General features: G+C 36.3%; 2 protein-coding genes and 3 long non-coding RNA genes across 5 annotated transcripts; all 5 read right to left on the bottom strand.

Moving 5' to 3' along the window:
• Nucleotides 1–33,644: 33,644 nt before the first annotated feature.
• On the bottom strand, nt 33,645–34,211 carry LOC110932173 (ATP-dependent DNA helicase PIF1-like). The gene has a single exon (XM_035987997.1). It carries the CDS (start codon nt 34,209–34,211, stop codon nt 33,645–33,647), a length of 567 nt encoding a protein of 188 aa, XP_035843890.1.
• A 157-nt stretch (nt 34,212–34,368) lies between these two features.
• LOC110932174 lies at nt 34,369–39,213 on the bottom strand. The gene is made up of 10 exons (XM_022175529.1): nt 39,027–39,213; nt 38,834–38,935; nt 38,539–38,715; nt 38,164–38,247; nt 37,642–38,080; nt 36,586–37,526; nt 35,716–36,532; nt 35,284–35,657; nt 35,104–35,182; nt 34,369–35,011 (listed from the first exon to the last, which is right to left on the bottom strand). Exons 1-10 carry the CDS (start codon nt 39,211–39,213, stop codon nt 34,369–34,371), a joined length of 3,843 nt encoding a protein of 1,280 aa, XP_022031221.1.
• Nucleotides 39,214–41,318: 2,105 nt separating this feature from the next.
• On the bottom strand, nt 41,319–42,900 carry LOC110929889. Its single transcript, XR_002587488.2, has 2 exons — nt 41,608–42,900; nt 41,319–41,514 (listed from the first exon to the last, which is right to left on the bottom strand). It is a non-coding gene; the product is annotated as an uncharacterized LOC110929889 (long non-coding RNA).
• A 4,366-nt stretch (nt 42,901–47,266) lies between these two features.
• LOC110929890 lies at nt 47,267–51,308 on the bottom strand. Its single transcript, XR_002587489.2, has 3 exons — nt 50,181–51,308; nt 48,651–48,735; nt 47,267–47,450 (listed from the first exon to the last, which is right to left on the bottom strand). It is a non-coding gene; the product is annotated as an uncharacterized LOC110929890 (long non-coding RNA).
• Nucleotides 51,309–53,012: 1,704 nt separating this feature from the next.
• LOC110929891 lies at nt 53,013–56,027 on the bottom strand. Its single transcript, XR_002587490.2, has 3 exons — nt 55,899–56,027; nt 54,369–54,453; nt 53,013–53,190 (listed from the first exon to the last, which is right to left on the bottom strand). It is a non-coding gene; the product is annotated as an uncharacterized LOC110929891 (long non-coding RNA).
• Between the last annotated feature and the right edge of the window lie 16,062 nt (nt 56,028–72,089).

The following is a 72,089-nucleotide window of genomic DNA, read 5'->3' as shown; positions in this document are numbered from 1 at the left end:
TGCAACACACGGGAACTAACTTAGTTTTGCATATAAAAAAAGACAACGATGTCTCGGGACCTCAGTGTTGATAATGTAGATCCGTCCATGATTGTGAAGGGATGAAAAAAAACAATGTTTGATAGGTCAATGGAACGTATTACATATGACACAAAAATTCCCTTTAAACATCTCAAATCCATTCCATCTACACCTTTTTTTTTCATTTTGTTCTCTCTTTCAACTTTCATCATCATCACCATTATGGGTCTAAACAAGCCCAGATGCTCAAGAGCTACTTGTGATCAGCCGGCTAAAAGCTCGAACGAGCCCGAGCTCGAGCCTGAAATACAAAGCTCGTTTAGTTCACGAGCCTAAACGAGCCCAAAAAAATTTTAGTTTTTTATATATAATATAATAATAATAATGATAATAACATAGGCGTGCTGAGCTTTGGCTCATTTAAACGATACTGAAGCAAGCTCGAGACGAGCTTTTAGCTCGTTTGAGGTTGTTCTCAAAATGGCTCGAGTCGAGCCGAGCCCGAGCTTTGGGTTTTGTTCGTGAGCTCGAGCTCAAATAAGTAGGCTTAAACCGAGCCGAGTTCGAGCTTCATAAAAACATTATAAGCTGAGCTTAAGCCTAGTCAGGCTCGGGCTGGCTCGTTTACACCCCTAATCACCATCACTGACCACCACCACCACCCTCACCCTCACCCACTTCCACTACCAACACTCCCCACCGGCATTCCTACCACCGCCGCCTCTCCACCACCAACAACATCGATCACCGATTTTATTCCTTCTTCTTGTCCTACCTACCAGGAAATACAAAGTAATGATTCATTCCATTCTCATATAGTAACCAAACTAGACCATGGAATGGTTATGATCCATTTTATTCTTTTGTTCATTTCATTGTCTCGTCCATGCCTTTCCTCGTCTAATTCACTACTACATACCAATTGAACCCTCACCTAATTATTTAAATGATGTGCCTCACAACTAAAAAGAATGAGATTCAAATGTTGTAAAGTGTAGGGCTGTAAATGAACAGAACGAACACGAACATAGGCATGTTCATGTTCGTTCATTTAACTTTAATCGAACACGAACATATAATCAAATACATTTTTTGTTTGTGTACATTTATTAAAAAATGGGCATGTTCGTTTAAAACCTAAACGAATAGTTCACAAACGTAAACGAACCTAGAAAAAAAACTTAATTGACCACAATTTAACAAACAATAAACAACACAAATGAACATAATTGAAGAAACATAAACGAATATAAATAAACATATACCATAAATTCAGTTGAAAAACTCATTTTTGTTATTGAAAACCCAATTACCAATTAGTTATATTTGTATAAATATAACTACTTATGTATTTAAATTGAAACAAACATAAGCAAACAAATATAACAGGGAATCACTGATTTTACATGTAAAAAATATTTTTACATAGAAATGTTTTTACATATTGATGTGCACAAAATGCAACATATAAATTACATCAATTGTGGCATAAAACTAACTCTTTTTTAGTACTAATGTTGGAAAAGTGTGCTTTTGTCTTCCTTTTGTATTTTCAAGATTAAATGAGCTCAAATGAACAAAAGAAGCAAAAGGACAGCAAAATCTAACATAAATACAAGAAAAGGAACAAAAGTGGCATGCCCGACCTCCCGACAGCATCTTCCCAAGCAAAACAAAGAAGACAGAAGCCTGAACACGCCCCGTGCTCTCAGCAGAAAAGACAAACTCATAGAAGCTTTTGTTGCCCACCACGGGGCCGTGCCCAGCGGACACGTGGGCGTGGTCAGCTTCCTGCAGACGCATTTATTGGAATTGCGAATTGCAATTAATGAAGAGAGAGATTCAGATGGACACGGGGCCGTGCCCAGCGGACACGGGGCCGTGCCCGAGCTTCTGTTCAGCCTATAAATAGGAGTGTCTGGAGCTCTTGTAACTCATCCCTTGGCACACCACCTCTCTCACACTTCACCCACCACCCACTACCACCATAACACCATCATCCATTGTCCATCGTAGAGTGTGTGAGTCGTCTCGGGATCCAAGATTGATCGTAAGAGTTCTTGACAATCAAAGGCCATGTTTGCCTAAGTCTCTTACATCACTTGGTGAACACAAGTGTTTAGTGTAATACTTTTTATTTTAATCTTTTGCACTTTTTAATTGGTTTTGTATTAATGACTTTAATTACTAGTTTCTTATGTTGAAGGTGATTCTTCCTTATCGTTTGTCCGTGGTGTTTTGGCATTATTTTACTGTCTATATAAAATAAAAGATTTTCACCATTCATATCTCCACGGTGTATATTGTCACACCCCCAAAATACCACTTGCGGAAACACCGCGGGACATGTGACGTATCAGGTTCTTAGCCACCAATCACATTGAACTCATAAATATGTTTGCCCAAACCCCAATGCCTCGATTACCGTATGTGGCTACTAGATGTGTTTGCCCAAACCCCAATGCCTCTATCAAAGCATTGGTCAAGTGGTCAAGGTAATTAGTTCATGCCCGTCCATTCCGGCCCGGTGTGAGGGTGCCAAACCTAATAGCGCTATCAACTAAATACCTCGTTGCCTTCTCAGCAACACGGTAGATGTAAGGGGTCTTATAGGATAGATACTGAGTTTAATAACCAACATCCCAGTTTACTAGTTTACCCAGCATTCCTTCCAGGAACGTTTACCAAATGTCCCAAACCACCAGGACACATGCTTAGAAAAGAGCAGCGAACTCACCTTAGGTTGCTCGGTATGTTACATTATATTACCCGTTCCAAGTTGGTCAACCAAACCCTACCGAGGTTACCAAAGACAGTCAGTTCGTATACACATGAATCACGTATTCCACATTCACATTGCACAAGTAGTATACACACATCATCATATGAGTTATAACAGTCGTTCATGAAATCCAACAGTGACCTATGTCTTACTTTCACATGATTATCACATTGCACCCCCATACGACTCATCCAGTAATACATATTAAATGTTCAGTACGTTCACGGGTTCATATCACAAGTTCACATTCCATGATAGACTACTAACATGCAAGTTCATATACACATATCACATAACAGTCTAAACATTAAACAAAACCATGCGCGGCCCAGGCATTCGAGCCCACACGTCATGTGCGACCCGAATGGCCTTGTGCGACCAGGTCTCTTGTGCGACTGTTTTGGGTTGTGCGATTCACACCACAACCGGCCCAATGTCTTGTGCGACTCACTAGACTTGTGCGACTAGACTTCATTTGTGCGTTTCAAGACTGGGTTGTGTGATCAGCCGGGTTACCCAGCCCAATTGGCTGCGGCCCAACATGACTAGCCCGAAGATGTGTTGTGCGATTCAGTGCTCTTGTACGATCCAAGAGTTCTTGTGCGATTGGAAGTGTGCAACTCCACATGTTTTCGGTTACACTTTTATTTCATCCACAACTATTTACTAAAATTACGAGCAATCAATCAACGGTTATTCCATATTTATCGCCAATTAACAACAACCACCCACACAATTCCAATCAAAATAGTTACAACTTCGAAGATCATGAACCTTCATCATTCAACATATTTCTAATGAATCATCATTCAATTATTAGCAACGAATAGCACATGACAAACCTTCAAATTGAACCTATGCATATCATTGACCATTGATCTATTTATGTTAGTGGCTAACAGTTTCCAAGGCTTTTATGTTGATCACATAACATAATTAATTCAATCAGTCTAGTAGTTACCAGTTAATGCACATGAACTCTAATTCATAAACTCCTCCTTATTATTAATCCTAATCTGACCATACACATTTGGATTCATCTCATTATTAAAATTAACCATGTCATATATCACCAATGATTATCGTCTAATAACATGCAACCCTAATCCGCCGACCATCAACATGCTCGGTTTATATAACAGTTTTTGATCAAGATCGGTTCATTAAAATCCTACGTCATGCATTGATCTCCTATGCACCAATACAATACCTCAAGTAACACACATAATCAAGAATAACTAAAGATATGAATCGATAAAGTGATTGATATACTGACCGAGTGCTAGGAATGATTATTACTCCGAGAAGGAGAGAGTTCCGCTAGAGTGGGGTGGTCGCTGATTCAAGAAATCGAAGGAGGAGTAGTCGCCGTCCCAAGGTAGAAGAGATTAGGGTTTGTTGCCTTATGTGTTGCCAAAATAGTGAAACCGTGCACACAAGTATATACGTACAAGTCCTCAATTAAAAGGGTTGGGCTTAGTTTGTGCTTAGGGAAACTGGGCCGAGAATGATTCAACCTACAAGAAAGGAGTCTTTGGCCCAAGCTTGAGGGGTGCGACTTGGATCAGATTGCATGACTAGGTTTCATATGGTTAGCCCACATAATACCCGAATAGTTCACATGCATTTTATAGAGTAAGTATGACCAGATAAGTTTACTAAAGTATGCACATAGTCACAACGTATGATGACAGATAGAACGCAACTATACAAGTTAGTGATCAGGAAATCAGGTAACGATAACGTTGAGAGTTCGTGTTGTCACATCATCCCCAACTTGAAAGAAATTTCGTCCCGAAATTTGATAAGCACTCCAAAACAACAAGATGTTAACTCAGGATGACTTTGGATTTTTCCGCGGGTACCACATCATCCCCAACTTGAAAGGAATTTCGTCCCGAAATTCACCAACGATAGCAAAAGTTGGTTCAACCACCTGAACAATTGAGGATACTAGAGCTTCATCTGATCTTTGCGTTCCCTCGTAAACTCTGGTCCGCGTCTTGAGTTCCAACGAACTCCCACGGTTGGAATTCGACTAAGCTAACGATCCTTGACGTCCTGGTCCATGATTTTAGTAGATTCTTTAACAACTGCAACTTGTCATATAAAGGTATCACAAATGTTTCATCAAACACTGCCTGAGATTCGAGGCATAAATATCATCGCAAACGTTATCTAATTCGTCAGTTAACTCAAGTTTGTGAGCCATACCACCGATTCGTTCCAGAAATTCGAATGTCCCAACGCATTGAAAACTAAGCTTGCCACGTTTTCTATAACGTACCGCACCCTCCCAGGGTGAGACTTTCGATTATGACACGTTCGCCTCCAGCGAACTACCAGTGTTTCCTAAGCTTATCTGGTCTTCTGACAGTCACGCATTGCCGTCAAACAATTTCCTGTCCGAACAATCTTCCCAAGGGGTTCGAGTAAAAGTCCTGAATCTGTGATTAGGTTGTCACCTACCTTAGTCCAACAAGGAAATCAGCATTATTGTCCACACAATGCCTCAAACAGAACTGTCTAAATACTAAAATGGTGACTGTTGCAGTAGAATCCAACCAAAGGTAGATGTCCTTCAAGTTCTTACTAGAGTCAATCATACACATGCTCGCAGCATGCCTTCGAGTGTCCGGATGGTTCGTTTACTTTGACCGTTTGTCCAATGCTCATGCCTAGACGTGAGCCAAAGGTGCTGTGTGTTGTCCATCATAAATCGAACATATATCATAATCAGATATAACAGGAGTTGGCACCTCATGCCCAAAAGTCGCCTCTCTCAGAGGAACATTCTCAGCTGTGAAGACTCGTCAGTTTTCTTGATGGAAAGAAAGTGTACCAGTTACATGAGACAATCAACGATCACCCAGGTGATATTGTTTCCGTTCTGAGTCTTAGGTAGACCAACGACAGCCTCCATGGCAGTCTGTTCCCATTTCCAAATGGGCGTCTCTGATTGCTGACACAAACTAGAAGGTTTCTGATACTCCACCTTGACTTTCGCACAAGTCAAACATCGTTCACATACATTGCTATGTGGGCCTTCATACCCAGTCACTAGTACAAGATCCTCAGATCCTAATACATCCTATCAAAACCCCAAACAAGTAAAGAGTCATGACTTGCGTGCTTCACCGAATACAAGTTCCCTAAGGTTGTCGTAGAGTGGGACCCCTGCTTGCCCCATAAAATAGCGAATGATGTCTGGTGTCACGAGTGGTTGTTTTCCCCATGCCCCGCATGGATTCAGTTTGAAGATCCTCTTCCTCCATTGCTTCGGTTGGGCAGAATGAATCTGACCAGGTAGGTTAGGGTCGTTAGCGTACTGCGAGACTCGTACACGTTTAAGTTTCACAATCAAAATCATTCAAAAGTTCCATCCAGTGAGGCATCACATGTTTAGTTCTTTCGAAACAAGGGTACACGGGAGGCCCTTGTGATCGGTCTAAGTAACGCATTCGGTACCATCCAAGTAATGCCCCCAGGTAAATCCAAAGACCACGGTTTCCACCACCGGTTGGCTCTCCACTGGTTAAGTCCGCGTAACCCCTCTTGTTGATCCACTACGTAAGCCATCACCTTCTCGTGTTGTATCAATGTGTAGCTGGGACTCTGATTCGAATCCTTAAGGTATACCAGTAGATCACTCGCACCCCCGTGCGAAGACGATGCTCAGTGCATTGCAGAGTTGGGATTCGAAAGCTGAAAAGAAATCCTCCTGTTTTGTCTCCCACGAACACTGCTCTCTGTTGCGCTTAAGGGAGTTAAGTTGTGCGATCTTCAAAGATCCTGTGATGAATCTACAACAGCATCCACCGAGACCAAGGAATTGTTGTATCCCGGAGGAATCTTTGGTGTCAATCAGTTTCTAACAAAATGGATCCTAGCACGATTCACGCGTATTCCCACTCCGTTGGTTACATGATCAAAATGCATCTCACAATCTAGATGTTACATTCATCAAGCCTTCACACGGAATGGATCCTCCCTCAGGAGCTCTAAAATAAGATACAGATGTCGTCCATGATGTCCCTTCCTCCTGGAAATGACCAAAACGTCTTCAGTAAACATGGTCGGTTCTTGTGGTCCATAAGCTGCTGGTGTGATGATTACTCCAAAGGTTATGGAATACAAAGTCGTATGGCCGAATTGCGTCTGATAAGCCGCTTTAAGAACATTCCCTCCTTGGACTTCCATCTGCTAGCAGTTCGCTCGTAAATTAATCCTCGAATGAAAGCTCGTCCCTTGCGACTAGTCGATAGGTTGCCAATACATGGTCGAAGCAACGGTTCTCAACTGTCGCCTTGATGAGTTCTCGATAATCAGTACACACATAAAAAGGCTTATCCTCACGGATATTATTGGGGCTTCCCATAGCGAAAACTAGACCCAACAAAACTCCTGTCCAACAGTTCTCGTAGTAGCTTATATAGTTCTTGCAACCCTCCTGATGCAAGACGGTAAGAGTACGAGTATTCGGAGCTTCCTTTGGCGTGAGATCAACTGGGATTCGGACTAACAATTGTGGTAGTAAAGCTGAAAGTTCCTCGAATGGCACACTGAGATGGGTCAAAACAATTGGTGGATCCTTGATCCTATTTTCCTTAGCCTTATCATCAGAAACGGTTGCGGTTGCTAACAATGGCGGGGTAATCCCTCCGTAGACACTTCTAGCCTTTCACTGGGGAATTGATGCTAACCTTTACACAACTCTGATAGTTTGGAACAGATGACGATTCTCCACTAGGGAGAGGGATATGCGAAGTTTTCTTCTTACAGGGTATATCTGCGCGATCTCTGGATAACCATTCCACCCTGACTACTGCATCAAAACCATCAAGAATAGTAGAAGGAAGTTCGATGCCGAATACTTGTCCCACAAGGTCGAGTTTGCATCTTAGCAAACATATAAGGCTTCAGTTGACTTGCATCAGCCGACTCCACAAAAGGTTCAGTTTCAAGAAGCATCAAGGTTAAACAGAATAGGGACAAAGTGAATAGCTACCCATCCAAGCTACCATGTTGCTACTGCACCTGGCGTCGCCTGCGCCAATCATAAATGACCTACCACGGGTAGCACTTCCAGTCTTGTCGTTACGGTTGCGAGGATTCCCAATACTGTCATTATTCCCTTGGTTATTGACGTCTTGACTTAATAACAGTCAATCCTTGCCATTGCCACCTTCGTTTCCATGCTGTAGACTACGATTACGAGTACCTTGATGTTACCATGACTGTTGCCTCCAATGTCGTTGCTTGCGACGGAGTCCTACGATTCTTTCACTGACAAAGTCCATCTTGTCACATTTCCGTGCCACGTCCTAAGGCGCTACTCATTGTGCTGGTAGCTACATATTCCATACCATAGTCCATGGTCATTGTTTATGTCCCGATTAACTCGTAAGAGTTGACTCCCACAAGTTGCTGACTAGTGTTAAAGATTCGATTGAAGCCAATTCGCTGGTATTCGTTGCCGGTAATCGGGGTCGTCCAAATACTGAGGTTGATAAAGTACTACGTTCATCCTCTTATCCATCGATGTTGCATGTTGTTTAAGTGATACACGGTATGTTGCGAGAGCGTTGCAGGAGTGATCGCACTTCAGGGTTTAAAACATCAATACATTAAGTTCCAGCAAACGAAGAAAGGCGAGAAAGGTATAGACCAATCATTCAACACTGTGACATCCATCACAGAGACACTCGTGCAAGCACCTAACATTCTACACAGTTCGCTAGGCGTTTAGATGGGTGTTCAGGTAATACTCGATAGCATCGAGATTTGAAAGAATTCAGAGAGAAATATAAAGATCATGTTCGAGTAGGAGACAATCACTTCTATGACTCCTATAGACTTGTTACGTTTCACCTTGATCAAATAACAGAGCAGAACCCTTTTTTCACTTGTTAAGCCTCACTGGGACTCGCATGCACCCCACATTATTATTATGTGTGCACCCACAATAATATTGCGATTTGCATGCTCATCTCAGTTCCTCCTAACTCATGTCAAATGGTTCCCTAGACTCGAATAGCAAACGAAGAACATCACAAAACATGAGTCACGAATGTCTAAGGTAACACCACACTATCAATCCCTAAACACATGTAAGTAACACATGAATCCATACTGTTGTGCTAAACGTGCAATCACATGCAATATCATATGTACATGTTCACTAGCTATGCTGTGCAATGAGTAAACGAGAGACGAACCTTGCTATCTGGAGCTGCGTGTCATGGTCGTATACTTGCTTTCAGAACTGTTCGGTTATAGTCTGGTTTTATAAAAACGTTTTAAAACCAAGTTCACTATAACCAGTGGCTCTGATACCAAACTGTCACACCCCCAAAATACCACTTGCGGAAACACTGCGGGACGTGTGACGTATCAAGCTCTTAGCCACCAATCACATTGAACTCATAAATATGTTTAAATAAAACTTTCTTTCATTGACATAAATTGTTACAAAACATTACATATAATTCATAGTATACAGCGGAAGCATAACTCATTGTAAAGTGTTTCATAAACCATGCGTACGTAAATCAATAAACTTGTATTGCGAATCCATGTGTCACGACCCATGACCACTCCAGCCTTCCAGACAGCAAGTTCCAATGCTAACTCTAATAACCTGCAAGCATGCAGACAAGTGTGTCAGACGACGCTGGTGAGTTCAAAGTTTTGTTAACGCGTTTAGTTACCAGTTCTGTGTTTAAAACAGTTCATCGTTTTGTTTTGATGCTGTTATTAACTCGATTACCATATGTGGCTACTAGATGCGTTTGCCCAAACCCCAATGCCTCTATCAAAGCATTGGTCAAGTGGTCAAGGTAATTAGTTCACGCCCATCCGTTTCGGCCCGGTGTGAGGGTGCCAAACCTAATAGCGCTATCAACTAAATACCTCGTTGCCTTCTCAGCAACACGGTAGATGTAAGGGGTCTTATAGGATAGATACTGAGTTTAATAACCAACATCCCAGTTTACTAGTTTACCCAGCATTCCTTCCAGGAACGTTTACCAAATGTCCCAAACCACCGGGACGCATGCTTAGAAAAGAGCAGTGAACTCACCTTAGGTTGCTCGGTATGTTACATTATATTACCCGTTCCAAGTTGGTCAACCAAACCCTACCGAGGTTACCAAAGACAGTCAGTTCGTATACACATGAATCACGTATTCCACATTCACATTGCACAAGTAGTATACACACATCATCATATGAGTTACAACAGTCGTTCATGAAATCCAACAGTGACCTATGTCTTACTTTCACATGATTATCACATTGCACCCCCATACGACTCATCCAGTAATACATATTAAATGTTCAGTACGTTCACGGGTTCATATCACAAGTTCACATTCCATGATAGACTACTAACATGCAAGTTCATATACACGTATCACATAACAGTCTAAACATTAAACAAAACCATGCGCGGCCCAGGCATTCGGGCCCACACGTCATGTGCGACCCGAATGGCCTTGTGCGACCAGGTCTCTTGTGCGACTGTTTTGGGTTGTGCGATTCACACCACAACCGGCCCAATGTCTTGTGCGACTCACTAGACTTGTGCGACTAGACTTCATTTGTGCGTTTCAAGACTGGGTTGTGCGATCAGCCGGGTTACCCAGCCCAATTGGCTGCGGCCCAACATGACTAGCCCGAAGATGTGTTGTGCGATTCAGTGCTCTTGTACGATCCTAGAGTTCTTGTGCGATTGGAAGTGTGCAACTCCACATGTTTTCGGTTACACTTTGATTTCATCCACAACTATTTACTAAAATTACGAGCAATCAATCAACGGTTATTCCATATTTATCGCCAATTAACAACCACCCACACAATTCCAATCAAAACAGTTACAACTTTGAAGATCATGAACCTTCATCATTCAACATATTTCTAATGAATCATCATTCAATTATTAGCAACGAATAGCACATGACAAACCTTCAAATCGAACCTATGCATATCATTGACCATTGATCTATTTATGTTAATGGCTAACAGTTTCCAAGGCTTTTATGTTGATCACATAACATAATTAATTCAATCAGTCTAGTAGTTACCAGTTAATGCACATGAACTCTAATTCATAAACTCCTCCTTATTATTAATCCTAATCTGACCATACACATTTGGATTCATCTCATTATTAAAATTAACCATGTCATATATCACCAATGATTATCGTCTAATAACATGCAACCCTAATCCGCCGACCATCAACATGCTCGGTTTCTATAACAGTTTTTGATCAAGATCGGTTCATTAAAATCCTACGTCATGCATTGATCTCCTATGCACCAATACAATACCTCAAGTAACACACTTAATCAAGAATAACTAAAGATATGAATCGATAAAGTGATTGATATACTGACCGAGTGCTAGGAATGATTATTATTCCGAGAAGGAAAGAGTTCCGCTAGAGTGGGGTGGTCGCTGATTCAAGAAAGCGAAGGAGGAGTAGTCGCCGTCCCAAGGTAGAAGAGATTAGGGTTTGTTGCCTTGTGTGTTGCCAAAATAGTGAAACCGTGCACACAAGTATATACGTACAAGTCCTCAATTAAAAGGGTTGGGCTTAGTTTGTGCTTAGGGAAACTGGGCTGAGAATGATTCAACCTACAAGAAAGGAGTCTTCGGCCTAAGCTTAAGGGGTGCGACTTGGATCAGATTGCACGACTAGGTTTCATATGGTTAGCCCACATAATACCCGAATAGTTCACATGCATTTTATAGAGTAAGTATGACCAGATAAGTTTACTAAAGTATGCACATAGTCACAACGTATGATGACAGATAGAACGCAACCATACAAGTTAGTGATCAGGAAATCAGGTAATGATAACCTTGAGAGTTCGTGTTGTCACATATATGGAGGTATGTTGGCTACCTGGTCGGGGGTTAAGGGAACGGTTTGGTAAGAGTCTTGCCATTGTTCAGTGTATAGATCATGCAAAGGACCAGGGTCAAATTTAGTAGGACCTCCTTCAATACCCAAAGGTATTGGATGGCGGGGGTCCAAACTTTTTGATCCCCTCATATGTTAAACTACTATTAAAACTTTAACCCAGCTACTTAGGACTGTATCCCTGCTGACTCAGACTACTTAGCTGAGGGTAACGTCGACTTCAAAAGAGGGGCCTACCACATTATGCATTAATAACTTAATTAATTATCTTTCAATAATTCGACCCTTTTGGATTGTATCCTTGCTGACTCAAACTACTGGGTTCAGGGTAACGTCGCCTTCAAAAGAGCGGCCTACTACAATAACTAAGATAATCTCTTAAATAAGTGCAATAGTGCGAAAATAATCAAAGGTTACACTACACACAAGTCGGATCCAAGTGATTCATGTAACGTTCCGTATTTTTGAACTTTCTATTTATAGCTTTATGGGTTGTACTTTCCAATTTCAGTCATTGGTACTCTCATTTTACCCTACATTGTATTTCGAGACTTGGATCATAATGAAAAAGTGCATCGTTTTGATTATATGCTTGTTTTAACACTATGTTATGTTATTACACGTTAAAACACGTTAAACTATGTCAAACACGTAAAAACAGTGGAAAGATATCTTAATCTCGGCTCTCGAAACAAGTATTATCAAGAGATTACCCTAAATCAGACAAAATCGGGAATTCGTACGTTAATTCGGTAAATTTCCAGAAATTTGGGCTAAATCAAATAATTATAATATATATTATTAGTTAAAATAAATAAATATAGTATTTATACTAATTTAATTAATTAAATAAATTAATGTTGGAAATAAATAAAAGGTTTATTAATTTCTAGTTAAATTTGGTTAGTTAAACCTAACCTAGTTAGTTAAAACATATTTATATGCTAACTAGGTTAGCTAATTAATAACAAAGGGATTACTAGGTTAGTTTTGTAAGGGGAATAACTAACTGAGTTAGAAAACTCAGTTAGTTTGGTTAAGTCAAAAATGGAACAAAAAGGGGGGTTTCTCCTGGGTGAGAACCGGCCCTAAGCCGGTTCGAACTCATGACCTTCGCGATGATAAACAACGTCTCAACCACTCGGCCGGGCATGCCACATCCATCCATATTAGGAAACTAATAACTGTTATGCGTTTTTTCAGTGTTCGAAATCCTTCTTGTTAACCGCCAAAATGAAATTTACAGCAACTTTCCTTAATTTCTTTTCTCTTTTTCAATCATCCGTCGAGATTACAGGAGGATTTCGGAAACTTATATAATACAATCAGTCATTTCCTTCTTTGATTAAACCGCATTTATTCGGTTTCCTTAGGTCCGAACCATTTCCAAACCATCACTACCTTCGATTCCTATATAAATAACGAGCCACCCTCACCTTTCGTTCACACCTCACCACTGCAAATCCCTTTCCTGTTCGAGCATACGACACTCTCACCCTTCTGTTTCTTACCGAAGACTCGGAGATTACAATCCAAAAACGCAGCCCTTGTTCGACTCAACATCTCGAACACCTCCCTTCCCTCGCCTCGGTTGCTGTCTGTGCCGCCGCCGAAGACACCGCCTGCTGTCGCTGTGACCACCGAGGACTCGCCGGAGAAGACGACCGGTCTGGTAACCTCCTTTCCTTCTCCGGTTCTGTTTTCAGGTTTCCGGTCGATTTGTTTATTTTTAACAGTTATGCAAGTTGTTTGTTTTGCAGTAATAAAAACAAATCGGTTCAGTTATATTTAGTAATATTATTACTATTATTAATAAAATAGATCCAGTTATTATTATTATTAACATATAATAACCTTAATTAATCAAAGGTTTTATTAAAAGTAGTATCAATCAAAATTATTCAGAATCATTAGTAAATATCAAAAAATTTTATTATTATATATTCAGAATCATTAATCAGAATTTTTATAAAACCAGAATTGTTATCCTTTTAAATATATATTCTGAATTATTATCAAATCTATTATTATTAATTAGAATTATAATCCGAATTATTAATTTATAATTATTAATTCATAATCGGAATTATTATTATTATCATATCTATTATTATTAGTATTATTATTATTACTATTACCAACAAAATTCTAATAATAAATCTATTATTATTATTATTATTGGAAATAAAATGTTATTATGATTTTTTTCCATTTAATAATAATTATCACTATCATTATAAATACAAATAATAATCTTAATTATTTATTATTCATTTTATGATTGTTATTATAAATATTATTACAAATCAGAAATAATTATTTCGGATATTATTACTAAATAATTATCATCCGTAGTACCCCTATTAGTAGAAATATTAATCTCCACTATTATTATCGGTATTATTATTTTCTTTAGTATTATTTTATCATTATTATTACCTCTATCATTATGTCACATAAATCACAATATTGGTAGTAATCTCAATTTATCAACCAATAACATTAACGTATCCCTTACATTATAAATAGGGTAAATCTCTTGACCTCTTGCAAACCTCTTGGATTCAATCCACTCTCGTAATTCTTTACCAAGAAACGCAACGCAAACTAAGGTGAGTATACTCGATCCCATTTTCGTTTTAAACACTTTGGGTGCAACATGTATTCCATATTCAAATTACACCACAATTGAAACTTGTTACATTCACGCTCTATCCACATTTAAACACGAAACATTTTACTGCTTGTTAATCTCATATGCTATGCAAGTTGATCGTATAAAACAAGTTGATCGTATTGAACAAGTTGATCGTATTGAACAAGTTGATCGTATTGAACAAGTTGATCGTATAAAACAAGTTGATCGTATAAAACAAGTTGATCGTATAAAACCAGTTGATCGTATTGAACAAGTTGATCGTATAAAACAAGTTGATCGTATAAAACAAGTTGATCGTATAAAACCAGTTGATCGTATTGAACAAGTTGAACGTGTTAACCTCCCGCTAGTCTATTGGGAAAGGCAAAGTGGATTATGTTATTCGTGTTGGATATGAGTATTTAAACTTTTATTCTACTTTATGCTATGTATCAAACTTGTATACTCGCCAACATATTTTTGTTGATGTTATTTAAATACATGTTGCAGGTTGATAGATGAAGAATTCAAGAATCAAGTTAGGGTGGATTAGAAACACACCTAGAAATAAACTATGTTGGAATCCTGTTTTGTTTATTTGAACAATGTATGACATTTTAGCATTTATGAAATTGAATTTAAATTATATTGTCACATTTAGTGTTATGTTGTTTTGAGCAATTTGTTCGTCTCATCCCGATGTTTCCGCCGTCGGTTGGGGTGTGACAGATTGGTATCAGAGCCATAACTATAGGGAATTAGGTAGGATTGCCATACTTTCCCCTAGTCTATAGTAGGAGTACTCTGATACCAGATTGGTATCAGAGCCATAACTATAGGGAATTAGGAATGCCTTGCTTAGTCTATAGTTTAAGAGCTTATTCACTATGTGTTGCTTAAAACAACTTCCTTTCTATCTTCTTTGCTTCCCTCTATTCTCTTGGACTCTTAATATACATGTCTTTCCTAAGGCTAACACAATACACACATGGAGGCTTTGAAGACACTCTTACGACACAATCGAAATGATTCATCAAGATAGGGGTGATTCCCACACTTGGTGATGATTTTCACTCAGCTATACTTTGATTTTTGCACGAAATCTACCCTCAAGTTAGGAGTGATATCTGAACCTTGATGGGAGTTTTCCATTTCATATTCTAGTGGATCCTTATCTTAGGATAAGTACCAACCACATTAGGGTACGATGTTATCAAGTTAGAGGTGAAACTCGCATCTTGTTTAACTAGTCCCACTCCTCGATTTTCATTCTCGTCAAAGTCTCGATTTCCCAATCGATTAAGGACGTGTAGTAACTGGAAGGGTTAGGTACCGGTAGTCGGGACGTCCTGTCTAGGCTTGGCATTCGTATAAATCCATTAAGGACCCGTTGCCTACCTGGGGACCATCGATGAGAGTACTAATACCTATTAGGCCAAAGCACGTTTCCTTAATTCGAGAAGGTCTTCGATTCACTTTGGAAGTGTCATATGTTACGTTCCGTGACAATCCATGTTTTATGTTAAATCTCTTTTATGTTATCTCAATTTCTATGTGTTTTTACATTGAGCGTTATCTTCATTTCAAGCTAGGAAGTCACAACTCACACTATTGTCGCAATCTAAAACAATTATTGATACTCTTTCATGAACAAATTAAATTTATTATGCTTCCTCATACATGTTATCCTATGTGAAATTCATGTCACTTTATTCATGTTATACTATGTGAAATTCTATGTGAAACAAGGTGCTATATGATGCATTCATGAAAACAAGTTTTCCTAAACAAACATTATGATCAAGGTCTTATCTATTCCCGTTTAAAAAAAAATTCATCTTTTCTAAAGTCTTCCTCTAAGATTTCGAGGACGAAATCTCCTAAAGTAGGGGAGACTGTAACGTTCCGTATTTTTGAACTTTCTATTTATAGCTTTATGGGTTGTACTTCCCAATTTCAGTCATTGGTACTCTCATTTTACCCTACATTGTATTTCGAGACTTGGATCATAATGAAAAAGTGCATCGTTTTGATTATATGCTTGTTTTAACACTATGTTATGTTATTACATGTTAAAACACGTTAAACTATGTCAAACACGTAAAAACAGTGGAAAGATATCTTAATCTCGGCTCTCGAAACAAGTATTATCAAGAGATTACCCTAAATCAGACAAAATCGGGAATTCGTACGTTAATTCGGTAAATTTCCAGAAATTTGGGCTAAATCAAATAATTATAATATATATTATTAGTTAAAATAAATAAATATAGTATTTATACTAATTTAATTAATTAAATAAATTAATGTTGGAAATAAATAAAAGGTTTATTAATTTTTAGTTAAATTGGTTAGTTAAACATAACCTAGTTAGTTAAAACATATTTATATGCTAACTAGGTTAGCTAATTAATAACAAAGGGATTACTAGGTTAGTTTTGTAAGGGGAATAACTAACTGGGTTAGAAAACTCAGTTAGTTTGGTTAAGTCAAAAATGGAACAAAAAGGGGGGTTCTCCTGGGTGAGAACCGGCCCCAAGCCGGATCGAACTCATGACCTTCGCGATGATAAACAACGTCTCAACCACTCAGCCGGGCATGCCACATCCATCCATATTAGGAAACTAATAACTGTTATGCGTTTTTTCAGTGTTCGAAATCCTTCTTGTTAACCGCCAAAATGAAATTTACAGCAACTTTCCTTAATTTCTTTTCTCTTTTCAATCATCCGTCGAGATTACAGGAGGATTTCGGAAACTTATATAATACAATCAATCATTTCCTTCTTTGATTAAACCGCATTTATTCGTTTTCCTTAGGTCCGAACCATTTCTAAACCATCACTACCTTCGATTCCTATATAAATAACGAGCCACCCTCACCTTTCGTTCACACCTCACCACTGCAAATCCCTTTCCTGTTCGAGCATACGACACTCTCACCCTTCTGTTTCTTACCGAAGACTCGGAGATTACAATCCAAAAACGCAGCCCTTGTTCGACTCAACATCTCGAACACCTCCCTTCCCTCGCCTCGGTTGCTGTCTGTGCCGCCGCCGAAGACACCGTCTGCTGTCGCTGTGACCACCGAGGACTCGCCGGAGAAGACGACCGGTCCGGTAACCTCCTTTCCTTTTCTGGTTCTGTTTTCAGGTTTCCGGTCGATTTGTTTATTTTTAACAGTTATGCAAGTTGTTTGTTTTGCAGTAATAAAAACAAATCGGTTCAGTTATATTTAGTAATATTATTACTATTATTAATAAAATAGATCCAGTTATTATTATTATTAACATATAATAACCTTAATTAATTAAAGGTTTTATTAAAAGTAGTATCAATCTATTATTATTATTATTATTGGAAATAAAATGTTATTATGATTTTTTTCCGTTTAATAATAATTATCACTATCATTATAAATACAAATAATAATCTTAATTATTTATTATTCATTTTATGATTGTTATTATAAATATTATTACAAATCAGAAATAATTATTTCGGATATTATTACTAAATAATTATCATCCGTAGTACCCCTATTAGTAGAAATATTAATCTCCACTATTATTATCGGTATTATTATTTTCTTTAGTATTATTTTATCATTATTATTACCTCTATCATTATGTCACATAAATCACAATATTGGTAGTAATCTCAATTTATCAACCAATAACATTAACGTATCCCTTACATTATAAATAGGGTAAATCTCTTGACCTCTTGCAAACCTCTTGGATCCAATCCACTCTCGTAATTCTTTACCAAGAAACGCAACACAAACTAAGGTGAGTATACTCGATCCCATTTTCGTTTTAAACACTTTGGGTGCAACATGTATTCCATATTCAAATTACACCACACTTGAAACTTGTTACATTCACGCTCTATCCACATTTAAACTCGAAACATTTTACTGCTTGTTAATCTCATATGCTATGCAAGTTGATCGTACAAAACAAGTTGATCGTATTGAACAAATTGATCGTATTGAACAAGTTGATCGTATTGAACAAGTTGATCGTATAAAACAAGTTGATCGTATAAAACAAGTTGATCGTATAAAACCAGTTGATCGTATTGAACAAGTTGATCGTATAAAACAAGTTGATCGTATAAAACAAGTTGATCGTATAAAACCAGTTGATCGTATTGAACAAGTTGAACGTGTTAACCTCCCGCTAGTCTATTGGGAAAGGCAAATTGGATCATGTTATTCGTGTTGGATATGAGTATTTAAACTTTTATTCTACTTTATGCTATGTATCAAACTTGTATACTCGCCAACATATTTTTGTTGATGTTATTTAAATACATGTTGCAGGTTGATAGATGAAGAATTCAAGAATCAAGTTAGGGTGGATTAGAAACGCACCTAGAAATAAATTATGTTGGAATCCTGTTTTGTTTATTTGAACAATGTATGACATTTTAGCATTTATGAAATTGAATTTAAATTATATTGTCACATTTAGTGTTATGTTGTTTTGAGCAATTTGTTCGTCTCATCCCGATGTTTCCGCCATCGGTGGGGGTGTGACAATTCATCTTGTCTATCTTATTTTATTTTATTTTCTTTTTTTCAGCATTTTAGTTAGTTTTATTTTTCTTAGTTTAAAAACTTTTTTTTTCTAACATTTTGATTTGATTAGACGTTGAGGATAAACCGGTACTAAAAACTCTTGTGTCCTTGGACGACCTCGGTATCATACCAACACTATACTACGTCCACGATGGGTGCACTTGCCCATATGTGTGTTTAGTGTTAGTAAATATCGTGTTTTATAAATTTAAAACTTGGCTAAAAAGTGTAAAAAGGGCTTAAAATATATACCTAAAACATAACACACTTCACGCACATCACATATTTTTTGGAACTTTTTTATATAAACACATTTAAAAGCTGTTCATATAAAAATAGTATTTTTGTACTATTTTTTTTACTTCTTTTAGTTGATTTCTAAACCTCTTTTTTTGTTTTTTTTTTTTAAATTTTCTATTAAAACGACTTCTAGTAAAAGCTCCGAAAAAAATTAGATAAAAATTGGGTAAATATAACTTTGTATGTATTTTCTTACATGATTCCCCAATCTCTTATTTTTTTTCTGGTTCCCATCAAACTTCAAACTATTAAGAACATCCACATCGCCAAGCCAAGTTTGGCGATGTTGTTTGGATATCGGACCAACAAACCGGACGACTCAAGCGATGGAGGAGATGAGTGGAGTGATTTGAAGTGCTTGTGGTTCGGTGGAGTGGACTAGTCAGTTGATCGAGGTGATGGTTGATTTTAATAAAAAAAAGCTTGTTTAAATAAAAAAAATTAAAATTGTTTAAATTTAACTATAACTAGAAGATTGACCCGCGCGCGTTGTGCCGCGGCCAACGAAATTGACATGTTGTTGATCAGATTCACATTTACAATGTGTGAAAAATGTTTTTGTCGGTTAAGTTTGTATTACTATCTTATACAAATAAGTAATTTACCAAATAATTTCAATATAATTAATGATATCATAATTACTACGTTACATGACTTGTATCCATATAAATAACCTATCGTATTAAGCTCCCCGCGTTGCGGCGGGCGTGTAAAACCGTGACAAATAGCACCAAGGCCACACTATAGCCAACGACCACCAACATTGAAGTTGCGGCGTCTTAACGTGGAAAAATTAGACCAACATATAAAAATAGAAAATAATAACTAACTTGATTTAGGACTCGCACGTTGTGACAGATTTATTAAACGGGAAAAAATAGACGACATACTGAACCACACACGTACGTTGCCCCATGTTAACCCGCAAAATTTAGAACGAAGCGTATAACAAAATGTAAAATCGTTGAACCACACACACATTGTGCCGTGTTAATTCATAAAATTTATATCTAAACGTAAAACGAAAAATTTTGTAAAATATGAAAAACATAGGGGATCAAATTAAGTTAAAGTAAAAAGGCTGTGAGGTTAAATTGGAAAAACTAAAAACTTTTGGGTTAAAACTACAAAATAAAGTAGTTTTAGGTTTAAAGTGAAACATCAATTTTTTTTTTTGAAAAAAACCCCAAAACTTGGGGTAAAACACCACTAAGCATCATGTACAACACAACTATGCACAAAAATCTCATTAAGCATCATGTACAAACCACTACGCATAAACATCTTTCAAATTAATAGTATATAAATAACATGATAAAAACATATATTTAAAATAAAAATATTTCAAAGTAAAAAAAAAAAAACAAATGTGTTAAAAAAATTAAAAACATTACACAAACCAAAGAATTAAACCTAAACAAACTATATAATTAAACCTAAACACATCAGATAATTAAATCTAAACAAGACGAGATAATTAAATCTAAACAAACCCGATAATAAACATAAACAAAATAAATAATTAAACCTAGTCATCCATCCCTGAACTGAAGAAACCGGCATCCAAAGGAGCAGGGGGTGGGGGCACTTTGCATACAAAGATTGTTTCTTATTAATTGCCAGGATGTCATGTGAAAAAATCTTCTATTGTGTATGTTACGTCGTCACCTTGAGCCATCATGTAGTTGAAGAATACATGAAATGTGCGAAACTCCCTTAACAAAATAAGAAACCTTGACTAAGTGGCGTACGCCAGAATCTTTAAATAAGGGTTCTCTATTTGAAATGATTCCCCGTCTCTTATCATAGAAGTCTATCAAAAAGTTGACCAAAGACATGTCTTCTTCTTTGGTCCAAGGGTTTCTTACCCTTTTTTGATGAATCTTTATAGTGACTTATCAGTTTAGAAGTGCACATGTTGCTTCAAATAAAAATTGAATTTATAGCCAGTAAAGAGTAATCGTTGAAAGAGTAGCCGTTTGAGAAAGAGGCGTTTCAAAAAGAGCTGTTTTAAGAATTAAATATTCTTTTTTACTATTTTATTTAAATTTATTATTAAATAAAAATACCGGATAACGAAATAAAAACATAATATAAAACAACTAATAAATAAAGTATCTTGTTATGAATTTTATGATGTAATATACCAACTAAGCTAGTATCGATCTTGAACTAGCGAATGCTCTAATTAACATAATAATAGTAGTAAATTTACCTCCTTCCTCTCTCTTCCTTATCTTTTATCTTATTTTCTCTCACCCCCAACATCAAAACCCCACAACCGATAAATTTCTCCCCCAACCCTTGTAAGCAAATTATTTGCTCGTTCAACATAAATCACCTATATATCAATGGGTGGGCGCCTTTTTTCACAAAAAGAAACACATATGGTCATTTCCACCCTAAATTGAAACATCATTATATTTTTTCATGTTTTGTGTCGTTTGTTTGTTTTGTATATGTGAATTGTGATGTATGCATTTACATTGCATGTGTGTGTGTGTTTGGTTTGGTGGAACACTACACGTTGTTGTTGAATGTAGTTTAGGGAGTCAATATTTGTTTTTGTCAAGAGTTTGTGATGCTTTACTTCATGGTTTGTGAGTTAAATTGATTGAAACATTATACATAAAATTATTTATATGTTGTGAGTTTTGAATTTAGTTAAGTAATTATGGAAGGAGATGCTTATCAGAGGTGATGGAGCTAGGCTACAATTTGTAGTTTAGTTGTGATGGTGTTTTGTGTGAGGTTATGGTTTAATCAATGTTGGTTAGTGTGAGATGGTGGCTTGATTGGCGGTAGAGGGTAATGATTTTATGGTTTATGGACAAGATATGCTTTCATTATATATTTAGAGACATAATAATAATGTCTTGAAAGAAAATAATAATAAGAGTGAATTACAGGGACATAAGATGGATAAACCAGGCTTTTATCATGATAGATTCTGAGATTTCATCCGCTAGTAAACATGTATTTCTACACTTAGGGGCTGTTTGGCAATATCAGAATGGTTAAGTGCTGAACTAGTAAGAGGTCTGAACCATTAAGTGCTGAACCAGTAAGAGGTAGAGGTCTGAAACATTAAGAGCCTGTATATCTGACCAATTCAGATTAGAGGTCTTACCCATCCAGACTCTGTATAAATCTTAACCATTCAAAGGAAAATGTCTGAACCATTCAGACTTCTGCTCGTGAAACAAACCGTCTGAATCATTAAGTGCTGAACCAGTAAGAGGTCTGAACCATTAAGAGCCTCATTAAGAGGTAAACAAACAGCCCCTTACTGTATCCTTTACCAAACAATTATTTTTGAACACCTTATAATCAACCCTTTACCAAACGATTATTTTTGAACACCTTATAATCAACCCTCAAACACGACCTGACCTTCCTTTTCAAGTCTTTATGAGCTATCACTTATACATACAGCATCCTTTTTCCAAAGTATTAACTGAATCAAAGACCACATGTTGCATTGTTTCATTTTTGAATTCACCAACTAATAGATAATTGAAACTAAAGTTTAATGATTATCTTGATTTTCTATCTATCAAGAGACCCTCTAAGTTCGCATTTTTTGTCACACCCTACCAAAGGCAGAAACATGAGGCGCGACCACGTAAGGTTTTCAAGCATTCGATTTGTAAACATCTCCATGATTAAAAGATCAACGATACCAAATGTGTTTAAAGTTACAGATCCAAGTTTTTAATTTTTAGGCATACTTTGCCCAAATAAAACATGTTTAAAATACTTAACAAAAGTTATTGTTTATAAAACTAAAGGCTTTTGACAAGTATATTCAATACGAAGACGAAAAATACAAGGCAAACCCACAAAAGGTATCGTCATAATGCAAGTTACATCTTTTCCAAAAGTTGTGAGACGCCGCTCACTTACCAGAAATACATGCTTAAATATGTCAACATATTGTTTCTGAGTTCACAAGTTTGAATGACACAAATGAAACTTTAAATCATTTAATAAAAACTGATATGCATAGTCTACTGAAAATCGCGATGATCAAATCATTGTCTTGCAAAACAATGACGTATGTGACCACATAAGCCAGTAACTAAACCATAACAAAGCTGCCTCGCCTCGCCACCATTCAAGGTGACGCGAAACAAATTAGGACACAATTGCTCTTCTACATGGTCATGGAGTTCATGATCGGGGCTTGTTAAGCCCAATAGATCTAATCGACTGTTCCACGGTCAATGGAGACTAATGGTTACTAAATAAATAATATCACGAGGGCTTCCCGAGATCAATGAATCAACTTATGCACACATAATAGATCGATGGATTTCATTCCCGAACTACCATACCCCGTAAACAAGCATGTATCTCCCCTAATTTAAATAAACATTTAAAACAAAAAGAGGCTGTTAAACTCACCTAAGTGTATCCATGCACCGCTAGAAAATAATAGTATGTCCGGACAAGAAATAATCCCGACCTACAAGTGTCTAAACCAATAAGACACTAAGGTCTAAAGTTTGTCTACCCACAAGTCTTTCACCAAACTAGCTTAGACATGAGATGTTATCCCTTTTTATGTAAAGTGTTTGTATGTTACGACGCGTTGGTGGGTGATTATTGACGTGTCTGGGTGGGCTTATAAAATGATAGTTATTTTTAGGTTATCTTATCCACTAGTTCAAGGATACACGAGTTTTAGTACCGAGTTGTCGTTAACGTCTAGCCAAGTCCAAAAGTTGAGTTAAAAAAAGAATCTAAAATAAATGGCTCAAGAAGAAATTAAAAGTGTAGTAATCAATGATAGGAAAAAAGGTGTTTAGGATCAACATACCTTTTGATGCTTCGTTAACTAGCTCGGACCATGGGGTCGCAAGGGCTTGATTGTCTTAAAATGCATAAATAACAAATACGAATATTTAGGTTAAATATTTCAAACAATTGAAGATATTAATGTGAGTTACCGTAGTCAGGAGCATCTTCACCGGCTAATCGGTTCTCCAGCCTATGATCGCCGATCGATTTCTTGCAAGGAGGGAAAATTAATGTTTGATTATCGTAGTAAGTCATGAGAAGACCTAATTCTGATCGAAGGGATTTATATAAACTAGCAAAACGTGTGATCGTTGCTGAGGAAGAGGAAGTGCCCAAGTTTAATTTGACGAGGAGATAGAAATGATCGGTCACACACTAAAATTTACCGTGTCCATTTACTACCTTTAGCAACACAACACGCTTTACCATGACCACACAAATTTTTAAGTGGCCATATGTAATATATTTTAGCCACAACATTAAAAAACAGTTGTTGCATATAGTTAGTACATATGGCCACACTTATCTATTGTAGCTAGAGTGTCACATATTTTATTGAACGTTTGACTAAAGGTTTTTAAGAGATGTGTTTTCGTCACATAATTCAAGAAATCAAACAAACAAAGTGCCAGTAGATTACATTTGGCCACACTTTTCTAGTTGTGGCTAATAAATGTCACAGTTTTTACTAAATGTGTGGCTAAAGGTTTTGATCTGTTATACAATGGTCACATTAGTAATAAAATGTGTGACTAAAGGTTTTGAGTTGTTATACAAGGGTCACATTAATAATAAAATGTGTGGCTAAAAGTGTTTTAAAATATTATAAATACCCTTTAGCCAGGGTGGTTTTGAAAAGACTGTGGCCGTAGCCAAATTTTGGCGTAGTGATAGTACGATTCTAATATAAACTAGTCTTTTCAAAAGTCTTTCTGAATATTAGAACTAATTGTTCTCTATAAGATTTGGTTCATCATCTTAAACATGATAGACGTGGCTCTGATTTTGTAACACTTAACCCGTTATACAAACAAATATTTTAGATTTTACACAAGTAGCTCACTAATCCATTTTGAAGTACCAGAATGAATACCTTTAAGTAGATCACCAATAACAAAGTGCTTCTATCCGATCACCAGTAACTAGATGTGTCTTCACTGTTTGAAAACGGTAACATTTAAAAAAAATAATTTCAAATTATTTAAAATAGAGGTTTTTTGGCCGACGTATGATGGACGGAAAGTTCAGGACGTGCTTTTCTTGAGAGGGATTTGCAGACCAGAGAGGGGGGTTAAGCTCCTTGGTGGAGCTGTTAGCCATGACCCTAGCTTTATTTGGGAGTTGGCAGGGCGGCGGGCGGCGGGCGTCGAGCGTCGGGCGTCGAGGGCGGTTGACCTCATGAAACTCTTGCCACGTCTTAGGGACCCTCAATGTAAACTCCTTCTGCTAAGGTCTTGCAGGGGGGTTGCTAAGTTACTTTTTGGGCTGCGGACTTGTCAACCCCATTTGCTGGTGGATGCGGCATCCCGGTTCGATAATGGCCTCCGGGAGGCTATAGAAGACATAGTCGTGGGTGGTGGCCCCTTCTTTGGGGACCTCCAATGGCGTTTAGCATCTCTGCCAATGCGTCTAGGTGGTTTGGGCCTCCGCTCAGCTCGAGATGTTAGGGTTTATGCTTTTGTGGCGTCCAGAGCTCAGTCTTGGGAACTACAGGATCATATCATTCGAAACCGTGGGGTTGTTGGGCTCGACAGGGACTATCTGCAGGCGCTCGAACGCTTAAATGTCTCTCTCACAGACTTTGATTCGGCGGTTTCTCTAACAAGGACACCGTCCCCTCGAAGCCACAAAAAACTTTGGCAAATTCTCTGTTTAGCAAAATCGCTCAAAGCCTGGGAGAAATTTTGATTTGTCATCTCGCCAGAAGGCTGTGTGGGAGTGTCCGAAGGGTCCCCATGCTCAGGACTTTTTAACCGTTATCCCAATTGAGGGGCTGGGATAATGTATGTCAACAGTAGAATAAAGAGCCATTCTTAAATACCGGTTGATGATCCCTAGAAGATGAAACCTGTCCGATATGTCGTAAAGCTTGTATGGATAAATACGGAGAGTATGCAGTGCATTATAAAGAGCTCCATGGGTTCAAATATCGGCATGACTGGGTGCGAGATGTTTTGTGGGACATCTTGAGAAGAGCTGGGATTTCGGCTAAGAAAGAGGCTCCTGTGAATTTCATTACGGACCCTATGGAAGGGAGATCTACTCTACGACCAGCGGATCTGCTCGTCTTTGGTTGAGCTAGGGGAAACATGCTTGTGTGGACCTCACGGGGGTTTCCCCTCTGGCTAGTTTAAGGGAAAACGAGTTTTAGCTGGACAAGCAGCAAGAAAGGCAGAATCGAAGAAAGTTGATAAGCACGCTAAAGCTTGTGAAGAGAACCAACATGTTTTTATCCCTTTTGCCTTTGACACATTTGGCTCCCTAGCACTAGAAGCTATCCAATTCCTGACCAGGGTCCAACGGGTCATCCACAACAATTGCTCAACCTCAGGGGGACGAGGTTTTGTCTTTGGTAGATTAGGGTTTGCATTTCAGAAAGGGGTGGCGGCGCAGCTTGTTGCCCGTCTACCTTCTGTTTTGATGTAACTTGGAAAGTATGAATAAAAAGTTACAGTATCTTACTTTGAAGCTGAAAAAAAATTCTAATCTATATTTATACACACATACTTTCTTATTTTATTTCACTCTAAACCTCTCCATATTCTCAATTCTCAAACTCTTTATATTCTCAATATCTTTATTTTCAACAACACGTCATTGAACCGAGGCCGAGGATATTGGATAGTCACGAGTTGGGTGGATACAGTCGATTTTAGATTTCCTTCAGATTCGCCTTTATGTTGGAGTAGGAATAGGACCACATTCTACGAACGTGTAAGTGAGAATTTTCATGGAAGAGAACAAATTTTAGGAAGTTTTATTCTTCTATGCGTAAAGTGTACACATTTTGAGAGGTGCTACGTTACTCCATCGAACCGCGAGGAGGGTGTAGCCGAAGATGATGCCCGTTAAGTAATGAATGATGCGTTCCATTTTATACTGTGTGCTTTATTAGAAGTAGGCAACAGAACCCCTGGTTGATGTGACGCACATATAGCGCTGAGGTGACACAATAAAGGCCCTAGAGGTTCCATTCCATACCGTACAATGAAAGAATTTGAATTCATTAATTAAGTCTTCGAATAAATTTGTTCCACACAATATACCATACAACACATTGGTTGGTTTAAAATGAGTTAAGTTTCCGAATCAATTGGTTGGTTTAGAGCATTCACATTGGAGCCTCTATCTCAATCTATATAATTTAATCAAAAAACACATTTTCTGTAAATTAAGTTTACTTTTCAAAACTCTCTCACATCCAACTCTCTATCTATTTCACTATCATACTCACAGTCACTTATTTTATTATTTATTTATCTTTCCTACACATTCACAATAAAAATATAAAGACATAGATATGAGCCTCCAAATATAGTTGTTTATTTTAATATCTATAAAACTTTCTCTGTTATAGAGATTTCAATATAGTGGTGTTTTTATTATTTTTTATACTAGGTTATAACCCCGTGTATTACACGGGTTTAATAAATAAATATTATATAATAAATAATAAAACAATATATCTTTAAAAACCTTCTTTATTGCTCGGGTTGAATAAATATAATTTCATATATTAAATAATAAAATGTTATAACTATAAGAACAATATGTATTGTACGGGTTGAATAAATGTAATTCTATATACCAAATAATAAAAAGGTTATATCTTTCTAATAACGTGTATTACACGGGTTAAATAAATGTAATATTGTTTACCAAATAATAAAAAAAAGTTATATTTTAAAAAACCCTCGTGTATTACTCGGGTTGAGTAAATATGATTTTATATACCAAATAATAAGAAAAATATATATAAAAAACTAATGGATATACTCGGTACGTGATAGATATGGTGATTGCGAAGATGATTATTGGAAATGAAAGATATAGTGACCAAACATGTTATTCAATAAGCAAATAAGCAGGCATTTGAGTGATAAAATATAAATTATATTTAAGAAAACTCATAATAAATCTAATTTTATATATAAAGTAATATTGAAAGTTATATACAATTTATTTAAAAATTATGTAATAAAATCGATATAATATTCTTTTAATAATGAAAATAAAAATAAATAATATATTAATACAAAGTTTGGTTTTGATGATAAATAATTTGGTTCGGTTTTATGTCTAGCATTATATATACTATGATAGAAGTTTATAGTTTATTAGAGAAAATTACATCAATGAAAAAATTAAGAATAAATTTGTATATTATAAAAAAATGAGAAGTATATATTAAATTTAAACTAAATAATAGTTATCTATAATTAAGTAGAAAAGATGAGTTAAGTGCCATTTACGTCACGTCCCTGTGGTTTGTTCACTTTTGCCATTTCAGGTCAAATTTCAAATTGTACCATTTTTCACCCTGACATATTGAAAACGTGCCATTTCAGTCCAAAAAAATAACCACAGTTAAAAAATTCAGTTAGCTTAGGGGTAAAATTCGTTTGTTTCTAAGCAGCTGGTCACGGGTTCGATCCCGACCAGCTGCAATTTTGACTATGGTTACCCTTAAGCTAACTGAATTTTTTAAGTGTGGTTATTTTTTTAGACTGAAATGTCACGTTTCCAAAATGTTAGGAAGGAAACAGTGCAATTTTAAAATGTGGTCTGAAATAGCAAAAATGAACAAACCACAGGGACGTAAATGACACTTAAGTCAGAAAAGATTAAATAAAATAATATTTAGTAGGAGAGTTAATGTACCCAAAATTTAGACTAACAAACATTTTCTCCAAATAAGATAGTTGAAGTGTTGAATGCAATTACACGTTATATTTTTTTCTCCACATCAAGATGTTTTATCTCTTTTGCATGAGTTTAGGTGACTTAAAAATGGCCGTTGTATGAATTTTTTAAAGTGGTTCTTTTTTTTGGATAGTGCTTCTATTAGAAAAGATTTAATTAAATACTAATTATCCATAAGAGTTTAAACTAAATAATATTTAGTAGGATATTTATCTATAATTAATTAGAAAAATTAGAAAAAATTAAACTAAATAATAGAAAAATTAAAAGATACATAGCCTAATATAATGACAAGTGTCCCAAAGATAGTTTCTTTTATTATATGGTACTAGCGGTAAGGCCCGTGTGCAAACACGGGTCAATAGTGTAAGGTGAGGGAACTTGTTACGAGTCCCCGCGTAAAACGAGAACGGAAAACAATAAATTATGGGTTGTCAATTTCCTTGATATGAGTAATTGACATAGTTAAAAGAAAAACGTTAAACTAAAAATTTAGTTTTAGTAAGAAATAATGTTTTAACAAATATGAATACTATAAGGCGAATTCGGAAATAACAAATATCAAAGAGTATGGGTTTTAACATCGATAAGTGCGAGACGATACATTCGAAAAGAAGAAGTATGATAAAGAAACGTTGAATTAAACTTAAAAGTGACGTGACACGCTCACGGACAACAAAAGAAATATAGAAAATGATCACGTTGTAACGTGAGTTACGGGGTATGAAGTGACGACGACTAATTAGTCTAGCCGGTAAAACTATTCAAAGTTAAGAAAGCGTCATAACAAATACAAGCGCTTGTTAATATAACACAAGTGCGGGATAGATCTATTAAAAGACTAACGAGACTAAATGGTCAAGTGACAACTCAGTCAATAAAGATAAAGGGTTATAAGCTATAAGTAACGGCCCGCGAGGCCTTACACATGAAAGACGTACGCGTCAGTATACATGAAAACTTTTGACCAAAGGAAACGGGAGCCTTGAAAACGAAACTAGGTTCGTTTGATTAAACCAATGAACTACGAAAATAAGGTTTCGGGGACGAAACGTCTTTAAGGGGGGTAGACTTGTAACATCCCAAAAACGGATTTGGTAATCAAACCACGTTAATAGTAAAGACGGGTAAAATACCGTTAGTGGTAAAAATTAACCCGATAAAGTTACCCTGAAAAAATATAAAACTTTATATTAGAATTATAAAGTATAAATACACAAGAATTTACTAACTAGGAATTTTAACCTAGTTAACTACAAGTCTAGAAAAGTTGAAATAGGGTTAAAATAACCAAAACTATATGTTAAACAAAAGTGGGAGGGCCAATGTTGTTAAAATTGAAAGTGGTATTATTAATTTTAATTAAAAACAAAACCAAACACCTCAATTGAGATGTCTGGTCGATCAAGAACAGGAGAGGGCGACACCCCCACTCTCAAAAACCCTAACATCCACAAAACAACCAAATTGAAGGTCCAAATCTGATCAAAAACAAAAGTCGAGCATAGATTATTGATCCTCATCACAAGGTATGTAAAATTTGATGAAAACTCTCAACTCGAAATTCTCATGAAATTGGGAAAATCTGAAATTCATGGTTGCATGTTTGTTTTATGATGAATTAGGAAAAATATAGTGTCTAGGGACAAACCCTAGACAAATACAAGTTGAAATCATGTGAAATTTTAGTAAAATCCATGAACACCATTGTAGGTGATTAGTGGGTTATGTAGAATTTGATGAACACTAGGATTTCAAATGTTGTTCTAGTGTAATTTGATATTTATGAAGCGATTTCTGATTTATTAATGTTAACCTTTATATAAAATAGACCGATTGATGTTAAATTTGGCTATATGACAAGTTATGAACTTGATAATGAATCATGTAAATTTCTGCCTATAAGGTGTTTGTTAAAACGCCTAAGAGAAAGCTAAGATGTTAAGTTTCGAATAAAAACGCATATTCGAATGACATTGTGAAATATGCGTTATACATCATGAATGGAGTTCTAAACACATCGTTGATTGAACTCTATAGACAAAGGAGTCGAGTTTTCAAGCGGACAAACCAGAGTGGACATGCGCTTGAAGGGAACGCTTTAAAGGTACGCGACTTGTCGTCTCGTTACATTTATACAGACAAGCTTAGTTAAAATATGTTTAAAGTGATATAGCGAAAATGGTTGAGTTGGTATATCAATGAGGTGATGGAATTCACTCGACAACAAAACGGGTCAAATTATTAGTTAAAATAATAGTGAAAACAAAAGAAAATAAAGACACCATTTGGTAAAAGTTATAACGGGTCGGACACATTAAGAAAATGTCTTTTATGTAGTAAAACTCACGGCGCGAACCGGAATTGGTTCAAGGAGCATGATGAAATTAATATACCATCATACGTTGATAAATGGTCATGTCGACTAAACGGGTCAAATGGTGTGTTAATACCATTTGAGATTAATAATTGATGACTACTTGTTGAGTTTTGTGATTACAGGAAATAACATGTGTTGCGTTGCTTTAATTAGAAAATTTAAAGCAAGAGGTATGTAAACGGGTCAATGCTATGACCCGAGCCAGGTACGCATATGTGGACTTATAGTTAAAAGTGCAAAGAAGGTCAAATATCTAGCCGAAATCCTTCATTTAAAAAATGAAGGATTAAATGTGACCAAAGAGCCCTTAATAGGTAAACAGTGTAAACGACCCTTAGAGGTTGTTTAGAAACTTATATTATGAGTTTGTAACCTTTAGATGTGTATAAAAGTTCTAGGCAAAAACATTTGTGGGTCGAACGCCTAGAAATAGTCAATTGCGAAAAATGACCAACCGATGGGTAAAATTGGGAAAAAGGGGTTCATATGTTAAATCCACCACAAAATAGTTGTGGTGGAATATTTGTAGTTAATTAGACATGGAAATTTTGTAGCATCAAAAGAAAAGCACAAGTTCTAGACTAAAATGCGTAAATACCCTTAACGGGTCAAAATAGAAGTATTAGCGAAACGGGTTAAGAATGTGTAATAACCCATGATTTGAACCTTGTACCATAGGAAATAATCATAATAATATGTTTACAAAAGAATCAAGGGCCACAAACAAGTTTGTTAGATGAAATCACGAACGGGTCAAAAGTTAGTAAAAAGGGTAATAAGCCAAAGAGTTAAAAGCCTAAAATTTTATTATGTTGGATGTTGGATTTTAACTTCATTAGATGGAGAATTAAATTACGGACGCGTAGGAAAAAGAATCGGGTAAAACGGATTAAAAACGAGAGAGTTATGCTCGTTTCCGTAAAATCGGGTCATGCTGGGTATGTACAGCAACATAATATGAACAGTCTGCCAAAAAGGGGGCTAGGTGGGGCGTCTAGCTTCTAGGCGTGACGACTAGCCCCCCCCCCCCTGAACTTGAAAAATGTTTAATTTTGTTTGTTTGACCCATATAACTTGTTTAAACTTGTTATTTAACTATCAAAATTAACTTTTAAGTTGGTTTTGATCATAGGTGATTGCCAAGAGTGCACGAATGAAGATCAAGCTCGAAGAAGAACCGAACACGATAAAGTTAAAAGCTTCCGCGCGACGTTTCGTCGTATCTTTTAAACGCCGAATTCAATTACATTAAGTTGTTCATTAACTTTTAAATTGTAAAAGTTTTAGTAAACTCGTATTGTCATACTACGTGTAATCGTATAAACATGTATTTTTATGAAATTTACATAAAGTATTGTATCAATCTAGCAAGGGTGTTACAAAATTGAAACTACTGTTTTCAAAACCATCAGAGATCGAAGACAATTCTTGCAATAAGAATGAGAAATATATGGTACTTGTAATTTAAATTCAAATAAAGTTAAAACTAGTTTTTGCAAATAAAGTTGACCAATTCCATTGATGATTGCTTAAAGTGAAACCACTATTTTCAAAAAGTCTGTTTGACCAAAGTCAAACCACTGTTGGAAAACTATAATTCTTAGTGGTTCAAAATCTGTTTGACTTTTGGTCAACATCTGTTTGATTTTTGGTCAACAACTGTTTGACTTTTGGTAAACATCTGTTAGACTTTTGGTCAACATCTCATTTAGAATTCAACAGAGAGTAAAAAATAATTAGTGCAGACTTATAAAATTAATATGCGCTAATGGTCAATAGGTTTATTCAACATCAATTCCTTTATGTTGATAGCAAACCACTGTTGTCTATTAACTGTTAAAACTTCTGTTGCTTTCCAGCAGACTTTACTAAGCACTGTCATCGATTATCTCTAAGAGAGCTTGCCAGATGACGTTATAGATAGTAACTATCAGATGTGAGTCGACCCATGTTAAAAAGGTCAGTCAACAGAAATTACAAAGATTAGTAAACAGATATTAAGAGAATAATGTTATTAACAACTTGTGTTCTCAGGATAAGCTTAATGCAGAGCAAGTATCGGATGCTTTCAAAAAGTTGTATTGCTTTCCAACAAACATTTCCTAACAACAGTTCCTCCATTTTACCCAACAGACGTTGCCAGGTTGACAGATGTTTAGTATCATCATAGATTTTGTAAAACTTCCTTGTAAACCACATTAGTAGTGGTTGTACAGACTTGTTTCTCTTTATCACAAATCAAAATTTTCAATCCCTTCCTACTTTTTACTCTAGATACAGCAACTTAGAGTTGGCCATGACTAAACACTGGACGTGGAAGATATAAACCAACACGCTCCAATGATTGTCCTTGACTTTTATTTATTGTCATAGCAAAACATAGTGAAAGTGGGAATTGTCTTCGAGAAATCTTCACTGGTATTCTTTTATCTGAAGGTGTCATCTTCAGTCTTGAAATCAAAGTATGATGACCTATATTAGTCCCTGTGATTATTTTTGCTTCAATCACAACTTTTCCGAGTTTCGTGATTTGTAAACGTGTACCATTACACAATCCATTTGCCTGATCAATGTTTCTGAGTAACATCACTGGAGCACCAACTTTCAGTACTAATTTATGATTCGGTAAACCAGATAAACGAAGATTGTTTAACACATCAGGAGGAAACAACGCCATATTAAGCTCTGATTCTTCCTCCGATTGGCATAAACTATCTAAACTAAAATAAACCTTTTCTTCACCAGGCAGACTCTCTAACAACTCTTTATTTATTGAATCCACTACTTCATTAGTTGGAGCAAGAATCGCTCTTTGTTGGAAATACGTTAAATCCCACAAAAATTTATTCATGTCCGGATATATATATGAAATGAGAGAAGAAATAGGATTGACTTGGTCATGAATAAGTAAATCATCTGGTATTTAATATCAATCTCACCATCGTTTTCTTCACCAAGCAGACCATCACCAAGCTTTAAAATCCATTCTCCAAATTCCTTTATTTCTTTCAAATCTGCTTCTGACAACCAACTCTTAATCTCATATTCTCAGTTAGCTTTAGTACTCTACAGTGCCGCCATATATAAGAAGAATTCAAAGAAGCATCGACTATCATTGTTCTGGTACCTTTAGGGATGACCGGAAGAATTTGTCTAAAATCACCACCAAATAGAATGACCTTTCCCCCAAACGGCTTCGATTGTATGTTCGGTTGACTGGAACGTGATATGTCTCTCATTGTTCTATCAAGAGCCTCGAAACAATGCTTTTGAGTCATAGGTGCTTCATCCCAAATAATCAATGGTGCTCTTTTAATTAAATCACCTAACTCAGTATTAGGCTCTATCGAACATATTGAATTCTCGTTAATGTTGATTGGAATTACAAACCTTGAATGAGCAGTTCTACCACCATCCAGCAAAAGTGAAGCAATTCCACTGGATGCAACATTCAATAGAACTTCACCTTTTGATTGTAATGCAGCTGCGAATGTCTTCCAAAGAAACGTCTTTCCAGTTCCACCATAACCATATACAAAAAACACACCTCCATCACCTTTTTCAATCGCCTCCATAACAATTTTATATATTTTTTCCTGTTCGGCAGTTAAACACTTTACATAACGATCATGTTCCCTTTGAAGAGCTAGTCTGACATAAGATAATTCTTTCATTATCAATCGATTGTTCGACGATGAAACATAATTGTCCGGAACACTTGGCATATCATCAAAATTTCTAACTGTACTTCCATTGGTAAGAAGCAACTTTTCAATTTCAGATAGACAGATATTTCAAGTTCTTCCTGTTGAAGATCCAAATCTAAAACAAATGTTGAAAAAAGAATTAGTTTTTCCCAATAACAGAACTATTGCATAATTTTAATGTAATTAGATATAACTTTAATAAAATAATAACATTACCTGCAATACCAGTTATCTTTCGTTGCTGATACAGAATGTCTTCACATAATAGGGACTTCGTTTCTGACCAAAAATCACCAGGACGAGATATCGAATTTGACAGCAACAACATTGCAAAAAAGGTCCTCAAGAAATCTCCGGTTGACCATGTGCTAGCTTCTTTGACAGCATTAACATATTCTTTATCATCATCCAACAGCCCCCGTGCAAAACATGCATCTTTAAATGTTTGAAAAACTTGCCCATCAACTGTTTTTCTATCTTCAAAACAGGTTGGTCCCTTAATATGATTCAGTAAAATCCTTAGGTAATAACAATCACCAAGTGATGGTGGAACATAATGTACCCTCCCAATTGATCCATACAGATGCTTTCTTCGATTATTTGCGATTTTTAGCATTCCATACATAATATCCCGGAAACTGAACATACCTCAATGTCCTGGCAAATTCATCAACTTTATTACAATTCATCCACTCTGTAAACATTGTTATTTTCACAGTTGGATCAGTAACAATATCACAAAAATTATCATGATCGTTATACACAATACTCTGACCATCTTCACAATGAAAAGGTAATACTTCAACAGCTGGATATCTATAATGTATATCATACATGAATATTCTCCAAGCAGCTTCACAAGCAGAGATATATCTACAATCAAGGTATGCTTTTATCTCATCTACAGCTACATTCTGGTCCGTATTATTCTTGGCGCTATTGGCTTGAAAAACAGAAGCAGTCACTCTATCAGGCCCCTTATTAATATATTTAAACAAATATTTGATAGAACCTGACTGGTTGCACCATTCAACGTTAATGTGGCACTGATACTTTCTGAGCAGGAGAGCATTGTAAGGAACTACAAATCTATTATCAAGTTGGACACCATTCTTTACTACCGTATTACTTGTTTGACGGCGACGATAGACATGATATCCTTCAGAATCAACACAAGTCTCATCTACATATTTTTTGGGAAACTTTTTAGAACATTTTTGCTGAACCATACATGGACAAAGTGGGTTGTCTGTACCACATGGTCCATGAATCATAAATTGCTTGACAAGCTCATATAATTCAAGATCTCTTTCTTTATCTGGTATCTCAGCAGTAATAACATGATCAATATCAGATGCATTTGGAAATTTGTTTTCAGCACCCAAGAACAAACATATGTGAGCATGTGGGAGTCCACGCTTCTGAAATTCCACTGTATACATAACTGAAATTTTCGAACATTGGGCTGTTAAATAATATAATTAGATGTTCAAAGTAAAAAATATAAGTAAAGGGTACTTGCTTGTATATCACCAAAGAATTTATGTTTCTTGAAATCTTTTATAAGATGATCCAATTTACACTTGAATATTCTAGAGATAATATCCGGTCTGTCTTCAGCATTAAGAGCTTTATCGTGCAAACACCTGTAAATCTCAGGCCAGTTTGGATTACAAGTCAATGATATGAATAAATCGGGATATCCAACAGACTTGCAAATTGCCATAGCATCCAAGTACTTTTGCATCATATATCTAGAACCACCAGTAAATGATGAAGGTAAAAGTATAGGTTTACCACAACTTGAGGCATTATTCTCTCCACTTTCAACAGCAGCATTCAAATTCTTAAGATTTTGCCCTCTAAGTTTAGGTTCTTGTGTCCTTATATAATTCAACATGGCAGATTCTATCATCGTGTATCCATCAACCAAAAACTGCTGAAATAGTTTTTTCGCATTAACTAACAATGAAAACTGATTCTGTCTATCTTGAATTTTGTAACAAAAGAATTCTCTAATTGTAAGATTGGTTCTAAGTACCTCATCGTTAATCGCAATCCCTCTATGTTTAATACCAACTCTATAACCATCTTCAGCATATGGGAAAATAAGTGGATATTGCAAAGAAAGGTAAGAGGGATGAATCTCATTAATTCTTTGAAGACCACCAGACTTCTTTCTACCAACAATGTCCCGTTTATCAAATGCTCCATCAAAATCACCATGTATTAAAGCAGCCATTTCTGATGCTGTTGGCAAATTGTGAACTCTTCCATCCTTATCTCTTGTTCTAATAAGCTTCAAGCTTACATCTTGAAACTCATTTTCTTGAAAACAATCTCTTACCATTCTGAAGGATTGCACAAGAGGATTGCAAGAATCCAACATATCTTTAAGACCCTCTATGGTTGTACTATCAAGCTGGTTGTTTCTTGTAGTTTTGCATTCTATCTGAGAACTGCCATAAATATAAAATGTTAAAATTTACATTCATTTCAAACGATAATGAATGTCAATATACTGAAAAGCAAAATATATATTCTTAAATTCCACAATTATCATAAAGAAATTACCTTACTGCTTTTTGATGATTTACAACTTCGTTTTGTGAATCATATATGTAAAGCTGGGAGAATTTAGGTTCTTCCCCATCGTCCGGAAGTAGACTACCCATTCGATGGTAATTCTGACCTTGTAGTCTAAATACATAAGGACCTTTACCTCTCTGATAACTTTTGTCAACCTTCCCACCAAGAGATGTGAAGAAAAACATCATGTTATATGCTCGAATATTATCCATGTAATTACGAGACTGTGAGGTACGACTTTTATATAAATGACGTAGTAATAGAGGAGGTGTAGGCGGTCGTGGTAGCTCAACATCTCCATTTGAACAACAAAGAGAATAGGATGTTTTGTTACATTTTTTATTTCGCCTAAGCATTTCATCTTCCCATAACATTGCATCACATTTACAACATACAAATATGGCATCTCCATGATCAATATAATCTACAAACTTAGTAAATTTATAAGTCAACATAAGTTTTCTACATATTGAAAAGTTAACAGGAATTTACATTCGTATCTTATACCTTTAGAAATTCCATGAATCTTCTTAACCACAGAATTTGTTAACATCTCATCACTCATTTGTAATTCTATTTTAGATATTCCACCTATATTGAAGCGTGTAAGATAAGATATATATAACAATTCATAAAACTTAAGATTAAACAAATCTTTTGTTTTATAAAACTTAAAACATACAATTTGTAATATCTGATAACGGAGTCCTCTCAACAAAATTCGATATTTGCTTGGTACTTCCAAAAGGAGTGTGATGGACATTCCTTCTTTCGACATTGTTGGTTGAACATTGTAAAATAGAACATATGTAAGGATTCCAAAAACATAACATATACATACATATTTCTTTTAAATTTTGTTTGCGAAACTATAATACATACCACTTGAAGTATTTGAAAATGGAATCCTTTCAACAGAATCAGATGTTGATGCAGGATGACAACCTCTGTTGTTTCTCTTTTGTTGAAGAACATACTTCCTTTTTTCTCTTTCTTCAGCACACATTTGACGTTGGATTGCTTGAAGGTCAACTTCATACTTACTTGAAATTGTGTTATCTATATCCATATTTTAAAATACTTGAATGGAAAAGATTGTTGATAACTTGAGAAAAGAACTTTGAAAGTATTGTGAAAATTATTTAAAATTACCAAAAAATATCTGCAGTAACTATACCTTTTACTTGTGTAGATGAGTGAAACAAATTACTACTAATATTTGGAGTAGCATAAACAGGAAGATGATACACATTCCTTCTCACAACATTGGTGGTTGAAACTTGTAAAATAGAACATATGTAAGGATTCCAAAAACATAACATATACGACATATTTCTTTTAAATTTTGTTTGTAAAACTATAACACATACCACTTGAAGTATTTGAAAATGGAATCCTTTCAACATAATCAGATGTTGATGCAGGATCACAACCTCTGTTGTTTCTCTTTTGTTGAAGAACATACTTCCTTTTTTCTCTTTCTTCAGCACACATTTGACGTTGAATTACTTGAAGGTCAACTTCATACTTACTTGAAATTGTGTTATCTGTATCCATATTTTAAAATACTTGAATGGAAAAGATTGGTGACAACTCGAGAAAAGAACTTTGAAAGTATTGTGAAAATTTTTTGAAATTACCAAAAAATATATGCAGTAAGTATACCTCTTACTTCAGAAGATGAGTGAAAAAAAATACTGCTAATATTTGGAGTAGCATAAGCAGGAAAATGATACACATTCCTTCTCTCAACATTGGCTGTTGAAACTTGTAAAATACGAAACATGTGTAAGGATTCCCAAAAGATAACATATAAATATATATTTCTTGTAAAATTTTGTTTACAAACCTACAAGACATATCACTTGGAGTGTTTAATAATGGAATCCTTTTAACAGAATCAGATGTCGATGTGCGATGAAAAGCACTCTTGTTTCGCTTTTGTTGCAGAACACGCTTCCTTTTTTTCCTTGCTTCGGCACAGACTTGACTTTGACTTGGTTGAAAGAACAGTTCATACTTACTTGAAATTCTATTATCTGTAGCCATAATTTCAAATATCTGAATGAAGAAGATTGTTGAGTACTCAAGAAAAAGACTTTCAAAGTATTTTGAAAATGGTTTGAATTTTTTCGAAAATGATTTGACTTAGTTGAAAAAGAAAGCTATATTATTAGGAGGTAAAATGTAAGTTCCTTATCTCAATGGCGGTAAAATGTAATTTATTATCCCAATGGCGGTTTACCTTTTTACATAGAGGCAGATAGAAACATACTTTACCTTTTTAATGACTCTCCAAATCCCCTTTACAAAATTGTCTGTCTGATCTCATTAAAAGTGCTTCAAGTTTTAATCACCAATGTCCATTTGAAATATTGAATCACTCCACTTGAATTCTTCTTACTTTTGACATCATCAACAACTTCGATCAAGGTATAATAATATTTATTAAAATTTGTATATACATTAGTTTCATATGCACATGATTAACAACTGTTATGAAGACTGTTCTCAATGTATTGCATGTTTTAGATGATATATCAATTTAATTTTACAAGCTTTTTTATTTTTTATAATTTTCTGATTTGAAGTTTTGTTCGGTATGGTCTTACATTTGGATTCTTGAAAGCAATCGATAAGGTATATTTTGTTGTTTTTCTTACTTGATGTTAAAGAATATGATTAAATGACAAATCTTTTATTTATTGTTATACTCTAGATAAATCGATAAATACTAAATGCGTTATCTGAATGACATAGATATGTTAAACATTGTTGGTTCACATTTGTTATCACATTCTTTATAAATAATGAAGTATCTGATAAAATACACTGTCTCATTTTTTCTTTCATTTTTAACCAGAAACATAATATCTTGGAATATGTCTTTTTATAAATATATGGATTCTCTTACTTCCAAAATCTTGGTAAGATTATTACATTAAAACCATTTTCTACAGTTTTATTGTTAACAATTAATTCACATATAACATTTGCCAATACTTAAATACTTGAACTCAACAGATAATACCACAAAACTTTGCAAACAATCATTTACTCAAAGAAGTTCCTGGTAACGTTGGCGTTATAGAGTGTGTAAACGGTATGAGATGGGATTACCGATTTTCAAAACACAATGGAACTTTTGCTCTAAAAGAAGGATGGTCCTCAGTTGTCTCTGACCTTTCATTGAAAGAAGGATGTCTGTTGGTATTTAAAAAAACTGCACCATATACATACATGCTGACACCTTTTGAAAAAGTTCATCATTATCCAACAAAACTTCCAATGATTTCTATGTTCGCATCAATATCTTTTGAGTGGAAGTTTGGATGTATGGATTCATTCTCCCACAGTTTTACTGATGTTTGTAAAGACGTGTTGGTAAGTTTTGGTATTTTAATCCAATACTTAAATGTTACTATAGTAATTAGTGATATATTTGTTAATTTTATTGTACCTTTGTTTGATTTCATAATTTTATATGTTTTTGTTCAGCTAATACCCAAAGAGTTAGTCAACGTGTTACGCCCATATTTCTTAATCCGAAAAGTAATATTACCATACTATTATTTAAGAAAAATTCGGGCATGACCCGTTCGTAATAAGAACGATTCCCTGTAAGATCATCGTGTAAGAACTTAAAGATAACGCAGCGGAAAAATAGCTTTAAAAATTCCTTTACGATCTTAAAATAATACACACATTCAAGAAGCTTACAAAATTCACTTCCCTTTTTACAAATTAATGTGTTACAAAATTAAGATTACGTAACCGTTCTTTCCGTACAATCCTTGTTATTCGACTCGATCTATGCCCGCTTATCTTCGATAGTGGTAGAAGAAATCCGTGTAGTACCTGTGGGCATCACATACAACTTAACCATTAGTCATTGACAACATCATACAACAATAATCTGGTACAATTAAAAACCATATAACATTCAACAACATAAACTTTAATTCATTCGACTATCCTCTCGGATTCCTTTGTTTCGAGTTCGGCTTCCAGGTTCGGCTTCAATTCTACAAGAGTCTGACGTTCTCATCCCTGCATTACATTCCAATCTCAAGCACATCATTAGTAACGTCCATACTCAAACGTATTGAAACCATGTATACATGCATACCTGTCCCATTCTTTTCATAGGCGATAAATCCTACTTCGTGCATTCGTATATTCATACGTCTAATCATACGCACCTACATATCTACACATCTACTTATCTATATACATAACTAAATGCTTACATAATCATGTCTACACATACGTACTTACATTTAATTCTTGATTTAACCTATTCGCATTCACTTATCACACTCGAACATTAATTATGGAGTGCTTAGACTTGGATTTATGATCCAAAAGCATCAAGGAAACATTCAAAATTATGCTTGGGAGGCCCGTCGTAGACCACGGTTAATATACCGAAGCTTACGGTACACAAAATAACTTAATTAACGAATTTCAGCATTTAAAACATGTGGAGGCCGTCGGCGACGGCCCTATAGGGCATCGGCGACGGCTATTAGTTTTTCGCGTAGCCAGAAACCTCCTTAGACAGGAAAATTAGGCGTCGGAGAAAACTGAAAATGCACAAGGCGTCGGCGACGGCCCATAGGGGCGTCGGCGACGGCCTCTAGTTTTGCCATTTTTCTGCTGTGTTGTTTTGTCGTTCGCACGCACAAAAACTTGCATAGCTTTTAAACCGTTTACCCGATTAACCTCCCGTTTCTTCCTGCATGATTGTAAACTAACATTCTATTATATGAACTTAAAATCCAACATCGGGGTTAAGGAAATTCTTAACTTATACATTTTCGGCTTATTATCCATTACGAATTATTCGACCCGTCATGCATTTATCAACAACTCATATGTTTACACTTAAGGCTCACATAATGTTAATGTTATAACACCTTACACTAACCGGGCACATGAAATACTATCGACATTGCTTGTACAAACGTTCCGTGCTAAAGTATACCTTCACTTTGACCCATTAACCTAAGTCCCCATTCTCGGTTGGTGCACTTATGTGCAATTTTACCCATTACCCGGTTACATACCGTAGCCATTACATAGACATTATTATTCATAGAATTACAACTTTATATTGTCCCATTCGGTCTACTAAGCTAAAATTACCAATTTCATACGACCAAAACCATATGAAACTTCAAACCCCATCATGCTTAATCAACTAACGCTACTTAAATAAAATAAGAAGTGATTATAGAAATCACTTACCTTGAGTGCTCCAATAAGTGTATTTGTGACCTTGCCTTATCTTGACCCGTTATCCTCCTATGCTTGAGCTCTCCTTGACACGTTCCTATTATCTCATTCCATTACATCCATTCAATAGTTAGTATACGTAATCATACGCATCACTAATCACACTTCTATTCACGTGTCAATCGCTTAACGAGTTCAATATGTATCATAATACTACAATGCTAATCAATCTAACAATTTATCATTTCATCATCACAAAAGTCATACATGAGCTTCTAGCATGCATAATTATGTATTTACATCATGTTCATTATTCTTTCAAAATTCCATACTTAGAATGATAACATTTTCTAAGTTAGGCAACTTGTTTCATACGTTAAACATTTCATACCATCTCTTAACACCTTGGTTTTTTACACATCCATTCTACTATTTTCTATCAACAACCCGTTTCGACCCGTTGGTGCAATCATATGCATAAACTAGTTGGTAAGTGTTTTAGACACTTAAAACAATCAAAGAACTTACTAATAATTTATTAAAATCAGTAGTTCATGATTCATACAAGTGTGCATAACAATACAACTATTTTTACTTAATATTTATACTAAAAATGTGCAGCAACTTTCTGCGCAGCAGCTGTTCACGACACATTTTAACCCATTTATCTTCTGATTCAGTTCTTCATGTTCAAATATGAAATGATCTACACTCAGAGACCTTTCTAAGCATATAAAGATTGTAACAATCGGACGTTCCTATGATTTTATATGATTTTTACAAAATCAGCACAGAAGCTGAAATGCTTCCAAACAGCTTGCTGTCAAAACAGTATTGCCGACTTTGGGCACTGTTTTGGCCTGTTTAACATCCGAATTCAACAAACATGTTCAAACACAAAAGGTAATATGTTTAAATAGCTTTTTGAGCATATAAGGCTCGACCTCACAGGTCCTTCCTATGATTTTATATGATTTTTGCAAAATTGTTGCGCAACAAATTTTAATCCTAATCAGCTTTGTTACTCGGTACACATAGCATGTTATTTTGTACACAACATCATAACTAAGCACTTTTCATACTTGTAATACATAATCGCCTTCATTACTATTTAATTAACATTCCATACAAGTGATAACACACACTAACATATACTAGGCATTTCATCAAACACTTGGTGTGCAATCTACTTTCCAAGCATAGTGTACAAGTGGTTTAAGCATGTTCTTCCCAAATTCATCTCATGAACCATTACATTCAAACAAAATCATATTGTCACCTACATCATATTTCTATCAAAACCTAATTCATAACACATGCATCAACATAATCAAAATCATCACTAAACACATGTTCATCATAGTCTTTCTCATACTCATAAACATGGTTTCCTTCTAAATCCCTAAGATTACTAAAATTCAGCCATGATTCGATTTAAACATGATAACATTAGCAAGTATTCATGCCAATTTTTGATCGAATTCATACATTCATCAAAACCCACTTCATGGTTGTTCTCCAAAACTGAGAATCGAGACATACCTTATGATCCCCTTGTGATGGTGATCATTAATCCATGAGAATTCACGAATTTGAGCCTTGAATCATCCCTTAATTTGAAGCTTTTTGAAGAACTAGGGCTTGGCTTCTTGAAGCCCCTGTACGTTCGAGAACACACACGAATTGTGTGTTTGTGTGTGTTTATTTTTCATTTTAATAACTCAACTTCCATTTTACTTCAATTAGTCCCTCATGTTGGCACTTAGAACACATTTGGCACAACTCTCTCCATTTAATAGTTTTGCCATATACTTAACTAGGTTAATTAGCCTAGTTATTTATTTCATGATGTGTCTTATATGGACATACGACAAATATAAACATTCGGGTTTTGGGGTGTTACAAGTCTACCCCCCTTAAATAAGGTTTCGTCCCCGAAACCTTTTTCATTTAAAATTAAACCAATTCTACTCTTACCCCTTTCAAGTTGTTCATTCACAATACTTATGTTAGATTCTGCTCCAGAGCTCTTATTAGTGTCTTTCACTTCATATTGCTAGTTTCTAGCACATATTATCCCTAGCATTTTATTCATCGAATTTATTCCAATTGTATGCAGTTATTAACCATACATACTAAGTCTATGGCTTGTTTCTAACATCCTATTTAAGCATATTACATTTGTATATTTACTAATTGAAATAAGTCGATTTATTTCATTCTACTCATACATCATATGCTATCTTTCATTTTGTTCACTATGAGCCATCCTAAACATTCCATTACTATCGTTACTTCCGATTATCCTTAAGCTCATAGGAGGGGTCGATATATTATCATACGCATATTATAATCATTTAAAGACTTATTGTTACAATCAAAATCACCCTTCTTAAACTCTCTTATCCATACTTAACACAAAAAATTAAGCATTATTTCCATGGTTACTATCGTTATTTATGCCATGCGTATCTTTTCTACAGTGTCTTGTTCAAATGAACATGGCCAACAAGCCAAGCATCAAGGTTGGTATTTCTTAACGGTACTTGTCATCACTTACATTATATCAGAATTACCACAGTTACAGGCATTCATGTTCTATACCACTTGACGATCATTACGAACATTTTGAAAGTCATTCTACATCTTTGCATTACGGTTTGTATATATATATATATATATATATATATATATATATATATTCTATTCTAACACATCAGCCTCTAGTCGAGTCATAACCTCCTATTTAAGTTATGACTCTTTTTATACACATCTGACGGAAGTAAATTCCATTGATTCGTTATCCATACCTTACGATGATCATTCCTTTCCGGTTAGTGACATTGCGTCTCCATTCTTCAAGCTCACCTATGAGCATGAAACTTGACAAATCATATCATTAACTACCGAGTTCAAATGGCGGTTGCCATCTGACCCGTATGTCCCATTTATCCTTTCTACCATTCTTGCTTACAACACATTTACATAAATATAATCATGTATATATATATACAAAAGTTTAAACATAATTTGGATCATATCACTTAAGGAATATTTATTTGTTTTGGTATGTAATCACTTCACATTCGAATATCTTCCTTCTTATCATTCCTTTGTTCATTTGCATTACATTTACTTATATGTCTTGTTTGACGTAATCATGGTCAAACTATTGACCCTTCTTATGTAGACTAGTTTTCGCCTTTTTATACCTTAAGTCCGCTTCGCGGATTTGAACATTGCATTCATGCCTTTCATTCCTTGAATCCGTCTCGCGGATTCAAGCAGTGCATCCATATCTTTCATTCCTTAAATCCGTCTCGCGGATTCAAGCATCGCATTCGTATCTTTCATTCCTTGAATCCGTCTCGCGGATTCAAGCATTGCATTCGCATATTTCATTCCTTGAATCCGTCTCGCGGATTCAAGCATTGCATTCGCATATTTCATTCCTACAAAGTACTCTCAATCCCCCGAGAGTCTTACTAACCATTTCACCCACACGCCCAGCTGCTACCAAACTCTATCGGACATACCTGTAATAATTATCACAGTCTCACGAACGTCATACGTTTCTTGTGTACTGGCCAGGTACACATTCCACGTACTAGTTTCGTGTCTTCGCGTAATCGCCACCTTATGTCCGAAGAATTTAGTTTCGGCTCGTGTAACATTTTCAAAACTTATTTACCATGTCGTTATCATAATTTGTTCAAAATTTTTCTTTCACTTGCTTATTCATACCATTTCATACGCCCATACGTTAGGTTTACGTACCTGGGGTCAATTCGTTCCGTTACTTCGCATTCACGGATCATCTCTCCCAACAATTGCGCTTACCCTTCACAAAACATACTATTAGTTTCCTTCAAATACATAATCTAATACGTACTTACATTCGCTTTTGCCTTTAGGCCTCGATCGAGTCTTGGATTGCACGGGTTCTTGGTCACGAGAGCACACTGGTTTGAGTTCAAGTATTTACCTCCTGTTACTTGATTCTCTCAAACCAGGGCTCTGATACCAACTTGTTACGCCCATATTTCTTAATCCGAAAAGTAATATTACCATACTATTATTTAAGAAAAATTCGGGCATGACCCGTTCGTAATAAGAACGATTCCCTGTAAGATTATCGTGTAAGAACTTAAAGATAATGCAGCGGAAAAATAGCTTTAAAAATTCCTTTACGATCTTAAAATAATACACACATTCAAGAAGCTTACAAAATTCACTTCCCTTTTTACAAATTAATGTGTTACAAAATTAAGATTACGTAAGCGTTCTTTCCGTACAATCCTTGTTATTCGACTCGATCTATGCCCGCTTATCTTCGATAGTGGTAGAAGAAATCCGTGTAGTACCTGTGGGCATCACATACAACTTAACCATTAGTCATTGACAAAAACATACAACAATAATCTGGTACAATTAAAAATCATATAACATTCAACAACATAAACTTTAATTCATTCGACTATCCTCTCGGATTCCTTTGTTTCGAGTTCGGCTTCCAGGTTCGGCTTCAATTCTACAAGAGTCTGACGTTCTCATCCCTGCATTACATTCCAATCTAAAGCACATCATTAGTAACGTCCATACTCAAACGTATTGAAACCATGTATACATGCATACCTGTCCCATTCTTTTCATAGGCGATAAATCCTACTTCGTGCATTCGTATATTCATACGTCTAATCATACGCACCTACATATCTACACATCTACTTATCTATATACATAACTAAATGCTTACATAATCATGTCTACACATACGTACTTACATTTAATTCTTGATTTAACCTATTCGCATTCACTTATCACACTCGAACATTAATTATGGAGTGCTTAGACTTGGATTTATGATCCAAAAGCATCAAGGAAACATTCAAAATTATGCTTGGGAGGCCCGTCGTAGACCACGGTTAATATACCGAAGCTTACGGTACACAAAATAACTTAATTAACGAATTTCAGCATTTAAAACATGTGGAGGCCGTCGGCGACGGCCCTATAGGGCATCGGCGACGGCTATTAGTTTTTCGCGTAGCCAGAAACCTCCTTAGACAGGAAAATTAGGCGTCGGAGAAAACTGAAAATGCACAAGGCGTCGGCGACGGCCCATAGGGGCGTCGGCGACGGCCTCTAGTTTTGCCATTTTTCTGCTGTGTTGTTTTGTCGTTCGCACGCACAAAAACTTGCATAGCTTTTAAACCGTTTACCCGATTAACCTCCCGTTTCTTCCTGCATGATTGTAAACTAACATTCTATTATGTGAACTTAAAATCCAACATCCGGGTTAAGGAAATTCTTAACTTACACATTTTCGGCTTATTATCCATTACGAATTATTCGACCCGTCATGCATTTATCAACAACTCATATGTTTACACTTAAGGCTCACATAATGTTAATGTTATAACACCTTACACTAACCGGGCACATGAAATACTATCGACATTGCTTGTACAAACGTTCCGTGCTAAAGTATACCTTCACTTTGACCCATTAACCTAAGTCCCTATTCTCGGTTGGTGCACTTATGTGCAATTTTACCCATTACCCGGTTACATACCGTAGCCATTACATAGACATTATTCTTCATAGCATTACAACTTTATATTGTCCCATTCGGTCTACTAAGCTAAAATTACCAATTTCATACGACCAAAACCATATGAAACTTCAAACCCCATCATGCTTAATCAACTAACGCTACTTAAATAAAATAAGAAGTGATTATAGAAATCACTTACCTTGAGTGCTCCAATAAGTGTATTTGTGACCTTGCCTTATCTTGACCCGTTATCCTCCTATGCTTGAGCTCTCCTTGACACGTTCCTATTATCTCATTCCATTACATCCATTCAATAGTTAGTATACGTAATCATACGCATCACTAATCACACTTCTATTCACGTGTCAATCGCTTAACGAGTTCAACATGTATCATAATACTACAATGCTAATCAATCTAACAATTTATCATTTCATCATCACAAAAGTCATACATGAGCTTCTAGCATGCATAATTATGTATTTACATCATGTTCATTATTCTTTCAAAATTCCATACTTAGAATGATAACATTTTCTAAGTTAGGCAACTTGTTTCATACGTTAAACATTTCATACCATCTCTTAACACCTTGGTTTTTTACACATCCATTCTACTATTTTCTATCAACAACCCGTTTCGACCCGTTGGTGCAATCATATGCATAAACTAGTTGGTAAGTGTTTTAGACACTTAAAACAATCAAAGAACTTACTAATAATTTATTAAAATCAGTAGTTCATGATTCATACAAGTGTGCATAACAATACAACTATTTTTACTTAATATTTATACTAAAAATGTGCAGCAACTTTCTGCGCAGCAGCTGTTCACGACACATTTTAACCCATTTATCTTCTGATTCAGTTCTTCATGTTCAAATATGAAATGATCTACACTCAGAGACCTTTCTAAGCATATAAAGATCGTAACAATCGGACGTTCCTATGATTTTATATGATTTTTACAAAATCAGCACAGAAGCTGAAATGCTTCCAAACAGCTTGCTGTCAAAACAGTATTGCCGACTTTGGGCACTGTTTTGGCCTGTTTAACATCCGAATTCAACAAACATGTTCAAACACAAAAGGTAATATGTTTAAATAGCTTTTTGAGCATATAAGGCTCGACCTCACAGGTCCTTCCTATGATTTTATATGATTTTTGCAAAATTGTTGCGCAACAAATTTTAATCCTAATCAGCTTTGTTACTCGGTACACATAGCATGTTATTTTGTACACAACATCATAACTAAGCACTTTTCATACTTGTAATACATAATCGCCTTCATTACTATTTAATTAACATTCCATACAAGTGATAACACACACTAACATATACTAGGCATTTCATCAAACACTTGGTGTGCAATCTACTTTCCAAGCATAGTGTACAAGTGGTTTAAGCATGTTCTTCCCAAATTCATCTCATGAACCATTACATTCAAACAAAATCATATTGTCACCTACATCATATTTCTATCAAAACCTAATTCATAACACATGCATCAACATAATCAAAATCATCACTAAACACATGTTCATCATAGTCTTTCTCATACTCATAAACATGGTTTCCTTCTAAATCCCTAAGATTACTAAAATTCAGCCATGATTCGATTTAAACATGATAACATTAGCAAGTATTCATGCCAATTTTTGATCGAATTCATACATTCATCAAAACCCACTTCACGGTTGTTCTCCAAAACTGAGAATCGAGACATACCTTATGATCCCCTTGTGATGGTGATCATTAATCCATGAGAATTCACGAATTTGAGCCTTGAATCATCCCTTAATTTGAAGCTTTTTGAAGAACTAGGGCTTGGCTTCTTGAAGCCCCTGTACGTTCGAGAACACACACGAATTGTGTGTTTGTGTGTGTTTATTTTTCATTTTAATAACTCAACTTCCATTTTACTTCAATTAGTCCCTCATGTTGGCACTTAGAACACATTTGGCACAACTCTCTCCATTTAATAGTTTTGCCATATACTTAACTAGGTTAATTAGCCTAGTTATTTATTTCATGATGTGTCTTATATGGACATACGACAAATATAAACATTCGGGTTTTGGGGTGTTACAAGTCTACCCCCCTTAAATAAGGTTTCGTCCCCGAAACCTTTTTCATTTAAAATTAAACCAATTCTACTCTTACCCCTTTCAAGTTGTTCATTCACAATACTTATGTTAGATTCTGCTCCAGAGCTCTTATTAGTGTCTTTCACTTCATATTGCTAGTTTCTAGCACATATTATCCCTAGCATTTTATTCATCGAATTTATTCCAATTGTATGCAGTTATTAACCATACATACTAAGTCTATGGCTTGTTTCTAACATCCTATTTAAGCATATTACATTTGTATATTTACTAATTGAAATAAGTCGATTTATTTCATTCTACTCATACATCATATGCTATCTTTCATTTTGTTCACTATGAGCCATCCTAAACATTCCATTACTATCGTTACTTCCGATTATCCTTAAGCTCATAGGAGGGGTCGATATATTATCATACGCATATTATAATCATTTAAAGACTTATTGTTACAATCAAAATCACCCTTCTTAAACTCTCTTATCCATACTTAACACAAAAAATTAAGCATTATTTCCATGGTTACTATCGTTATTTATGCCATGCGTATCTTTTCTACAGTGTCTTGTTCAAATGAACATGGCCAACAAGCCAAGCATCAAGGTTGGTATTTCTTAACGGTACTTGTCATCACTTACATTCTATCAGAATTACCACAGTTACAGGCATTCATGTTCTATACCACTTGACGATCATTACGAACATTTTGAAAGTCATTCTACATCTTTGCATTACGGTTTGTATATATATATATATATATATATATATATATATATTCTATTCTAACACATCAGCCTCTAGTCGAGTCATAACCTCCTATTTAAGTTATGACTCTTTTTATACACATCTGACGGAAGTAAATTCCATTGATTCGTTATCCATACCTTACGATGATCATTCCTTTCCGGTTAGTGACATTGCGTCTCCATTCTTCAAGCTCACCTATGAGCATGAAACTTGACAAATCATATCATTAACTACCGAGTTCAAATGGCGGTTGCCTTCTGACCCGTATGTCCCATTTATCCTTTCTACCATTCTTGCTTACAACACATTTACATAAATATAATCATGTATATATATATACAAAAGTTTAAACATAATTTGGATCATATCACTTAAGGAATATTTATTTGTTTTGGTATGTAATCACTTCACATTCGAATATCTTCCTTCTTATCATTCCTTTGTTCATTTGCATTACATTTACTTATATGTCTTGTTTGACGTAATCATGGTCAAACTATTGACCCTTCTTATGTAGACTAGTTTTCGCCTTTTTATACCTTAAGTCCGCTTCGCGGATTTGAACATTGCATTCATGCCTTTCATTCCTTGAATCCGTCTCGCGGATTCAAGCAGTGCATCCATATCTTTCATTCCTTAAATCCGTCTCGCGGATTCAAGCATCGCATTCGTATCTTTCATTCCTTGAATCCGTCTCGCGGATTCAAGCATTGCATTCGCATATTTCATTCCTTGAATCCGTCTCGCGGATTCAAGCATTGCATTCGCATATTTCATTCCTACAAAGTACTCTCAATCCCCCGAGAGTCTTACTAACCATTTCACCCACACGCCCAGCTGCTACCAAACTCTATCGGACATACCTGTAATAATTATCACAGTCTCACGAACGTCATACGTTTCTTGTGTACTGGCCAGGTACACATTCCACGTACTAGTTTCGTGTCTTCGCGTAATCGCCACCTTATGTCCGAAGAATTTAGTTTCGGCTCGTGTAACATTTTCAAAACTTATTTACCATGTCGTTATCATAATTTGTTCAAAATTTTTCTTTCACTTGCTTATTCATACCATTTCATACGCCCATACGTTAGGTTTACGTACCTGGGGTCAATTCGTTCCGTTACTTCGCATTCACGGATCATCTCTCCCAACAATTGCGCTTACCCTTCACAAAACATACTATTAGTTTCCTTCAAATACATAATCTAATACGTACTTACATTCGCTTTTGCCTTTAGGCCTCGATCGAGTCTTGGATTGCACGGGTTCTTGGTCACGAGAGCACACTGGTTTGAGTTCAAGTATTTACCTCCTGTTACTTGATTCTCTCAAACCAGGGCTCTGATACCAACTTGTTACGCCCATATTTCTTAATCCGAAAAGTAATATTACCATACTATTATTTAAGAAAAATTCGGGCATGACCCGTTCGTAATAAGAACGATTCCCTGTAAGATTATCGTGTAAGAACTTAAAGATAATGCAGCGGAAAAATAGCTTTAAAAATTCCTTTACGATCTTAAAATAATACACACATTCAAGAAGCTTACAAAATTCACTTCCCTTTTTACAAATTAATGTGTTACAAAATTAAGATTACGTAAGCGTTCTTTCCGTACAATCCTTGTTATTCGACTCGATATATGCCCGCTTATCTTCGATAGTGGTAGAAGAAATCCGTGTAGTACCTGTGGGCATCACATACAACTTAACCATTAGTCATTGACAACATCATACTACAATAATCTGGTACAATTAAAAATCATATAACATTCAACAACATAAACTTTAATTCATTCGACTATCCTCTCGGATTCCTTTGTTTCGAGTTCGGCTTCCAGGTTCGGCTTCAATTCTACAAGAGTCTGACGTTCTCATCCCTGCATTACATTCCAATCTAAAGCACATCATTAGTAACGTCCATACTCAAACGTATTGAAACCATGTATACATGCATACCTGTCCCATTCTTTTCATAGGCGATAAATCCTACTTCGTGCATTCGTATATTCATACGTCTAATCATACGCACCTACATATCTACACATCTACTTATCTATATACATAACTAAATGCTTACATAATCATGTCTACACATACGTACTTACATTTAATTCTTGATTTAACCTATTCGCATTCACTTATCACACTCGAACATTAATTATGGAGTGCTTAGACTTGGATTTATGATCCAAAAGCATCAAGGAAACATTCAAAATTATGCTTGGGAGGCCCGTCGTAGACCACGGTTAATATACCGAAGCTTACGGTACACAAAATAACTTAATTAACGAATTTCAGCATTTAAAACATGTGGAGGCCGTCGGCGACGGCTATTAGTTTTTCGCGTAGCCAGAAACCTCCTTAGACAGGAAAATTAGGCGTCGGAGAAAACTGAAAATGCACAAGGCGTCGGCGACGGCCCATAGGGGCGTCGGCGACGGCCTCTAGTTTTGCCATTTTTCTGCTGTGTTGTTTTGTCGTTCGCACGCACAAAAACTTGCATAGCTTTTAAACCGTTTACCCGATTTACCTCCCGTTTCTTCCTGCATGATTGTAAACTAACATTCTATTATGTGAACTTAAAATCCAACATCCGGGTTAAGGAAATTCTTAACTTATACATTTTCGGCTTATTATCCATTACGAATTATTCGACCCGTCATGCATTTATCAACAACTCATATGTTTACACTTAAGGCTCACATAATGTTAATGTTATAACACCTTACACTAACCGGGCACATGAAATACTATCGACATTGCTTGTACAAACGTTCCGTGCTAAAGTATACCTTCACTTTGACCCATTAACCTAAGTCCCCATTCTCGGTTGGTGCACTTATGTGCAATTTTACCCATTACCCGGTTACATACCGTAGCCATTACATAGACATTATTCTTCATAGCATTACAACTTTATATTGTCCCATTCGGTCTACTAAGCTAAAATTACCAATTTCATACGGCCAAAACCATATGAAACTTCAAACCCCATCATGCTTAATCAACTAACGCTATTTAAATAAAATAAGAAGTGATTATAGAAATCACTTACCTTGAGTGCTCCAATAAGTGTATTTGTGACCTTGCCTTATCTTGACCCGTTATCCTCCTATGCTTGAGCTCTCCTTGACACGTTCCTATTATCTCATTCCATTACATCCATTCAATAGTTAGTATACGTAATCATACGCATCACTAATCACACTTCTATTCACGTGTCAATCGCTTAACGAGTTCAACATGTATCATAATACTACAATGCTAATCAATCTAACAATTTATCATTTCATCATCACAAAAGTCATACATGAGCTTCTAGCATGCATAATTATGTATTTACATCATGTTCATTATTCTTTCAAAATTCCATACTTAGAATGATAACATTTTCTAAGTTAGGCAACTTGTTTCATACGTTAAACATTTCATACCATCTCTTAACACCTTGGTTTTTTACACATCCATTCTACTATTTTCTATCAACAACCCGTTTCGACCCGTTGGTGCAATCATATGCATAAACTAGTTGGTAAGTGTTTTAGACACTTAAAACAATCAAATAACTTACTAATAATTTATTAAAATCAGTAGTTCATGATTCATACAAGTGTGCATAACAATACAACTATTTTTACTTAATATTTATACTAAAAATGTGCAGCAACTTTCTGCGCAGCAGCTGTTCACGACACATTTTAACCCATTTATCTTTTGATTCAGTTCTTCATGTTCAAATATGAAATGATCTACACTCAGAGACCTTTCTAAGCATATAAAGATCGTAACAATCGGACGTTCCTATGATTTTATATGATTTTTACAAAATCAGCACAGAAGCTGAAATGCTTCCAAACAGCTTGCTGTCAAAACAGTATTGCCGACTTTGGGCACTGTTTTGGCCTGTTTAACATCCGAATTCAACAAACATGTTCAAACACAAAACGTAATATGTTTAAATAGCTTTTTGAGCATATAAGGCTCGACCTCACAGGTCCTTCCTATGATTTTATATGATTTTTGCAAAATTGTTGCGCAACAAATTTTAATCCTAATCAGCTTTGTTACTCGGTACACATAGCATGTTATTTTGTACACAACATCATAACTAAGCACTTTTCATACTTGTAATACATAATCGCCTTCATTACTATTTAATTAACATTCCATACAAGTGATAACACACACTAACCTATACTAGGCATTTCATCAAACACTTGGTGTGCAATCTACTTTCCAAGCATAGTGTACAAGTGGTTTAAGCATGTTCTTCCCAAATTCATCTCATGAACCATTACATTCAAACAAAATCATATTGTCACCTACATCATATTACTATCAAAACCTAATTCATAACACATGCATCAACATAATCAAAATCATCACTAAACACATGTTCATCATAGTCTTTCTCATACTCATAAACATGGTTTCCTTCTAAATCCCTAAGATTACTAAAATTCAGCCATGATTCGATTTAAACATGATAACATTAGCAAGTATTCATGCCAATTTTTGATCGAATTCATACATTCATCAAAACCCACTTCACGGTTGTTCTCCAAAACTGAGAATCGAGACATACCTTATGATCCCCTTGTGATGGTGATCATTAATCCATGAGAATTCACGAATTTGAGCCTTGAATCATCCCTTAATTTGAAGCTTTTTGAAGAACTAGGGCTTGGCTTCTTGAAGCCCCTGTACATTCGAGAACACACATGAATTGTGTGTTTGTGTGTGTTTATTTTTCATTTTAATAACTCAACTTCCATTTTACTTCAATTAGTCCCTCATGTTGGCACTTAGAACACATTTGGCACAACTCTCTCCATTTAATAGTTTTGCCATATACTTAACTAGGTTAATTAGCCTAGTTATTTATTTCATGATGTGTCTTATATGGACATACGACAAATATATACATTCGGGTTTTGGGGTGTTACACAACGTCAGTATTGGAGTTAGTAAACTTAAAGAGACATTTAAGATCTTTGTGAATCAGTGGGACTCTTTTGATGTAATACTTCAACGTGATCCTCTTCGGAATTGTTACTTTATAACTGATGGATGGGAAAAGGTTGTACACTACATGGGTATGCAAACAGGAATTGTACTTGTTTTAAGATACGCAGCGGATTACATCTTTCTGCTTACTGCCTTTGATTTGAATGGATGTGAGATTGTTGCACCAAAATCCAATGACAGTCCGATAGACAATACTTCCTCACCCAATTTGGAAGTTCCTCAAATTACCGAGGATCTACAACACCAGTCGGATGTTGAAGAATCCAATGACACAGATTCTGATAGTGATTATGTTGTATCAAATGAATCATCAGATGATATCGACGATGCAGATTTTGATGCCGCTGTCTCAGATTATGAAGCTGATACTGATGAATACCCCTTACAAATCGTATGGTACTGCATCAAACATTTTGTAAGTTTATTCTGTTAATATATTATTCCTCATTCAAAGGATGTTAAATGTTTGTTACAATTAAGCTGTAATTTTTGTTACTTTACTTAAATACATTATGTATTTCTTATTAATTATTGGTATTTTATATTTATTTTTAAGCTTCTGAATGTGAAAGTAGTTTCTTTATCAAGGATTCATAGAACATTGAAGATGACAGTTGAAAATCTGAATGGAGTTGACACTGTAGTTGACTTTCGACGGGAGAAGCATGGCAAGGGATTTAGATACGCGGCTTGTCAATTCACCAAGAAGTTCACTAAGCCCAATAGTATCTACAGAAATATGAGATGGAAATTTGTCTACTCTGAAGAAAAAGCCAAGCTGATCTTAAAGAAAGTCTACAGATAGTTGTGGTTGTTGGTATTATATCATTTGAGATAAATTATAGGATGGTGATGTATCAAAGTTCTGTATTTTGAAAACTTAGATCTTCCGAATATTTAAACTATAATCATGTATTCCTATCTTATTATTTATATTAACTTAAACCTTTGTTGTACATTCTCCATATATTTTAATTGACTCTTCATGATAAATTATATATTGAATTATACTCTGTAAATTTATACACTCAACCTATATTTAGATAAAATCTGACAAACCAAAAGCTCTGTCAAACAGAAAATCTGTTCAAGCAAAGTCTGTTGTTACAAACAACATCTGCTGATAAACACAAGGACTGTTATAGCAAATGACCTCTGCTAATAAACACAACCTCTGCTAATAAACACAAACACTGTTATAGCAAATAACCTCTGCTGATAAAACAACCTCTGCTAATAAACACAAAGACTGTTACAGCAAATAATCTCTGCTGATAAAACAACCTCTGCTAATACAAAAGTATCATATGGCTAACATCCGCTGTTGAAACAAAGGTCTACAAAACATAACATCTGCTGATCATTCCACAATATAAATTGCTAACATCTGCTGTGACTTAACAGTGATACACTTCAATAGAGGATTTCAAACATCTGTTTACACACGCCTCATGATGAACATCTGCTGATAAATACTGCTCCGCTTCAAGAAAAGGTCTGCCAAAGATAACCTCTCCTATGGAGTAACAGATGATGCCGTTCAACAGAGAATGTTTAAAAGCAGTGCTTTAACAGACCACGATCAACAGATGATAATATAATAACAATAATATTCAAACTATAGCAATTACATTTTAACAAATCTGACAACCATCACCGAAGCTGTAACAAAATCTAAACACCGATACACTAAACACTATTACACAAGAACCACCGCTTCAATTCGTTTGAAATTTCAAATTACCCTCCCATTTTAATAAGCATCAGTCGTTTGAAATTTCAATGAACATTTGCGGTTTCATAATTGAATGTTTAAGAGCAGCGCTGTTACTGAGCAGTGGTTTTCCTTTGGTTGATCAGGCCTTAGGTACATAAGTGCTTCCTCTTTAACAACATTCATACACCAATACAAGCATCTGAATAAACAATAAACAATCTATACAAATCAAAGAAAAATCAAAAGCTACAAACATATCAAACAAATTTCATAAAATCATTTTATAACCTTGATCACATTCGGAAGCTTGGCCAACGAACTCAGGACTTCAACACCAAATAACAAATCCACCAAGATCTACCTGAAGAACATTTAGCATCCAAACTTTCAGTTCATGATAAAAAGAAAAAAATCAAACTGTTATCATAATCAAAACCTACAAACATATCAATCAAATTTCATAGAATCATGATTTATTTTAAACACACAGACATCACCTCTTCATCAATAAAGTTGAGATCCATTTTATAACCTTGATCACATTCGGAAGCTTGGCCAACGAACTCAAGACGTCAACACCAAATAACAAATCCAGCAAGATCTACCTGAAGAACATTTAGCATACAAAGTATCAGTTCATGATAAAAAGAAAAAATAAAAAAATATCATAATCAAAAGCTACAAATATCAATCAAATTTCATAGAATCATTATTTATTTTGAACACACACAGACATCACCTCTTCATCAATAAAGTTGAGATCCATTTTATAACCTTCATCACATTCGGAAGCTTGGCAAACGAACTCAGGACTTCAACATCAAATAACAAATCCAGCAAGATCTACCTGAAGAACATTTAGCATACAAACCTTCATTTGTGATAAAAAGAAAAAATCAAAAAATATCAAAATATATCTATTTTTAAACTACCATTCAAATCGATGATAAATGCAACGGCTCTCTCGTCTTCATCCTCTTCTCTGTATCTACAGTTTTAGAAATAGAGAGTTGAGAGAGAGTAGACAGAGAGATTGAAATGGGTTTTTGAAATTATGATCGACTTTGGATTTGGGTTTGAATTTATATTTGAGAGAGAGAAGAACTGAAGGTCTAATGACATTAAATGCAAATTACATATCCCTATGAAGTTTTAAATTTCAAATTACCCTCCCATTTTAATGAGCATCAGTCGTTTGAAATTTCAATGAACATCAGCGGTTTCATAATTGAATGTGGCTCAGACCTTTGAAATTAAAAGTTGGGGCAGTGGTTTGGATGGCAGATCTTTGAAATTATGATGTCACTATGCTTCCTCTATCGCTGCCACCTCATCGCAGATGACATAAGAAAAGCCTTGTTGGACATGCTCTCTAGCTAACACACCAACTTTTCTTATGTCACTTGGATTTCTTTTTTATAGAAAGTATAGATAGATAGATTTCTTCCGATATATTATATAAATTCTATTAATATTGAGGTTTCAATGCGAATGATCTTGATTGAAATTTGCGGTGTTAAAAATAAAATAGACACCATAAGTGGATAAAATATGTGACTTGACTTTTAAAGAACGTTATTTTTACGCAGTCATTTTTTATACCACTTATTATCACTAAACTTTTACATTCTTTACTTATTTTTTAAAGAGTAAATTAAGTTTTTGACTCCTGTAGTTATATCATTTTTATTATATTAGTTCAAAATAAGATTTTTTAACATATGTGTCCCCATGGTCTGTATAACTATTTTGGCCTCTGAGTCTAACCAAACCCTAAACTCTGGTTAATTATTAGTCACATGACTGGCACATGATACTTATTATGCTAATTTCTCCCCCCCCCCCTTCAAATAGTTAGTAAAAGTGACCATAGGGACCAAAATAGTTAGTTATAGAGATCATAGGGACACCTATGTTAAAAAATCTTATTTTGGGCTAATATAGTAAAAGTGATATAACCAAAGGGGCCTAAAACGTAATTTACTCATTTTTAAATTACTCTATCAAATATTTTATGTAAAACGATATACTTAAAAGTATGATTAATACTACCAACATTATTAATATTATTATTGTTAATTATTATATTATAATGATTATAATTTTATTATTAATTATTAATTATTATTATTATTTTATACATATGAATTCTAAAAGCTCATTAACAATGTTTAGTTCTGATTTTCAATTTGTTTATTTAAGTTGATCTATTTTCATTTTTAATATTTGGTCTATTTTGATTTTAAATATTTGATCTATTTTGAGTTTTTAAAAATGTATATAACATTTATTTTTAACTTTTTTTACAATACTTTATCATTTAGTTTGCGTTTTTTTTCGAATAATTTGTACTTTAATATTAAAAAATCTAACTCCGTCACTATGTTTTTTAAACATTACAACATTACATATGAATACCATGTCGTTATCGTACTAAACCAAACCGGAACCGATGATTGTAATTTATTATTTTTAAGTATTTATTTACTTTTTTAGTAATATTTATTCTTTCATTTAATTTAGCTTCTTGCATTTTTTTGCAACATTGTGATGTAGATTTTATTGAAAACGGATACTGTGCTTCTATCGTGCCAAACCCAACTAAGATGTAAATTTTATTGATAACATATATTGAGTTTCTATTGTACCAAACCGAACTAAAAACGGCCGAACAACATTTGTAACATTGTCGGCATTTATTTTATTGTCTTGGCTTTCGATAAACTAACACAAGATCGCTACCATACCTTACCGAACAACATCAGTACATATACCTATATTCATTTTTATGGTTTTCTGTTTGATAACAGATAACATGCCGCTACCATAGTGAACCGACCCAAAACTGACCGAACAACATCGAAATCGGCACCGGTATTTATTTGTTTATATCTTCGGATAAATTTACACCATATCGCTATCATACTGTACCGAACAACATCGGTATTGGTACCTATATATTCATTTTTATGATTTACGGTTTCGATGAATTTTCATTTATACTACTCTGTTTGCAAGGATATTAGAATATTAGTACCAGTACCGCGATGTGATAATCTGAACCGTTTGAACAACGTCGGTTTAACAGTGTTTGTTTTTATCGTTTTCTGATCAATATTAAACGCATGTTGATTTCTATATCGAGTGCATGTATCAGACCCATACCTTAACAAACCGAACCAATACCGATTGAATGCTCGCGGTAACGTATCGCTGCAACGCGCGGGCAAACAACCTAGTTAATTATTAATTAAAACTTGTGAGGAATAGTAAATCAAAATTTTTAAGTATTTGTTTGTTACTTCTAGTAATATATAGTAACCTATAAGTTTTAAGTATTTTTTTAACGACCAACGAGTATTATTTAAGTATTGTTACCCGGGTAAACCCATCATCGAAAGGTCATCCATGCCATACGTACACAAACAACGATAGTGTCTAGGCCCGCCCACCATTCAGGGAGAACCCATCACCCAAAAACTCACTGTGATAAAACCCTTAGCTCACGTGAAAGAATTGCAAGCAAATTGCATTAAATGGGACTCTAAGCATTTTTATTTTTTGATTATTTTGTTTGATTTTTTAGTGTTAACTTCTTATAGAGATTCTTAATTCTCATCTATGTTTATTTATTTTTTAGCATTCCAAGTTATTAGTTTCTACGCAGTGATGGTGCGTTATCACATGTATTAGATCAGTATCAGATCGTTATAGTACCGCTATGGTACATGCACATGGTATAGAAATAAACACATATTTTACATGACCGAAAACAAACATCGGTATTGTAAGGCTCTAACCCGTTTTATATAATACTTTAAAAAATGCGGACAATTAGGTCCCATATTTTTTTTTTAGAAAAACATAGAACTTATACGTCTGGATTAACCGATAACCCAGATGAACGACATAAAAAATTATTACACTTGAATTACATTTTACAATAGTCAAGCTTTTATGTTCGAATACTTCGATTTGCATGATCATGCTTCAACTTTCCCATGAATCGTCTACAAAGAGAAAATGGTTTAATAGTGTTCAGTTCTTCGCGTACTTGATTATCCGTCTGGTACCAGTCCTTTTATAAACCTGTCATAAACACAAAAAAACGATTAGTGTTTATATTTCTTTTGTGATAACGGATCAAAAAAATGACAACGGAACTATTATAATCAACTGGGGTTCTGTCGCGTATCGCGACGGAAATGCCTTAAGGCGTCGTGTGTTGCGACAACTAATATGTGAACTTCACTGAGATGTGCACTACTTTGCTGAAGTGTGCGCTACTTTGCTGAGATGTGCACTACTTTGCATAAGTGTGCACTACTTTGCTAAAATGTGCACTACTTTGTTGAACTATGTACTTTGCTGAGATGTGCACTACTTAGCTGAAGTGTGCACTAGTTTGCTGAAATGTGCACTTCGCTAACTTTTCCATTCAAGCCTTAAACCCGATATCCACAATTTAGACCAAGTTTCTTAAATTCACAATTCTTTTGTTCGGTTTAGCGTTTTACCTAAAACGACCCATTAGGAGGCATTAAGCCAAAAAGTTTACGCCTTCCACTTTTATGTTATCGGAAGGATCAACCCAATTATAAGACTCATTTTTTATCTACATTTAGGGGTAGTTTGCCCAGTTCATCATCCGGGGGCGTTTTAGTCTAGCCATTTTTACAACCGCAGAACTTTTAGAGTTTAGATTAAAACTAGCAGGCACTTTTAACTCATTATCCCACCTAGATTTATTATGTCCCTAAGAACACAAAAATTTCCAATTTTTTAGTGATTTAAAACTCAATTCGTCTTATTTTTGCGTTAAGGACATGTCCTCGGTTCTAATGGTCGTTTTACCCAAATACTAGATATACCTCACTTGAGGTGGTCTAATGTCCACCCCTGACTCCACCAACTCTATTCGGACCATAATCCCTCATCAAGAGTTTGAGTCATTACACATACATACCTGGCGTGAGTGAAAGCATTGACCCATCATCGATACCTTGCGATTCTTACTTTCTAATTCTTGGCATTGAATGCCCATACATTATGCTTACCTGAAAGCATGAGACTTAACAAACAACGCATTAAATATCATACTCAAATGGTGATAACATCATCATTTGACCTGTTTGTCCATTTGACATGTTCATAGCTTACCCTTTTAGTGATTCAACCACCATATATTGTTTATTGCCAAAAGGGTGCATACATACCGTCAGATTCATTTGACTCGTTATGGTTTACACCATAGGGTCCTATTTTTAAATTTCACTAGTTACCACCAAAAAATCATTTTCTCGTTCGACCCGTTTTTGTTCCCGCCAGGAGGTCTTATTTTTAAAATTTCCTTAGTATACAACCAAAATTCATTTTGACTTGTTCTATCCATTTGGTTCGCGCCAGAAGGACTTATTTTGAACCAGAGGGTCTTATTTTCAAAAATTCCTTGCTTAGTCATTAATACGCGATTTACTTACCATTTCATTTGTTTGACCCGTTATGGTTTATACCATAAGGTTTTAATTCAGAATTCAATATTTTATAACCAATATGTGGTTATTTGCCATTTTACTCGTTTGACCCGTTATGGTTTACACCAAAAGTGTCTTATTTCCAAAATTCTATGTTTAGTCACCGACACGTATATCGACACGAGAAGATTGAGTGAAGAATTGGCGTGTGAAAATTCAAGATATGATAATTTTTCATGTTTCAGTTAATTAAAGACACTTTGTTTGGACAAAATATAGTTATTATATTGGCAAATACATTTATATTATAGCAAACTCTAGGGACTTAAATCTAATTAGCCTAATTGTAATTAGGCTATAAACAAATAAAGATTAAGGTTTTGTAGGTAACATACATTAGGGATTGCCGCTTTTTCAAGATCCTTCATCGCGAAACACCTTCCAAGCCAAGGCTTAACACCTTGTAGGGTGGGAATATCATTTTCGTTGAGTAGTATGTCACACCCCCAAATTACCACCTACGGAAACCCTGCAAGGCGTGTGACGTACCAAGAACGAGCCACTAATCAAGTTGAACTCATAACAAGTTTTCAAATGAATTTGCCAACTATAAATGAAATGTACCAACAATAAGTTTAATAAAATCCAACAAGTTCAGCGGAAGCAATAAGTAAACCATAGTTTAAATGTTTCAATGCAAATGTGTGATATCAATAATCCCATCATATGTATACACTCAGTTCGACCCATGACCACTCCAGCCACTTCAGACAGCAAGTTCCAAATCCAAGAAATCTAACGACCTGCGAGCATGCAACACGTATGTCAGACAACGCTGGTGAGTTCATAGTTTTACGAAAACGTTAGTTACCAAGTGTTTATATCAGTTCATTGATAATAATGTTGATAATAACTCGAGTACTGTACAAGATGGCTACCAGATTGTTTTGCCCGTCCCCACTGCCCGCTATCTAAGCAATGGTCATGATTTAAGGTCATTAGTTCACGCCCGTCCTCTCAGGTACGGTGTAAGGTTGCCAAGCCTAATAGCAGTATCAACTAATACCCCGTTACCTCTCAGGTAAGTATTCGGTATAAGATGGGACTTAAAATGATAGGAAATGAGTGTATTATCTAACATTCCAGTTTTTACCCAAAAGACTATTCCTCTCAGGAATACCCAATGATTGTCCTACCCATCGGAACACATGCTCAAGAGAAGTGAACTCACCTTAGTTTTGCTCGGTAAGTTTAAGGCACGTGTTCCAAGTTGGTCAATTAGTCCCTAATGTGGTTACCAAAATCAATCAGTTTCGTTTACACCAAGTCATACATTTCCTATTCATGTGACACAGGTAGTATACACATCACATCACGCATACAATTTCATTCAAGCTACATACGGGATCCCATCACGTATCCATGTTCAAGTAAACAGCTTAGCACACCACATAATTTTTACTACAAGTGTGCGATTTCATAAACAGTCCTGTACGCAACTCGACCCAACATAAAGTGCTTATATGTGTGAAAGTGGCCTAGTTGCACTAAGCCCAACGAATTATGCGACGCAAGACTTAGTGTGCGGCCCAGAGTTGCGTGGCCCGTCGTAGTGCAGCCCAACTGTTTTACCCAGCCCTCAATGTGAGCGGGCCCATAATAAAACGGCCCGACAGAGCTGTGAATTTCTAGGCTGCTCGTGCCTGAGCCCAGCCCAACTACTTATGCGGCAGCCCAATGTACATGACGGGCCTTTTATTCATGCAGCCCTGTTACCCATGTGTGGCCCAAAACCTTACTGTAATTTTAATAGATTTCAACTAGTGAATATGGCAGCCACATGTATCAAAAAATTGATCAACCAATCATGTAACTCATACTTAATTATTCAATAATGTAACTCATACTTATTTGTTATATTTAATATTAGCCCTAGTTCCATGCATTCCCTCAACAATAACAACTTTAAGTCTAATCCTCCACTCAAAACCGTACGTGTATAATCACTAGATTATCGATGGTCATGCATGAACAATCATGTGCACTTTATCAATCATAACAGTTATAACAGTTTGTTTCCACAAAATATTCACATAACCCTAAATCATTTGCTAGTTCTCATATATTCTAACCATAATATTAAAACACATAAATCACAGAATGTTAATTAAATTAGTGATGAGTGCACTAACCGAAGAATTGAGTTTAGCAATCATGGGAGAGATAAGTCTCGCAGAAAAGAAAACTTCGAGAGTGGGGGGTATATGCCGTCGATCCAAATAGGGAATACTAGGGTTGTTATTGTTTTCCAGAACCATGCCTACGTACCCCCAATTATACATATAATGCGTAACCCTTAGGGGGTTTGGGCCCAGGTACTTCAGGCTTAACTACTCATGTGGGCCGATGTGGATTAGAAGTAAGATATATGTTTCAAGTGTGTGCGTGTGGCCTAATTCATGTGTTGCGGCCCAATCTCGTGTGTTGCGGCCCAATTACATGTGTGGCCCAACTACACACTCAGACAACCACGTTTACACTTCACAATTTTATCATAGCAAAACATTTAACAAAATATTTAATATAGTAAAAACGTGGAATGAGAGGATTATGAAAGGTTAGAATCATTAGACTAAACCACACTAAGCTTGAAAGTTTGGGTTGTCACATCATCCCCAGGAATTTCGTCCCAAAATTTGATAAGTAAGCACAGAGAAGTGAAGTGACAAATCAAGATTGCTGCAGATTTTCCTCAGGTGCCACATCATCCCCAACTTGAAGTGTAATTTCGCCCCGAAATTCACCAGTGATATCAGAATTAGGTTGGTCTACAGGAAATAGTTGAGGATATTTTTGCTTCATCTGATCCTCGCGCTCCCACGTGAACTCCAGTCCACGTCTTGAGTTCCAACGAACCCTCACGATCGGGATTCGACTATATTTACGCACCTTGACTTCCCGATCCATGATTTCGATAGGTTCTTCGACAAATTGCAACTTGTCGTCAATTCTGAGCTCTTGAAACGGCACCACCAGTGTTTCATTGGACAAACATTTCTTCAGTTGCGAAACATGGAAGACATCATGAACATTACCCAACTCAGCAGGTAACTCGAGCTTGGAAGCCACTTTACCGATTCGCTCCAGAATTTTGAATGGCCCAATGTAACGCGGATTAAGCTTGCCGCGCTTCCCAAAGCGTACTACACCCTTCCACGGCGAAACTTTCAACATAACACGAACGCCTACAGCGAAGTCCAACAGTTTCCTACACTTGTCAACGTAGCTTTTCTGATGGTCACGCGCTGCCGCCATACGGTTTCTGATCTGGACAATCTTTTCTGAAGTTTCAAGTACAAGTTCAGGACCCGTGATCTGGTTGTCGCCCACCTCAGCTCAACAGAGAGGAGAACGACATTTTCGCCCATACAATGCTTCAAATGGAGCTGCCTGAATGCTGGTATGGTAGCTGTTGTTGTAAGAAAACTCTATCAACGGCAAATGTTTGTCCCAGCCTTAACCAAAATCGATCACACATGCACGCAACATGCCTTCAAGTGTCTGGATGGTTCGCTCGCTCTGACCATCCGTCTGTGGGTGATAAGCAGTACTCATATAGAGACGTGAACCGAATGACTTATGCATCGACTGCCATAAATCGAATATGAAACGTGGATCTCGATCTGAGATGATGGAGGTTGGCACCCCGTGCCTGGAAACCACTTCTTTAAGATTGACCACTGCAAGCTGTGAGAACTTATCTGTTTCCTTGATTGCTAGAAAATGTGCTGACTTCGTGAGACGGTCAACGATCACCCAGATGGTATCGTTTCCGCTTTGAGTTCTCGGCAAACCTGTGATGAAATCCATAGCGATCTGCTCCCATTTCCACATGGGTATTTCCGGTTGCTGAAGTAGGCCTGAGGGTTTCTGGTAATCTACTTTGACTTTAGCACAAGTCAAACACTTACTCACATATGTCGCTATGTGAGCTTTCATCTTCGGCCACCAATACATAACTTTGAGATCCTGATACATTTTATCTGAACCCGGGTGAATTGAATACCGAGACTTGTGCTCTTCGTCCATCACAAGCTCTCTAAGATCACCATACAAAGGAACCCATATCCGTTCCATAAAATAATGAATGCCGTCAGATCTCTCCACAAGTCGTTTTTCCATGCCCCGCAAGTATTCAGCCTTGATGTTTTCTTCTTTCAATGCCTCGGTCTGAGCGGAACGAATCTGATCAGGTAAGTTAGAGTGGACAGTGAGCTGCAGAGCGCGAACACACTTAGGCTTCGTCTCCTTTCGACTAAGGGCATCAGCTACGACATTAGCTTTGCCTGGGTAATACTTGATGGCACATTCGTAATCGTTCAAAAGTTCTATCCAACGACGCTGTCGTATATTCAACTCCTTCTGGTCGAAGATATGCTGGAGGCTCCTATGATCGGTGTAGATAGTGCATTTGGTACCGTACAGATACTGCCTCCAAATCTTCAACGCGAAAATCACAGCCCTTAACTCCAAGTCGTGAGTCGTGTAGTTCTTCTCATGAACCTTCAGCTGCCGAGAAGCGTAAGCTATTACCTTCTCGCGTTGCATTAGCACACAACCAAGAACTTGAATAGAAGCATCACAATAAACCACGAAATCCTCGGTACCTTCAGGTAGAGACAAGATCGGTGCGCTGCAGAGTTTCTGTTTCAAGAGTTGGAACTCGTCTTCTTGCTTCGTTCCCCAAGAGTAAACAACACTCTTCTGTGTTAATGAGGTGAGAGGTTGAGCGATCTTGGAGAAATCCTTAATAAACCGGCGATAGTACCCAGCAAGACCAAGAAACTGTCGCACCTCCGAAGGATTCTTCGGTGCCGCCCAATTTCTAATAGAATCGATCTTGGTAGGATCCACGTGTATCCCCATTTCGTTAACAATATGGCCAAGAAAGTGTACTTCCCGAATCCAGAAATCACACTTAGAGAACTTCGCGTATAGTTGCTCCTTCCGCAGGAGCTCCAAGATAAGACGTAAATGTCGCTCGTGGTCTTCCTTGCTCTTGGAGTAGATCAAGATGTCGTCGATGAACACAATAACAAAATCGTCGAGATACGATTTGGACACGTGGTTCATGAGATCCATAAAAACCGCTGGTGCATTAGTCAACCCAAATGGCATAACCAGAAACTCATAGTGGCCATACCGCGTTCGAAAAGCCGTTCTGGGAACATCCTCCTCTCGGACTCGCACCTGATGATAGCCCGATCTTAAGTCGATCTTATAGTAAAAACTTGACCCTTGCAACTGGTCAAACAGATCGTCGATACGTGGTAAAGGATAACAATTCTTGACGGTCACCTTGTTGAGTTCATGGTAATCTATACACATTCGAAAGGACCCGTCTTTCTTCTTCACAAACAGAACTGGGGCTCCCCAAGGCGAAGAACTGGGTCGGATAAAACCTCTATCCAATAGCTCTTGGAGTTGATTTGACAACTCCTGTAACTCTCCTGGTGCGAGACGGTAAGCATCACGAGCAATCGGGGCTGCTCCTGGCGTGAGGTCAATCTGAAATTCCACCTGATGATGTGGAGGTAGACCAGGAAGCTCCTCATGAAACACATCAGTAAATTCACGAACCACTGGAAGGTCTTCGATCTTCCTTTCTTCAGGTTGAGAATCAGTAACAAGAGCTAAAATAGCATGGTAGCCCTTATGCAGACACTTCTGAGCCTTCGTAACTGAGATAATACCAACCATTGCACCACTACGATGACCTTGAACCGACAAAGATTCTCCATTAGGGAGAGGAATACACACAATTTTCTCTTTACAAAGAATTTCCGCCTGATGCTTAGACAACCAATCCATGCCAACGACCATATCAAAACTTCCAAGAGTAACTGGGAGTAGGTCAATGACGAATATTTGACCCATAAGATCGAGTTTACACCCAACAAGGACATGTGAAGCTTCAATCGATTTACAATCAGCTAGTTCTACTACATGTTTGTGTACAAGAGGTGTAGGAGTCAACCCTAACTGACGACTGAACCCCAAAGACAAATAACCCCAGTCTGCACCAGAGTCGAATATTACCGAAGCAAATAGATTGTTTACTGAAAACGTACTGGTCACCACGTTGTCGTCATTCCTAGCCTCCCCAGCACCAATAGTGAACACTCTCCCACGTGCACTGTTCCCACCATTGTTCCCATTGTTGTTAATTCCCAGTGTTATTGTTATTATTATTACCCGCATTCTGATTCAACTGAGGGCAATCCCGCCTGAAATGACCCTCGTCCCCACACTAAAAACGACCCTTGCGATTACCCTGATTCTGCTGAGGTTCCTGCCTATCCTGCTGTTGTGGCTGTTGTTGCTATGGGGGTTGCTGCTGTTGCTGTCTCGGGAGTGGAGCCCTACAATCTCTAGCCATATGACCCACTTTGCTGCACCTGTGACAGACTCGTGTGCATGGCCCACGATGATGAAAGTTGCACTTGTTACACTTTGGCTGCTTCCCCGCGTAAGAACCCTGATTCGAATGGCTGCTCTGGTTCTGATTAACAGAAGATGACTAACTGAAACTGCGATTGCTACCAGTGTCTTATTTCTTCTGTGACTGTATCGAATTGGACGCCTTGTCCACATCATTCCATTTGCGCTTGCTGTCAGTAGCAGGAGTAGTAGCTGTAGCAGTGGTAGCAGTCATAGCAGAAACACGTGGTGGCAGCGAGCCACGCTCCACCTCCTGATCAGTGATCTTGTGGGCTAGACGTATGATTCGAGGCAGGTTGTCAAGATTTGCAGCAGTGACCAAACTCTTGACCGACGGTGCTAACCCCTTGATGTACAATTCGATCCTGCGCGGTGGTGGTCGAGATAAGTTAGGACACATATTCGCGAGCTCATGTGACCTTTTCGTATACGCTTCAATTTCAGACCCTTCCATCTTCAAATTGTAGTACTCGTTCTCAAGCTTCTGAATCTCATCACGAGGACAGTACTCCTCTCACATCAACTCCTTGAAATCATCCCAAGTAGTTGCATTAGTCATTTCGATGCCCAACATTTGCACCTGGGCATTCCACCAAGTTAAGGCACCATCCTCCAATGTGCCTGTAGCATACTTCACCCGGTCCCCTACGGGACAGTTACACATAGCAAAGACCGATTCTGCCTTCTCGAACCAACGTAGGAGTCCCACGGCTCCTTCAGTCCCACTGAATGTCTGTGGCTTGTAGTCCATGAACGTCTTAAACGCGCAGACAGGCGGGTTGTTTTGATTCGCAGGTTGACCTAAAGACGAAAGGGAGTACAACACACGGTTAAAATTTGGGTACGCAACACAGGGATAAGGAATAATTGGCACATATCATACCAGCCTGATAAGCCGCTAGGGCTTCAGCCACACGACTGTTGATCAGATCGGTTAACTCAGCCTGAGTCATAGCAATGTTGCCACGTCCACCGCCGCGGCCACCACCATGTCCACCATTACGTCCACTCATGATTCTATATGAAAGAAGCGAAAAAGGTTAAGGTTCAGACTTGAGTGGAAGTCAAACATCAAGATGACTCTTATAGACTACCAAGTTTACATCAGACAACAGAGTGGAACCCCTTTCACACTCGTTAAGCATCACTGGGACTCACATGCACCCCACATTATTATTATGTGTGCACCCATAATAATAATCCAATTTGCATGTTTGCCCCAGCTCCTCCCAATTCGTGCTAAAAGGTTCCTCAAATTCGAGTAATAGGACAAAAGGCACCACAACATAAGTGTCACACTATCAAAACACATAACATGGGTTGGTAACATAGGGACTCATACTGCAGTGCCAAGTGTGCATTCACGTGTAATGTCATACATAAGTGTAAACAAGATATACTATGTAATAGTAAACGAGAGACAAACCTTGCAATCTGGAGCTGAGTGTCATGGTCGATTTCAGAACTGTTCGGTTATAGTCTGGTTTTATAGAAACGTTTTAAAACCAAGTTCACTATAACCAGTGGCTCTGATACCAAACTGTCACACCCCTAAATTACCACCTACGGAAACCCCGCTAGGCTTGTGACGTGCGAAGAACGAGCCACTAATCAAGTTGAACTCATAACAAATTTTCAAATGAATTTGCCAATTATAAATGAAATGTACCAACAATAAGTTTAATAAAATCCAACAAGTTCAGCAGAAGCAATAAATAAACCATAGTTTAAATGTTTCAAAGAAAATGTGTGATATCAATAATCCCATCATATGTATCCACTCAGTTTGACCCATGACCACTCCAGCCACTCCAGACAGCAAGTTCCAAATCCAAGAAATCTAACAACCTGCGAGCATGCTACACGTATGTCAGACAACGCTAGTGAGTTCATAGTTTTACGAAAACGTTAGTTACCAAGTACCGTACAAGATGGCTACCAAATTGTTTTGCCCATCCCCGCTGCCCCCTATCTAAGCAATGGTCATGATTTAAGGTCATTAGTTCACGCCCGTCCTCTCAGGTATGGTGTGAGGTTGCCAAACCTAATAGCGCTA

The sequence above is a fragment of the Helianthus annuus genome, chromosome 3 (genome assembly GCF_002127325.2).
Source record: "Helianthus annuus cultivar XRQ/B chromosome 3, HanXRQr2.0-SUNRISE, whole genome shotgun sequence".
In the NCBI taxonomy this organism is placed as follows: domain Eukaryota; kingdom Viridiplantae; phylum Streptophyta; class Magnoliopsida; order Asterales; family Asteraceae; genus Helianthus; species Helianthus annuus.
The sequence above is the reverse complement of the archived record's forward strand: the minus strand, read 5'-3'. Positions and strand labels throughout refer to the sequence as shown.

Excerpts from the sequence above, each read along its gene's own strand:
- LOC110932173 (XM_035987997.1), bottom strand. The coding sequence starts at position 34,211 with ATGAATAAATTTTTGTGGGATTTAACGTATTTCCAACAAAGAGCGATT.
- LOC110932174 (XM_022175529.1), bottom strand. The coding sequence starts at position 39,213 with ATGGATACAGATAACACAATTTCAAGTAAGTATGAAGTTGACCTTCAA. Across the intron at positions 35,658-35,715 it reads GAATTTGCCAGGACATTGAG|AAAGCATCTGTATGGATCAA; the intron begins GTATGTTCAGTT and ends AAATAATCGAAG. Across the intron at positions 35,012-35,103 it reads TTCTTACCAATGGAAGTACA|ACTAGCTCTTCAAAGGGAAC; the intron begins GTTAGAAATTTT and ends ATCTTATGTCAG.